The 71,510-nt window shown below is 43.7% G+C and overlaps 4 protein-coding genes across 6 annotated transcripts; 1 reads left to right on the top strand and 3 right to left on the bottom strand.

Moving 5' to 3' along the window:
- Window positions 1-21,340: 21,340 nt before the first annotated feature.
- On the bottom strand, window positions 21,341-23,329 carry LOC307230210 (potassium channel subfamily K member 15-like; the record flags this gene model as incomplete). The annotated part of the gene is made up of 2 exons (XM_080000444.1): window positions 21,341-22,314; window positions 23,047-23,329. 2 exons carry the CDS (start codon window positions 23,327-23,329, stop codon window positions 21,341-21,343), a joined length of 1,257 nt encoding a protein of 418 aa, XP_079856570.1.
- A 7,478-nt stretch (window positions 23,330-30,807) lies between these two features.
- Window positions 30,808-34,187, top strand: LOC307230305 (opioid growth factor receptor-like protein 1). Its single transcript, XM_080000595.1, has 8 exons — window positions 30,808-31,359; window positions 31,542-31,622; window positions 31,724-31,744; window positions 31,886-31,946; window positions 32,057-32,138; window positions 32,508-32,574; window positions 32,649-32,797; window positions 33,284-34,187. The coding sequence occupies exons 1-8, from the start codon at window positions 30,892-30,894 to the stop codon at window positions 33,645-33,647; spliced, it is 1,293 nt and encodes a 430-aa protein (XP_079856721.1). The 5' UTR covers window positions 30,808-30,891; the 3' UTR covers window positions 33,648-34,187.
- A 1,940-nt stretch (window positions 34,188-36,127) lies between these two features.
- On the bottom strand, window positions 36,128-55,933 carry dido1 (death inducer-obliterator 1). The gene is made up of 17 exons (XM_080000443.1): window positions 55,871-55,933; window positions 54,199-54,258; window positions 53,631-53,749; window positions 52,329-53,367; window positions 50,801-51,182; window positions 50,221-50,550; window positions 48,191-48,389; window positions 45,123-45,642; window positions 44,802-44,961; window positions 44,507-44,620; window positions 43,924-44,037; window positions 43,472-43,625; window positions 42,855-43,386; window positions 42,580-42,733; window positions 42,316-42,405; window positions 41,947-42,142; window positions 36,128-40,632 (listed from the first exon to the last, which is right to left on the bottom strand). Exons 3-17 carry the CDS (start codon window positions 53,710-53,712, stop codon window positions 36,671-36,673), a joined length of 8,028 nt encoding a protein of 2,675 aa, XP_079856569.1. The 5' UTR covers window positions 53,713-53,749; window positions 54,199-54,258; window positions 55,871-55,933; the 3' UTR covers window positions 36,128-36,670.
- A 952-nt stretch (window positions 55,934-56,885) lies between these two features.
- On the bottom strand, window positions 56,886-69,353 carry zmynd8 (zinc finger, MYND-type containing 8). 3 transcript variants are annotated; one of them, XM_080001631.1, is made up of 21 exons: window positions 69,327-69,353; window positions 68,332-68,402; window positions 67,837-67,991; window positions 65,516-65,737; window positions 65,287-65,400; window positions 64,473-64,565; window positions 64,303-64,390; window positions 64,086-64,141; window positions 63,914-63,991; window positions 63,712-63,827; window positions 63,111-63,610; window positions 62,871-63,014; window positions 62,580-62,735; window positions 62,084-62,412; window positions 61,888-62,023; window positions 61,278-61,790; window positions 60,977-61,167; window positions 60,034-60,114; window positions 59,860-59,938; window positions 59,517-59,756; window positions 56,886-58,024 (listed from the first exon to the last, which is right to left on the bottom strand). In XM_080001631.1, the coding sequence occupies exons 1-21, from the start codon at window positions 69,341-69,343 to the stop codon at window positions 57,846-57,848; spliced, it is 3,558 nt and encodes a 1,185-aa protein (XP_079857757.1). In that variant the 5' UTR covers window positions 69,344-69,353; the 3' UTR covers window positions 56,886-57,845. The 3 variants fall into 3 exon arrangements, with proteins under 3 accessions (XP_079857757.1, XP_079857756.1, XP_079857758.1); XM_080001630.1 differs by having other exon boundaries at window positions 61,888-62,412; XM_080001632.1 differs by lacking the exons at window positions 65,287-65,400; window positions 65,516-65,737; window positions 67,837-67,991; window positions 68,332-68,402; window positions 69,327-69,353 and adding an exon at window positions 64,834-64,885 and having other exon boundaries at window positions 61,888-62,412.
- Between the last annotated feature and the right edge of the window lie 2,157 nt (window positions 69,354-71,510).

Raw genomic sequence — 71,510 nt, 5'->3', positions numbered from 1 at the left:
CTGAACAAAACTCTGAAAACTCTAGACAAAACTTAAGAACTAAGAACGGGTAAGAACTGCAAAACTCAAACTCAAAGAATGACTGGAAAAATGCCTACAGAGGTTTCTGCAAAATGTTAAGACAACATTTTAAAAGACGAAGTTCCTTTGAATATACCTGTCAATGCTCCACGCATGCTGGTATTAAGAGGCTCATTTCATCGGTGTGATGCACGGTTTGGAGACTCCAGGAACAAGAACTGTTGATAATTTGACAGCAGTACTTAAGAGCAAGACCCAAAATGTTTTGACATAGACAGCAAGTTGCCTAGATTATGTTCTGATAGAAGGAACTTACCTTTGGGACGTGATAATGTCTGGTAGAATAAAAGACTGTGTCTTTTATAGAGAAGAGATTATATTGCAATATCAGAATTGCCATGGCAATAAACCTTCTGCAAGACATCATTTGCATTAACGTATGCTGAAGCAGTCATTAGCTGTATTGGTGTTGAAAATTATGATTTGCATTACTGAATATAGCCATGCCAATTAGAAGAAGAATCTTTCATTGTCACGCAACACACCACACTACAACGCATGCACACACATGCGCTTTTGGATGGTGGCCAGTGAAATGAGGCCTCTGCATTTGACCCATCCTGGCTTGTCCTTCCTCCAGTAAAGCCATTCAGAGATCACTGTTAATAATGAAGCATGCTTATCAATAACGACTAGCAATATATGTGCAATTATTATGCAGGGATCATATTATGCAGATAAAGATCCACACGCACACAGCACAGTTGGACATTTGTAGTATGACTCACCCAGCAGCTTTGTAGCTTATTACACTAAAACATTGACTGTTTACAGGCATTTCTGTTATGCTGAGCATTCATTCAGTGAAGACCAACAACAATTTGAAATCACTGGACTAAAAGCACAGATAATTGACATAGAACACCAGCCAGTGAGTGAATACTGTGCAGCACCCAGTAGCAAAGAAATCTGCCAAAGACAGCCAAAACACCCCACATATTTAATGGAATGATAAGTCAATCGTGATTATCATTTCAGCCATCATAAATCATGCAGTCATACTTCAGAATGATAACCACTGTTAGTTGCGGTGTAGGCAACCCACCCACAGCCACAAACACCACCCGATCATAGAATGATACGGTAACCAGGCCGCAACGAATGAACTTCTGCAGCCACAAAACACACCAGAACAGAGAGCTAACACACACTCGTCCATTGAACTAAAACAAAGGGCCGACTACCCTGGACCCCATCTATTGCTACATGCAGATATATTTGCTATTACTATTTATGTTAGCATCATGTTTCATTATTATTATATATTATTATACTTTCTATATTATTATTAGGGGTCCAGCCCCTTAATATAATTTTTAATCTCTGCCTTTTTCAGGCTAAACGTACGTCAAACACGGCAGAACACACAGACATGGTTGAGGACTTGTTAGAACGAGTTTTAGTTTAAGTCGTCTTGTCGTTCCAGTTTGATCATTATCGATGTACATTTGGAGCAGAAATTCATGAAAAACGGTCTAAATTTGATTAGTTTCAGGAGCGGGACGCGGACACCTCTCTCTCGTATTTTGGTTGCATGAATTGAGGAAATTGGCATCGCATGTGACACTGGCGTGTGAGAATAACCCATCAATCATCTCTCACTTCTCCACTGGAAACACACACATCCATCTGCCAATTTAAAAATTGGGAACTTTCATTAATGAAGGATTTCTAAGGTGTTTACACGGCGGCTAATTTATTTACCATCTGTGAACTAGTTTCATAATCGTGAATATAACTCTATTCATTTGCAGGTGATAATGTTGTATTTGTAAATATCAGAATCAAAACAAAGTTAAATAAGCTGATCAATCTCAGAGAAATTTGTCCTTAAAAGTTACTTTACGGGAAAAAAAAAATGATATAAATAATTTATGAAATTTAAATATTTGGTAACGCTTTATAAGATGGTCCATGTTTTACAGTGTAACTTCCCATCACTTACCATGTTATTTCCCGGAACTTACAGACAGTGTAACTTCCTTGGGGATTTAGAGAGTACGTTTCCAATGTTGTAACTTCCTCGTATGAATCGTCAATGTATATGGATGAAGTGCAATAAAAACAAATGTTTTTGCCCTTTGCTCGTGGAAGTTATGACAATATGTTTTATGCATGTGAGTTCGGCAGCAAGCTTTACCCACACTCCAGAGATTTATTATGCTTATGTCTTTTACTTCACTGCATGATTTTGAATAAGAACAAGTCAAGAAATGTGTTTATACTTAGCAAAATTAGCTCCTAGCAGGCATGTTCGTCCAGCACCACACCAAATAACGACGTAATGGGCAGGCTGGGGTAGAAAGCATAACTTACCTTTCTGGAAGGCTCTGGAGAAGGATTGGCACCGCCCCCTGTGGTCGTCTGCGCGAACGCTCCGAGTAGATTACGTACATTTTATTTAATTTTTTTTCGTTTTACAACATCATGTCTGTCAAAAGCTCATCAGCAGTGATCTCCTACGACTGCGATGCACTCATGGATATAAAAAATTCCCTGAAAGAACATTTTGGGACACTTTATCCGCTGATCTAGAGCGGAAGATGGAGATTTTACGCACCATCACAATCAACAAAGTGTGAGCAGCTTCAAGTACCTGGGAGTCCACATCATGGAGGACTTAACATGGACTATACAGACACTCTGGTGAGAAAGGCGAGGCAGCGTCTTTACCACCACAGGCAGCTGAAGAAATTCAGGGTCTCCATGAGGATCCTCAAGTCCTTCTACTGTGGAGCGGTGGAGAGCATCCTGACAGGCAACCTTACTGCCTGGTTTGGGAACTGTACTGCTCAGGACAGGCGGGCCCTGCAGAGGGGGGTGCGTTCAGCCGAACGTACCACTGGAACTACCCTACCCTCTTTCTTTCTTTGAAATGACATAATATGTCCAGTACACTATCGTGTAGCCATTTCATTGTCACCAGGTCCAGTTCGAAGAGGCCAGCTTCAGACGGTAGACTGTGGTAGTCGTATCCATTGATAATGTGGTCCGCTGTTTGCTCAGGTTCCCCACATTCGCAGGCAGCACCGTCAGAGAGCCCCCCTTTTTTCATGGAGGACTTGAAGCGACCCACACCTGTTCGCAGCCAGTTTGGTGTTGTCCATTGACGGCGTGGCAGTTCTTCACCCTTGACTCCTCCACCTGGGTTCCAGATGTGGCGGTGGAGTTGTGTGGGCTCAGCAATCTCCCACTCTACTGTCCAGGACGAGGCGAGCCATGCCTTTCTTGACTGTCCCTCTGGAGTCGCTTGCAGTAACCTATGTGCTGCCAGGTTGTAGGGCTGGCGTGAGACCAGTCTACTTGGGGGTGCTACCGTGGTTGTTGTCTTGTGCAGCAGGTGCTCTTTATGCATCTTGGCCTTTCTTGCCAGAGCGTAGGTGGCGGCTTCCCTTCTGATGGCGGCAGGGGCGATCCCTGCTAGGACAGCGAGCTGGCTGACCGGCGTGGACTTTAGGCAGCCTTGTCACAGTTCAGAGCGCGTTGTTTATTGCCACATCCACCTACCCTCCCCTCCCTGCAGGGCTTATACACCAGGAGGTGTAGTAGCAGAGGCCGCAGGATCATGATGGATCCTCACCGCCCTAACAACAAACTGTTCCAGCTGCTGCGGTCAGTCAAGCGCCTCCGCAGTCACACAGCGAGGACAGAGAGTCTGAGACAGAGTTTCTTCCCGCAAGCCATAAGGACTGTCAATGCTAAACTCACCAGTGACCCTCACTGAGGCACACACACATAGGCCCCAGTGCCTTACTGTACCATATGTTGCATACTGTACTGCATACTGTGTCACTGTACTGGGTTACTGCATACTGTGCTGTATTGCTGTTCTGTTCAGTGTTACTGTATTACTGTGCCGTACTGTTGTATACTGTACTGTGTATCTCCGCATACACTACCCCGCTTTATTCACATGCCGCTTAACTGCACATATCTGTATATAAGAAGAAGAAGAAGAAGAATCTTTATTTGTCACATGACACACCGCAATACAACAACACATGCTAGGTGGAAGAAACCCCATGTGAGCACGGGGAGAACATGCAAACTCTGCACAGAAAGGCTCCTATTTGGGAGATAACCCGCCGGAGCACGGTGCCAACAGCGCCCCAGCCGGGAATCAAATGTGCCACCGTGCCACACACATAGATAATAGTCTATTACTTTTATTTCTAATTTGTATTCTCTCTGTATACCCTTTTCCTGATCTTATTTTATTGTATTTACTAATTGAATTGTGTTTTAAGAATCAGTTAGTTTAGTTAGTTAGTTAATTAGTTAGCTATTGTGCCAGTTAGTTAGTTATTGTGTATTATCTCTGGGTGCGTTGAATCTTGAATCTTACATCTTGAATCTTGAATCTTGAATCTTGTATTGTCATCCAAGGACAAAATACTAACAATACAGTAATGTAATAATATACATATGTATATTAGAGAACTTACTCTAACAACAAGGTATGTGCTGTTCTCCCATTCTGACTGTATAATTACCCAGTAAAAACAAATGATCATAGTAAACACTGTCAAACATTATAGGACCTATGCCCATCTGATGTTACAATAAGGGACCCAAGACAAAGCTCTTTGGTTAATTTAACTTTCATTAACATAAATCTTGTCATTAACGACAGACCTGAACTACATTTTGAACAGACAATGAGAAAACGTAATTGAAAATTATTAAATAATTATTTTTTTATTAAATAATAATTTAATAATTTCATTTTAAACATCTTAACTATATAAAAACTACTATTATACTATATATATGTTATATAAATTGTACTATATAAAATTTTAACAACAAAATATATTTGCTCTTAACTTATCATCTTAACTAAGGAAACAAGGGTCTACAATTTTCCATGGCATTCAAAATAAAAATGCAATTATAAAGCAATTTATTACAGTTAAAAAAATAATAATAATAACAAAACAGGAAACTATTAAACTGTAAATGTAACAAATCAAATACAAAAAAACTATTTTCGTGAACTTTGTTATTAAATTATAAATCACCACTTCAGCGGGAGTGTAGCTCCCCTCCGGTTAAAATAACGAACACAAGGCGTAATTTTGATTACAGGCATTTATTTTGAACATCCATGCGGTCAAACATGCCGTGAGAAATACATAAAACAAAATACAGAAATCCTAAAATTAGTGCAGTGCCATACAGAGCATCCTCATAGAGAATAACCACCGTAGATATCTCGCTGTGGCACACTCCAACCACAGATATGGGTTCAGGAAGGGAGACGGAGGCTTTCGGGCAATGAGGTGTCAACACAGCGTGGATTTTTTTAAAAGGGTAAAAAAAAAGTCTTGCTGGAAAATACATGAACATAAGGCAGGTCCGTTTTGGATCGCGATTTGGTCCGCAGGGTCACGTCTCCTGCACCCCGTGATCTCCTCACTGCAAGGCAGACAACACACATGAAAACTTATGCAGCTCCCCCTCATGCCGCTAAAATAGCTCTGACCCATGGAGGCATGGACTCCACAAGACCTCTGAAGGTGTCCTGTGGTATCTGGCACCAAGACGTCAGCAGCAGATCCTTTAAGTCCCGTTAGTTGCGAGGAGGTTGCCCCACGCATCGGGCTTGTTGTTCCAGCACATCCCACAGATGATCGATCGGATCTGACCCTAACCCCAGACATCCACATGATATAGAAGAAAACGTGATTCATCAGGCCAGACCACCTTCTTCCATTACTCTATGGGTTCAGTTCTGAGGCTCAGTGGTGGACAGTGGTCAGCATGGGCACTCTGACAGGTCAGCGACTAGGCAGCCCTATACACAGCAATCTGTGATGCACTGTGTGCTCTAAAACCTTTCAATCAAAGCCAGCATTACGTTTTTCTGAAATTTGTGCTACAGTAGCTTTTCCGTGGGATCGAACCAGACGGGCTACACTTTCCTCCCCACGCGCATCAATGAGCCATGGGCGCCCATGACCCTGTTGCCGGTTCACCGGTTGTCCTTCCTTGGACAACTTTTGGTAGGTACTAACCACTGCATACTGGGAACACCCCACAAGACCTGCTGTTTTGGAGCTGCTCTGACCCAGTCGTCTAGCCGTCACAATTTGACAATTTGACACTTGCCCGTTTTTCCTGCTACACATCAACTTCAAGAACTGACTGTTCACTTGCTGCCTAATATATCCCACCCCTTGACAGGTGCCATTGGAACAAGATGATCAATGTTATTGAGTTTACCGGTCAGTGGTTTTAATGTTGTGTCGCTATAGGTTCTCGATTATATTTATGTTAATCAACAAAATATTATTATATTAAAACATAAATTATTCTTATATTAAAATGTAAATTATTAAATTAACTTAAACTGTATAACTGACTCTGATGGCAGCTACGGGGAGGAGTATATGATTTTTTTCGGTCTGTTTATTTTGTCCTTCAGCCCAGGACTGGAGTCCACAAATCTTTTGAGCTCCAATGCAAAATCTTTTAGGGTTGTCCCTACAGCGTACGGGGGACACCAACGTTTTTCCCCTCTTCTGGAGCTATAGCCCCCTGGAATCACAATTATTCTATGTGTATTACAGTACAGTGAAGTCTAAAACACACATGCACACAAAGTTGCAAGTTATTCTATTACGTTATTTGCAGTAGTGAATAACAGTTTAGAAGGAAGCACGGGGGCACCACAAATAAAGGTACAACATTTTCACATTCAGTGCACATACTGTACCCCTGGAGTGTGGGCGAAGCTTGCCTGCCCAACTCACATGCATAAAAAATGATTGTCACAACCGCCATCAGAGGGCAAAAAAACGTGTTTTTATTGCACTTCATCCATGTACATATATTATCTACACCAGGAAGTTACACCGTGAGGCCGTCTTATGCTGTAAAGCGTGAACAAATATTTTGACAAAACATAGATCAGCACTTATGGCATTTTGTTGGAAAACAAGTATATGTACTGAGTTTATATACGCACCCCACCAACACACACACACATACACACACACGCACGCACGCACGCACACACACACACACACACACACATACACACCACGCTGATCTAAGATGGCCATTCCCAGAATAACAAAATATCTATGCATCTGCATGTGTCCCACGCATGTGGATTATTCGTCCAATATTTGGATATTCCTAGATTGAGTTCTTTCCCGGTGATACAAAACGGAACGAGATCGGTGTTTAAGGGTTAATTCAAACGAGCAAAATATCCTGTTTGGTCTCCAGCAGATGCCTTGCGGCTCCTTGCTTTTTAGTTTAATCACCTCTCCCAGGGATTCGCAGCTTCATGGTACAAGTTGTCTGCCGGAGTTACGGATACAACACACACACGCACGCACGCACGCACGCACGCACATAGAGTAGATGTGGAAGGGTGCAACTGACAGCACAGCTTTCACTAAAGACCTGTGTGAGCCTTGTTGTAACTTTGCCAATTCGAGCACATACCTCAGGAGGTCTCAACATTTATTGAGACATTGTATTATAGCCAGTGTTGTGCAAGTTCACACTTCACAAGAGCTGGCTCAAAGTTCAGTACACACAGATTTAAATATTTAGTTCACACTCATAGTTCACAATTTTTAATTTTGAGCTAGGTTCACGGTCCCAAAAGTGAACTAGTTCCCGCTCATTTCTTCCATTTTTTTTAATTAGCTCTCAGAGCTATTCTTTTTCAGTAGAACCTCCTCCAAACCATCCATCCCCAGACCCCAATCACTGCCACTTCCCAAACTAAATGAATTAGTGTATACTACAATAGAATCACAGACAGAAATTATTTTTAAAAGCCAAGAAAAACCAAGGTGAATGTGAACGTGTCATATTATGCAGAAAGTGAAAAAAGGGGTGCGGTAAAGGTATTCTGTAGATGCAATGGAAATCTAATTTGGCCTGCATGAAGCAAATTATGCAGCAGTTCAAAACCATGGCTCATGGTCATGGTCTTACCCTTTGTTAATTATTTCTCGTGATCATCATTCACTCGCAGATAGTTCCCAGGACTGGTCGGATGCTTCAACTCGATGTGTTGTTTCATATTCTTTGACGATGTGACTGATGTTTGGACTTGGTTTTTTCAGACCCAGTGGGCACAGTTTGCACAAAAATGTGAGATTTATTCCGTTGGATTCGTACTGATTAATAATAATAATAAAACTCCTTCAATTATTCATATGTGCTGTCTTAGACAGTACCAGTAGCTGCGTTATCTGATTTGCCAGTTGCACTAGCCATGCTGGTCTGCCTGGTGCCGTAAGTCCTTGTGCATTTTGCAGTTCTATCCATCTATCCATCCATCCATCCATCCATCTATCTATCTATCTATCTATCTATCTATCTATCTATCTATCTATCTATCTATCTATCTATCTATCTATCTATCTATCTATCCGTCTATCGAATCTATATATCTTTCTAGCTATCTAATCACTGGATTCCAGGTGTCAGATAAAGTCCAGTGCGGTCTATCTTAATGTGGAGGATAGTAGTGGAGGAAATAAGCTCGAGAACGAAAGCAATAGAAACACCTCACATCATTGTATTATCATCAAAATGACATTCTTTAAATCCCGTTGTAGCTGATGAACCGTCAAGCCTGAAGTCGTTTGCCACAAATTGCACGTCAATTCAGAAAGTCTGCTTTCGTGTGAGTCAAATTGGCCGTTTCGGAAATTAGGCGCACTCGCACCAAACATAAGGCTTCCTGTGCCGTACGAGTCCTCCCAGCATGCGAGACCAGCCATTTCATTTAATTGAACCGCCCGCGTGCGACTGCAGTAGTTGCGAGCAAAGCCTCCTCGAAGGCTACATTTGCAACTCGTGTAGCACACACTCTATTATCAATTTAACCTCGGGTAGGGTTAGCAGGCGTCCATTGGTGATAGGAAAAATTGCACAATATGCAAGCATCTGTTCGTGGATGGTAGATCTCGGTTTTCAAATTCCTAAATAAGTTATAGTTTGATTGCAAACCTGGCAATAAATCCATTTTGTACACAGTGTTGAGGCGACAATAATAATATACGACTCTCTGAGGACATTCCAAGGGGAACTGTGTACAAATATTGTTCAAGCCTTTGCCCATATTTACATAATTATTCAAGCATGTACAGTATAGAGGACACCCAAGCGTGTACTTCACCTTGATACTTGGGAGATAGACCTAAAGGAAATCTGCTTGTAGGCCTACTTCACTGGACGCATAAAAGCTAATTCGACCAAAGTGAATGACCTGTTTAGTGCTTATTCAGCATTTCACAGATTTATCTCTGGTGCGATCGTCATCCTACGAGCAAGAGCAATGTAGAGTACAATTTAAAGGTTTACTGATTCTCTATAAATCTCATTAAATATGCATTCTGTCCACCATGACATTATCTATTCTCAATCTACCGCTGGGCCACAGCTTTTGGTGGGGTTAAATCTATGGCCTCTCAGTCGGAAATATCTGCATCAAATATCTACATTTACAGATTAATGGTCCAATTCGTCACCTTGATACGACAAAACGTTTATTTCATTTCCATCAATCCTGAAATGACTCGTTAATAATTCAGAGGAACAAAACAGACCCAGAGACCCATGCTTTCGGATGCGATTTTTATGAATAAAGGAAACCTGCCGGCCATGGCGCCCACTGGTGGACAGATGCGGTGTAACGCCAGAAAACTTCTTTTTCATTTATTTTCTTTCTTTCTCCACTGGTCTGTTGTGTCTGTGTGCGTGTGTGCGTGTGTGCGTGGGTGCATGTGTGCCTCACCCGGACAATTGCTCTTCCTGAGCATCAAACCTGCATCTCAGAGTCTTCCCCCAACTGCAACACAGATCTCCGAGACGTCTGAATCAAAGATAGGCCCGAGAGACGCCATCGCTCAGCCTCCCCACCTGCAGAGATGTCTGCGGCTCCACACACTCTCTCTCTCTCTCTCTCTCTCTCTCTCCCTCCCGCTCTCTCCCTTTATCCTTCCCGCTCTCTCTCTAATGAGCCGGCAGACAAACAGCATGATGAACAAAAGGGAGGCGGCAGCAGCAGCAGCAGGAGCAGCAGCAGCAGCAGCAGCAGCTCCTCTAAGGTACGATGAGATGCTCCACCGGCGAGCACATCCATAAGAGACAAAGACAGGGGAGGGAGAGAGAGAGAGAGAGAGAGAGAGGAGGGTGCTGAAATTAAAATGTCTCTTAAAGGTCTCTCTAAAATTGGAAATAAAGGCATCACTTTAATTGGAGGAGTTTATATACTGTATATATATATATATATATACAAAAGATATATATCATACTGTCAATTTTGTCCATCGGCCATATTATACTAGCCCACTGAAGTAAATGAGATTGAGATACAAATACAATTGAGAATTTATAAGCGGCAAATGATAAACAGCGAAATGAAAGCAAGTCTTTGCTAACTCGAGCAGAGGGACTGGGTAAACTCTAATAACATTCCGTGTAAATATCCCTTCTATTAATAATTCGATGTTTTCCTCAAATAAAAAAAAGGTAGACCAAGGTAAACAAAGTGTAGGTGGGTTTAGCCTCCACTTTATTAACTGTACAGCTAACTGTACAGATTAACTATTAACTATATTTCCAAAATAATTTTTCGGTTCATTGCATATTGCCATTCTTATTTTTATTGCCTTTTCTTTCATGCCTAAGTATGTATGTATCTAGTCTGTCTGTCTTGTATGTCTGTCCGTCTGTCAGACAGAACAGACAGATAGATAATTGGGGTGTTACAGAAACTTCTCAGAACAATAGGCAATAATGACAAAGTAATAATAAAATACATGTTGATTGAACAATTTGGAACTGCACGGACAAATTTTAGACGAAACCAAAAAAAAAAAAAAGAGTAGAAGGGCTTTAAATTATAATGTCAATCCTAAAATATTTGATAAGAGATTATAATAACAGATTTTCACAATCAAGCTCAATGATATTGTAAAGATAGTGTTATTTTTTCAACGTGTGTATTTGTGTGTTTGTGTGTGTGTGTGTGTGTGTGCGTGTGTGTGTGTGTGTGTGGGTGCGTGCGTGTGCGCATGCGTGCGTGTGTGTGCATGGGTGTGTGTGCATGTGTGTGTGTGTGTGTGTGTGTCTACATTGCCTGTAACTACTGATACATCCATCTTCCACATGCCATATGTTGGAGTGGAGGTGACGGACATCAATGCTTCGTATTTTGTCTCGGCCCTTCGCTGCTCAACTTCCACTTGTCAAATGAATTTACTCTTGGCTCCGGCTACACGTCATGGTTGCCTTGGAAACACTTGTGTTGGGTTTTTTGTTTTTGTTGTTTTTTTTCTTCCGCTGGGTTAAAGTGAAGTAATTGATGCATTATATGCTAATCAGAAATAACAGTGTGGGCAGGAAGGTGTGGATGTTCACCAAGTTGGCATAGCAAGCAGATGCAGATGAGCTGTCTGTTTCGAGACCTTTGATGATAAATGTGAGTGCTGCGACGTCGATGGGAAACGTCTGTTTCCTGCTCAACAGACCAGCAAGGAGGCATTCGTCGGAATATTGAAATCATTATATCTGAGAATCCGGTGGAGGAGGGAGGGGTGGGCGAAAAACTTTGCGTCCAGCGCTGTGACAAACAACGGCGGTATTTCCTTCAGAAGGGGAAACATTTCCACCCATTTGGGACTTATTTGGCACTCGCCCGACGTTGCCCACTCTTGGCGTTGGACCGCCTTCACTTTATCGCACCAAAAATGAAAGATTGCATTCCAGGGAGTAAATGTCAACTTAGAGTCACTGTGTATGTCACCGCGTGAATATCCGCGTAAATCAGCACAGTGTAAATGATAGTAGGACATCAAAAGTTTCGGGGGGTGTGGGGGGATTTTCTCTGCCCCTTATTCCCTGTGTAAGTGTTGCTGCTAATGAGCGCGCTCAATGAAAAATCTACACCAGCGACTTGGGATCCTGACAATTGACAGTGAGAAGAAGATAAATGGAATAAAGCAGAAGTGCGGTATGCTGAATAATTTAGTACACGGGGCACCGGCAAAGATCTGTCTCCTCGCTCGTTTAGGAAGATTAACGGCAGTGACAAATCTACACACTGTCAATTTTTTTTAACACTTTTGCAACTGCACTTTTGTGTTGCTGAAAACTATGAATAAATTACCTTTCCCATCTCCGACAGAATTTTTTTTTTTTTTTATATGGGTGCACTGCGCGCTTACTTTCTTCCAAGCATTTATATATATTTTTAAATATAAAACATAAAAAAAAAACTATGATGCAGTTTAGCAACCAGGAGCCGTTGCATTGTATATCTCCCCGCTATCCTTATCTCAGTCATTCGCATTCTGCGGCTGCAGCAAAATTTGTCCCGACAATCCCACACAGAGAGACACAATGTGCACATTGAGTCCGAGCGAGCTGGCTGCATAATTTGGGAGAATCACGCCGCTGACTTCATGACCTTTATGTTTTTATATGAAGTTACCCCTGCACCCAAAACATGTCAAAATATCTGAAATATCACAACCACTTTCTCAACTACGGTTTGCTCGTGAGGAATGTACACCCTGGGATCAAACAGCCACTCGGGGCCTTTCTGCAAAGAGGTCTACGCCGTAATTCGATTGAAGGAGAAGGTCGGGGGTGGGGTACGTTAAGGGGTCACGCTGTAGAGAGAACACGGTGCTCCCGGCATCTTCATCTCACGCACCATTTTTCCAACGAGTTGACGCGAGGTTGCATTGCCTGGCGACCTCATTAATTCTACAAAGTTCCAAAGTAGGAAGAATGGATTCAGGAAGAAAGGCAGCTGTGGGTTCTGAAGTGGAAAACGAGACAAAGGGACAGAGACAAAGAATTGGGTTACAGAAGAAGCAACAGGATGGTCACCAAATTGGAAAGGTGGATTCTTTGTCGTCATCGCATCCAGCGGAGCAGAATTTCATATCGCAAAATGACCCCTGAAACAGTTATTACCTGTAGGGGCTTGTGTTATTTGTTTTGTTTGTATCCTGCTTGATAAATTACATCACAAAGCAATATCAATTTAAAATTATTTTTTGAGTCTTATTCAATTTTTATTAAGAAGAAGAACAATCTTTAATTGTCACACAACACATGCACATGCTTTGGATGGTGGTTGGTGAAATGAGGCCTCTGCATTTAACCCATCCTTGGCTTGTCCTTACTCGAGGGGGGCAGCCAGGAGCAGTGGGCAGCATTCGTTGACGCGCCGGGGGACCTGGTAACAAGTGTCCAACGCTGGTCAGACGATGATGGGTGCATGTTTTTGGTGGGGGTCCTTACTGATGGTAGGTGGAGGAAACCCCATGTGAGCACAGGGAGAACATGCAAACTCCACACAGAAAGGCCCCTAATTGGGAGATAATACCAATGGGGATAAGTTACAGTATGTACACTCACCGGTGGACATCTTACACACACACACACACGCACACACACACACACACGCACACGCACACGCACAGTACACGCACACGTACATGCACATGCACACACCTGCTTCAAGTGCACCCCAGCACCCTCTTGGTTGCATTCCTCTCCTTTCCTCCCTCATTTGCTGCCATAATTATGACAGGAAGATGGTCCCGTGACCAGTTGTATTCCAGTTTTCCTGGACCTAATTCACTGTTTTTCAACACATGTTGTCATCCAGTGTTCATGTTTTTGTGTAAATATTGTTTGTTTCTATGTTTATTTGTCTCATCCGTGGTGAATTATCCCCTCTTGGAGTAGTGATCAGTTGTTGATAGGCCCAAACATGATAAATAGTTCTCCAAAGAGGGGGGTTGGTGGTGGTTCTCTATAACCAAAAGCTGTGCTCTTGTCATCCTACAGGTCGTCCACAGGACAGAGTTATTGCAGCAGTTCTTGATGATTAAAGAATGAATAGAGAGTTGCATTGCAGGTTGAGAAGTTGAACTCCACTTGCAGACTAACTCTGTCCTGGATGCAATGGCAAATTGCAAATACTCTGTGTTGTATGCCCAGCATGCTGACAGCACAGGTTAAAAAAAAAGTGTATTTATATATATATATATATATATTTTTTTTATAATATTCTATTCACTAACTGCATTACATTTTAGGAATCAGTTAGTTTCAGTCAGTTTGCTAGGTAGGAATTAGGTTAGCTATTATGTTCGGTTAAGTAACTATTGTGCATCATTTCCGGGTGCATTGGAAGGGCATTTCACTGCATATACTGTACGTATGAAAGTATGTGTATGGATGTGACGAATAAACCTCTTGAATTGAATTGAAGATGGCACCGCTAGCTAGTGTTAGCATTAGCATGTAGCTGTAAAAAATAACGTCAATACAGGCAGAAAAGTGGTTGCCCGTGACAACAGTCATTATTAACCCATAGTGGTCATTATTCAGAAATAACTCACCACTGATTGCTGCTAGTGACCAATCAGAATCAAGTATTCCACAAAGCCATGTTATAACATAATATGATGTTACCGGCAAGATGTTGGTATAGTAAAACTATTGAGAATAAAATAAAAATCACAGATTCTCTGACATTTTAACTTCATCAACAACAAGAAGCACTGCTCCCCAAGTTGGTTAGAGTAACAGAACATTGTTATTTTAAATGCAACCAGATATAAAACGGAGGAATTGCCCAAATTTTGCAAGGTGTTTTTGTGGATGTTTTCCAGAAGCATTATGCAATAGCGAGTCATGAAACTGCGACATGAAGGATCGCTGGCAGTATATGCTTCACGGTGGATTGTGAACTGCCAAATTTATCACCAATCTCCTGTTGCAATGGACATGTTGTCGTAAATCGCAGGGTTTAAAGGTTTTGTAAGGGGTGTGTGTAATCTCCTTTTACAGTTTGGGGGAGGAAAGTTAGCGGAGCAGCGATCAGAGAAAACAAGCCACCAAACTTCCAAGGCTGACGTTCAAAGTTCCTCAGAGGATTCTTTCATTCTTTATTTATATTTTCCTTTTAGATTCCATCTACTCGCTCGGCCGCTGAAACCCCATTGTTAAAGTAGGACGTCGGAGAAAAGCTGTCAAATTGCAGAGCAGCGCACATCTGAGGAGGAGAACAATAAACTGCTCACGCTAATAATTAATCTCTCTGCCCATGCAGGAGGCTGATGGATTAGCTATGCAGGATTTGACTTAAAGGCTAGTCGTGATTGTGCTTCTGTGTCCGATATAGTCCTGTTTTGTTTTGGGGGGGGATTTACATTAAAGCTCAGATTCCACATAATTCCACAAATCATGTGTTGCTTGCAGAGATAGTTCTGTCAGACAACTTGACGGCGTCACATGCTTCCATGCCCTTATAAGGCAGCCTATCGGGTGCCTGCTTGCTTGCTGTGCTCCCTCCACCTCCCTGCATCCACCTGTTGGGCTATACTCTTCTAACTAATCCTAAATATGCCCATGTTTGTTGTACACCTCACCAGGAGTGATGAGAGAGCCCAGACGCCAAACTTAAAGGATGCAAAATAAGTAAAGAACATTTTAAGGTAAATCTGAGAGTTGTAGGATCCCTCTCAAACTGAAATCCTCAATGTTTCTATTCGTCGACCTTGATTTGACGACTCATCAATGAAAGCCAAACACATAAAATGCATATTTCCTGACAGGATGTAAGTCAGTCGCACCAAAACCCGGTTTGGTATTTTTCACACAAGGGCTGGAACAATTGTTTCATTATGGCAGCACCGTGCACTATGGCTACCTCGGTGAAGGGGTGATTGGAGCCCTCCATTCCAGGACTTAATTTGAAACGATGCAATTAGCCAAGAGATGTGATCTCTTTGACTCAAAGATTCTGAAAACACTGTTTCTGATTGGAGGAGACCTCGACGCCCTTCACACTGTTTGACACAAGCAGCAAATTGGCTCCAAATTGTAACTAATGAGCGATTACCTTGTGCATGGACTTTTATTATAGTCTATTTTGACTAAGCTCTCAAACTGAGTCATAATTTCGACCAATTTAATCAAACTAAATAAATGTGACACTTGTTTGTTGATGTTTTAGCCTACTCTGAGCACTAAATTAGTCATTTTTATTGTAATTTTCAAACCAACTTACAAACCCCAATTCCAATAGAGTTGGGACGTTGTGTAAAAAGTATATAAAAACAGAATACAATGATTTGCAAATCCTTTCAACCTATATTCAATTGAATACACTACAAAGATAAGATATTTAATGTTCAAACTGATAAACTTTATTGTTTTATTGCAAATATTCACTCATTTTGAATTTGACACCTGCAACACGTTCCAAAAAATTAGGACAGGGGCAACAAAAGACTGGGAAACTTGAGGAATGCTCAAATAAACCCCTGTTTGGAACATTTCACAGGTGAACAGGTTCATGGGAAACAGGTGAGTGCCATGATTGGGTATAAAAGGCTCAGTCGTTCACAAGCAAGGATGGGGCGAGGTTCAGCAATTTGTGAACAACTGCATGAGCAAATAGTCCAACAGTTTAAGAACAATGTTTCTCAATGTACAATTGCAAGGAATTTATGGTCTTCATCATCTACAGTCCATAATATCTTCAAAAGATTCAGAGAATCTGGAGAAATCCCTGTACGTATGCGGCAAGGCCGAAAACCAACATTGAATGCCCGTGACCATCGATCCCTCAGGCAGCACCGCATTAAAAACTCACATCATTCTGTAAAGGATATTACCACGTGGGCTCAGGAACACTTCGGAAAACCATTGTCAGTTAACACAGTTCGTCGCTACATCTACAAGTGCAAGTTAAAACTCTACCATGCAAAGCGAAAGCCATATATCAACAACACCCAGAAAGGCCGCAGGCTTCTCTGGGCCCGAGCTCATCTGAGATGGACTGACGCAAAGTGGAAAAGTGTGCTGTGGTCTGACAAGTCCACATTTCAAATTGTTTTTGGAATTCATGGACGTTGTGTCCTCCGGGCCAAAGAGGAAAAGGACCATCCAGATTGTTATCAGCGCAAAGTTCAAAAGCCAGTGTGATGGTATGGGGTTGTGTTAGTGCCCATAGCATGGGTAACTTGCATATCTGTGAAGGCACCATTAATGCTGAAAGGTACATACAGGTTTTGGAGCAACATATGCTGCCATCCAAGCCTGTCTTTTTCAGGGACGTCCCTGCTAATTTCAGCAGGACAATGCCAAGCCACATTCTGCATGTGTTACAACAGCGTGGCTTCGTAGTAAAGAGTGCAGGCACTAGACTGGCCTGCCTGCAGTCCAGACCTGTCTCCCATTGAAAATGTGTGGCACATTATGAAGCGCAAAATACAACAATGGAGACCCCGGACTGTTGAGCAAGGGAAGTCATACATCAAGCAAGAATGGGAAAGAATTCCACCTACAAAGCTTCAACAATTGGTGTCCTCAGTTCCAAAACGCTTATTGAGTGTTGTTAAAAGGAAAGGTGTTGTAACCGAGTGGTAAACATGCCCGTCCCAGCTTTTTTGGAACGTGTTGCAGGCATCAAATTCAAAATGAGTGAATATTTTCAAAAAAACAATAAAGTTTATCAGTTTAAACATTAAATATCTTGTCTTTGTAGTGTATTCAATTGAATAAAGGTTGAAAAGGATTTGCAAATCATTGTATTCTGTTTTTATTTACATATAACACAACGTCCCAACTTCATTGGAAATGGGGTTTTTATTAAGAGTCTTTGTTGGCTATTCCACCCAGCGAGGAAAACAACATGTTGCGTTGACTTCTTCTTACTTCCCCCGATGTTCAGCTGCACATGAAAGACCTTCAGTGCACAGATGCAATTAACCAACAATGTTCCTCTGTGTTCAAAATCGGAAGAAAAACAATTCAGCGCTACATAGTTGCTACATTTCCCTTTTAAAAGAACATACATACACAGAATATATATATTAACCATATATTAATTATTTAGGTTACACATATATATATATATATATATATATATATCAGCCACAACAAAATCACCACTAATGGTGTCCTGTAAGTTGTGGGGGGATACACAATATTAGTGGTTATATACTGTATATATATATATATATATATATATATATATATATATATATATATAGGCCCTATCTCCTTGATGCATGACGCACTCTTGAAAAGGGGAGATTTCAGGATCACTACCACCATCTGCAGTATAGACCAGTATATGCAGTATATGTAAACTGAAAGACTCAGCATTCAGTGTTCCCTCCCAGGCAATTAGGAGACATCTCAGCAGGAAGGCATTTTAAAACAAATCATTCCTAACCACCGACACATTCGATGACATTGTTTTCTTCTGCCGTGGCACATGATCTCTGAATCTGCGGTGATATAATTCATTGTTTGGTGGCTGGAGTGTTGAAAGCTGGAGACGATCATGAATATGCGCAGGAATCCCATACATTCAGAGCACGAACAAATTGATAGATAGATTGATTTTGCAAATGATATAATAGCTTTCATCACTCAGGGGAGCGCTCTCATTATGCCATACAAGCACGCGGCTAATTGTTTAGCTGGCTCCGTTCGCTGGTTTACAAATATCTTCCTCTGTCTGTGTTGAATAAATAATATCAGACGGGGGTAATAAATGCAGAGACACGACTACACATTTAACTAAAGAACAGCTTAAGCATTAGCTAACTGACCTTAAAACATCATGTAGGGTACTACGTTTTTGTGTATTTCATTTTTCTGCGACAGCAACACGATATTATTACACTGTCAGCACACGCGCGCGCGCACACACACACACACACACACACACACACACACACACACACACACACACACACACACACACACAAATTGTAATGGCTCATGAATTGGATTGACAGCCATGACACTTTCAAGGTAGGGACAAATTCAAATTTGGCCTATAGCCTATTTGCCACACCATAACATGTGGCTCAACTGTAGAGCTGGATTTTTACATGGAGCAATGCTGCTCCTCAGTGGAGGATAAGAGGAAAATGTATCTGCAGCATGCTTCCACTTGGGGCGCTGTTATACAGAATAACTTTTTTTCATTTTTTTTTTTTAATTATATTCAAGATTCAAGATAAAAGAGGTTTATTTGTCACATACACATACATACGCTCATACATATATGCAGTGAAATGTTATATGAAGGCTATAAGAGCCACTCAGCCACTCAATCATCCCGGCTCTTCTGCAGGACAAGCTCTCCCAGCTGAGCATGCCTGACTCCACCCGCAGGTGGATCACAGACTTCCTGTTTGACAGGAAGCAGCACGCAGCGATGGGAAAACACTTCTCTGATTCCCGGATCATCAGCACCGGTTCCCCTCAAGACTGCGTTCTTTCTCATCTGCTCTTCTCCCTGTACACCAACAGCTGCACCTCAAGCCATCAGTCTGTCAAACTCCTGAAACTTGCAGACGACACCACCCTCATTGGGCTCATCTCTGGTGGGGATGAGTCCGCTCACAGGTGGGCGCTTGACCATCTGGAGACTTGGTGCAACAAGAACAACCTGGAGCTCGACGCTGTAAAGACGGTGGAGATGGTTGTCTCCCAGGACCTCAAGTGGGAGCTGAACATCAGCTCCATCGTTAAGAAAGCCCAGCAGAGGACGTACTTCCTGCAGCAGCTGGGGAAGTTCAACCTGCCAGAGACGATGACGGTGCACTTCTACACCTCCATCGCTGACTCCTTCATCACCATCTGGTACGCTGCTGCAACCGCCAAGGGCAGCGTGTCATTCGCTCTGCTGAGAAGGTGATTGGCTCTCTCCAGGACCCTGAGGCGTGCAGCTTAGATTGTGGCGGACCCCTTGCACCCCGACACAAACTGTTTGAAACTCTTCCCTCTGGCAGGAGGCTGCGGTCCAGCAAGGCCAAAACCTCTCGCCACAAGAACAGTTTCTCCCCGTCTGCAACTGGCCTCATCAGCAAGGCCCACCCATTACGCCTTAAATTGAATGGGTATGTCTATGAGTTACATTAACGCACATTCATCATTCTCTGGACTTTATCCGTGAACATTGCACATACTGTTGTAGTTTAGGCTGAACATTTGCACATTCCTGCACAAACTGTACAGCTTTATTAAAAATAAAAAAAACAGCCTTATTTGACATATTCTTATATATTTCACTAATATTTTACTTGTTTTTCCTCGTTCGTGTAAAATTACTTGGCAATAAAGACTATTCTGATTCTCATTCTGATTCTGATTCAGAATATGAACTTTGATTTACTTTTCCTACATTTTTTCAGCAAGTAATTAACTATATTTTGCATATTTTTTGCACAATTGCATAACTTTCTATATGTCTTGCACAATTTCCTATTTTTTCCCTGTTTATTGTAGATTTCTTAGGTTTATTGCAGTTTTTCTGGTCAATTCATCGGTTAATCTTCATGTTTTTTTGCATATTGCTATTTAAACATTGTCCGTCTGTCTGTCTATCTGTCTATCTATCTATCTATCTATCTATCTCATCCATCTATCTAAAAAAAGAACTAAGGTGCACAGGTGCAGTGTAAGATTACTGTGCACTCAGTAGTCATGACCTACATTTAAATAGTGGGGCAGATGCAACAATTGGTGTCAGTGGGGCCAGTTGGGAATCAGCTTAGTAAGATCACCAAGTCAATTTTAATAAAAACTATTTTGTTCTTCGTGACACTTCGCCGACCCCCACTTACAATTAAATGTTCAGGTTGCTGGTCTTCAAATTAAACATTTAACCGGTCTGTAGTTTCACTTGCTCCTCTCTCTCTCTGCCCACTCTGTAATGTACAATGTGTTCACGCTGGGTTTTTCCATTGCGCTAACCGCTGCGGATGGAAACGTTTCCAAGGGAACCGGCTGGAGCGGTGGAGTGTACATTCCTATTGGAAGAAACCCACCAATGATTACTGACTGGAAACAACCTCCACATCACAGGTGACAAATTAAAAGAGAACAAACAAGACATACTGTATGCATGTTCAATATACACTGTCGGATGAGTCCCAAGTTTGTAATAGCCAGATATTCTCTAAAAATGACATAAAACATGTGTTTGTGGTTTCCAGCTACTTTAATTATTGGATTAGAATATTACAAATGATATGATATATATACTGTATATAAATACATAGTATTGTTTTATCTTAGCAAGCCAGAGTAATGACACTTGTGCAACTAGAAAGCACAGGGTGGTTTGTTCACTCAGGCAGAAATGGGAGGTTTATTTATCTTTTTGTGGCGCTGTATAAAAAGTTCAACACAGAGGCTTGTGAGGCATCTATGCCCTAGGTCTATGAATCTAGAACGACTTCCTTCTGGTGTTAGGACTGCGATTGTCCAGGCAGAGAGCACTCATACTTGGAGATGCCTGGCCTGAGGTCTTGACGTAGGAGGACGCTTGGTCCACCCTAAAGGAGATGGAGTTGTAAAAGACAGGGTTGCTGTGGTAGCCGGACTGTTCACAGTGAGACGCAGTGGGGCTCTGGTCGGGGTCCGGCCCACAGCATATGCAGAAAAGCAAAGGGGCGAAACTGCTGGCCTCAGTGGGCTCCATGTGCTCTCTAGTTGAGGAATGGTCCAACGTGCACTCCTCTCCTATAGAGGGGAGGAGGTTGGTGTGGCTGCTGCCTCCCTCCACGGGCAGGAACAAGTTACCTCGGCTGCAGCTTGCATCTTCAACTCGGTGGCCCGCCTGACTCTGTGCTTCTGTCCCACAGCTGAGCTTATTCTTCCCCTCCCCATGAGTCCTAGGCTGTGCTTCCCACCCCTCGTCCCCTTCCTTGGTCCTCCTCTGAGGCTCCTCCAAACTGACTGCAATGAACCGGAGGACCACCAGGTTGAGGACCGCTCCGATGACCGTGAGCCCCACCAGGATGTACATAAAGCAGAAGGTCATGTAAGGCTTTTGACGTTGGAGAGCCTCCTTTTTCTGCAGGGCCACAAAGTCCCCAAAGCCAATGGTGGTGAGAGTGATGAAGCAGTAGTAATAAGAATAGAAGAAAGTCCATCCCTCGAAGTGGGCAAAGGCTGCGGCTCCCGCACACAGTGTACTCACGCAAGACAGTAGACCCACCACAACCATATTGAACATGGACACAGTGCTGTTCTGTAAACCTACACACTGTTTGGCCCAGCACAGGAGGTGGCGGACCAGCGTGTTCATCCTCTCGCCCAGGCTCTGGAACATGACCAGTGTGAGAGGAATGCCCAAGACGGCATAAACCATGCAGAAGGCCTTGCCAGCATCTGTACGTGGAGCAGTGTGGCCATAACCTGCAGAATCACAGTGGGCTACACGTCAGATGTAGTATACTACCATTTAAAGCTACTAAACCATGAATGAAAACATTATTAAACATATACACAAGCAAAATGCACACAGGTCACCATACGCACACAAGTCTATTGTATCTATTGTGCTGTAGCCCAGAGGTTCCAAAACTTATTTTTAGGGCAAGGTCCCCTTATCAGAATAGGTTCTTGGTGAGTTCCCCCCAAGGGGGGGGGGGGCAGGAAAATAAAAAAATAAAAAAACCAAACAAATAAATAATTAGAATAATTAATTGAACAAAAATAACAATGTGACGAAGTGGGTGAGCTTTGCACCAATACTTATTCATTATAATCTCCTTTATTTCATAAATCTACCTGTTAATAATAATAATAAAGTGAATTAAAAAGGAAATAAATAAATTAAGTCTATTAAGGCTTGCTGGGGGGGGGGGGGTGCAAATCTCACAACAAAAACAAACATCACTTTAAATATAAAAAGTCCTAATAATATTATTATGATCTAATATTTTTGTGAAAAAAATCTACTGACATTTTTAAACAAAGCTATTTTTAAAAAAAAGAGTTGCGGACCCCTCCTGACCCTTTGGGGGCACCTCTGTAGGGACCGTGGACCCCCGTTTGTGAACCCTCTGCTGGAGCAGAACTATCACAAGTAGTACAATTAAACAACCAATAATAAGAAGAAGAATTATAATAATAATAACCACTCACCGATCGTCGTGATCACCGTGATGGCGAAGTAGAAGGAGCCGGCGAACTTCCACTGCCTGCCGGCGCGGTGAGGCGCGGACAGCAGCACCACCTTCTCGATCTGCCGGTGGTCCCCTTCGGTGAAGCCGTACCTGCTGCGGAGCTCCCGCAAACGCTGCCCCAGCAGGGTCCGCCGCGCGTCCTCGCTCTCGCTCTCCAGCGCGTCGAACACCGCGGCCCCCAGCAGCAGGTAGGAGAGGGTGGAGAGGACGAGGGAGAGGGCCCTGGCGCTCTGCCTCTCCATCCTCACGGTGACATGACACCGTGAAGCGCGACGATTACCCGCTGAAATCCAGGCCTCGTGTCGTCTCAAGGAGAGGATCGGTGGAACTTAGAGCGCCACTTGCGTGTTTAAGAAGTTTGGGGGGTTTTTTGTGGACCAGTTCCGCCCGCGCCGGGAAATGTTCCCAATTATTATTATTATTTATTTTTTTTACCATTTACAATTTAATGAAGAATGACACCATTATTATTTTCCGGGGTGCTTATCGGGGACGTCGTGAGGCCAAAGCACTGCGGGCTCCAGTCCTGCGACCGGCGGCGACTTGTCTCTTTACGCCGCAAAGTTAAGGGATTACAGTATTTACACCACCCGCGTCCCCGTCCGCAAGCGCGACGCTCTCACCCGCACCTCTACGACCCCTCTCTTCAAGAGTTCCATTTTTTTTGTTTACACTTTAACCGACATTTTATCGCTCTTGAACGTGATGTTCTTTGGCCGGTTGGTCACACAGTGAACAGCACAGAAACGGGAGTTCTCCCAGTTCTCATTTGGGATCCTGGGAAGGAGGAGAAGAGAAACGAACGAAAAACCAAATCATTTGACGAAACTCGAGGACTTCATTTTTTCTTTTTGTTGTTGTCGTTTTCTTCAAGTCATTACATCAGACGAAGGAGCTCTCCGTGCGGAACGATAAGAGAACGATAGTGCGGAAAGATAAATAAAGAAATTGATTCGGCTTCATTTTCTTTTTCTTGTTACCATTTTCTCTATCTTGGTAATGTCTGTCACCATAGTGTTGTTGGTGTATCTGACCCAGGTGTAGCCTCCTGTGATGAACTGTTGTTGGATGGCGGCATCGCCTGTCGTCGAGTTGGTCATTTTGTATTTGACCGGGTGACAGTGGGATGACAGACGTTGTAATGGTTGGTGTAACGTCCACGTCAGGTGTCATTGCATCAGTGGTTTCTTCTACAGTGCCACTGATGTTGCCGTTGTATTTCTGCAGACGTGCGTTTGTTTTGGTCAAACGAGTGGGTGTTATCATGCCCGCTATTTCAAACCGTTCCCCCTCTGGTAGTTCCATGTCACTTTGGTTCTCTGCGACCCCTACGTCTCATCTCGGTACGGTGGTGGTGTTGGTGGTGGTGTTCGTGGTGCTTGTTGGATACACGCAGTCGTCTCGATAGCGAGTTGCCAGCATCCTGATTGTGTATGGTTGTCCTGTGGTCACACGTTTTATTTAGTCTTCCCAAAGGCCGAGCTTTATTCCCATCGGGATGTCACTGAGGTAGCGCTCCAGTAATTCTCCGTCTCCTCCACGAACATTGACTCATTTTGTTGACAATGGCGTGTTCATGACTTTTGACATGTATTCATCCAACCTGAGAAGAACAGTATTGATTTTTTTTTTAAATGTCTTCAACAGGAAAAACACTGTTGTACAAGACTAGCACGTGCTGGACATCATTATTTAACCTCATTATTTGTTGATATTCCTATCACGGTGTTTCAAAATGACAAGGACCTGCATGTCTTTTGTGGTCCGAGTGCTGCAACTTCTGCTAAAGTAAGTTGTAATGCTGAACTGGGAGGTTTATGTGTTAACGACACTTCTGTTTGGTTCCATTTGTGAGTTTCCTGTGGCCACCACAGTCCGGATTGTATCCTGTGTACATCGAGTAACAGAAATAAATTCTAATATATTTTGTAAACAATTTGTGTTTCCAATATATATTGTGTCGTATTCTTGTGGTTCTTCATGACACACCTTGTTCTTACTTTCAGTACTTTTTTTTTTTAAACATTGTGACTGACTTTGACAACTGGATTTTTGGAGAATGGCTTTTTTTTTTTTTTTTTTAATTCTCTTTATTGTCTTAAATTTTCAGCTATTTTTCGGCATCTGTGAGAATAACAAAAAATAACTTTCGTAATAACTTTTCAAAACAATACATATATTTTAAAAATATATAAATACACGTTATTTGTAATTACTACTTTATAGTACTTCTTATGTTAGTAATGTAGAATTTCAGAAGTCAGTTTAATAGATTACTTGTAATGCAGATAACATTTATGGAACAAATTATTATGGAATAGTCAAGATCACAAACACTTTCTGCCTTTTCATTACAGTTTGTTAAGTGTAGTATTAAATTTTTTTATTTTAAACTATATGTTGTCATTGTTATAACATACCTTGCCGCATTGAAGTACATCCAGAGTTTCTGTGACGGTAGATGTGTGAGGTTTCCATCAATTGAGACGTATTTCCGTGGATTTTATTTTTAGTTGGATTACATTTTCAGTAAACTCCGGTTCTATAAAATACGCCAAACATTGTGGTATTTCTGTGAGTAATTACCATTGCACGGGTTCTATAACCCTAACCCTCAGTCGCTCATTTCAGTGGATTCAACTCGATGTGGTCACAAGCTTTTGTGGATTACTTTTTATCGTATTTTTCATGAATCCGGCAAAGTAATGGGGACCAAAGAGAAAAAATATAAATCAAACCGATCTACAGACATCTAACAGGTAAGAAGGTACATAAATATACACATAAACATATAGTTGGAAATGTCAAACCACTACGGTGACACTGGACACGGTCCGAATGGACATTCTGAATCGGAATCTGTACGTTTATAATAAACAATTTGATGACGTCATAAAGTGTCTTACTGTAAATCTCATGTCTTTCATTTGGTTTATGAATAGTGGTGTGTCAGTCAAGCAAGACCAACTGAATATTTGCAGTTAAAGTTGTTCGGTTTTTTCACTAATATCTGCTCCGTATGTGGATCGATTCGGACTAAATTTAAACCACGGGATCCTTGTGACAACATGGTTTAAACAACACAACTGTGTTTGTAGCTTATGTCATTGTTATGTTCCAGATACTTTTAGCCAGGTTGGACATATTCTAGCGTGAAATGCATCGGACAGCATCTATGATTTTGGTCAAACTTGGTTGGTTTTTCACTAATTTCAGCCCTATGGGCTGGACCCATAATTATAATAATAAATATAGCCGCAGGCAGCAATACACAGGGTCCATTTAGTTGTGTTTGGTACGTATTACAGTTTCCCAACATTTTTGTTAAGGAGACTTCATTTCCTGCATTCTGGTGAATTTTAGTGCATGTGAATAAAAACCAAGCCAACAGCTGCTTAATACAATGTACTGTTAGGAACCTCAAATAAAACCAAAGGTACATGTCATTGAGGGAGATGACAAAATGACTAACGTGTAACAAAACACTTATTAAAAATAGTAACTAACTAATGTACTTACCAAATAGAAAATGAGGTTTCGGCATCAGTTCATCAGTGATGGGTGCACTGTCAGGGACGGACTGGGACAAAAAAAATGGCCTTGGACTTTTTTTTACCCAGACCAGCCCACCAAGATTCAAGATTCAAGATTTTTATTTGTCACATACATACACATACTTCCATACATATATGCAGTGAAATGTAATACAACCAGCCTGCAGATACTCCAACACCCCCGTCACATGGACGCACGTACAAACACACCAGCCCTTGATACCACCACTTCTAAGCATAATGGATGGATACTCTAGGCTACTGCTACACTAAAACAGAGATATTTTAAGAGCAAAGGTTTGTTGCCAGCAGGCCACCACTCTGAGGACACCATGATAGATTTAGGCAGTCAGTGTTTCATGGATGTGGACATGTGAACAGGCTGTGTAATCTTTTTCAACACAGGAAACAAGTCAGATAATACTATTGCCAATTTGATCACTTTCACCTTGAAACTTGAAGAACTTACTCTTCAGGGCAGGTCTATGAATAATTACAAACATTAGGTTCTGACTGTACACATTGTACTTCTAAAGTGCAGTTAAACAAACAAATTCTGTTTTCTCACCACCATTTACACTTTAAATCGTATAAGACTTAAGTCATTTATTAAGTATATATTGATAGATTCAAGTTCCCAAATCTGAGAATTTGCTGCTTTTCTGTTGTGTTAAATCATCATAAATCATATATTAAGGTTTTTCTGTCGGTCAGACAAAACAAGCAAGTTGTAAAAGGCACCTTGGACAGTTTTCCGACATTTCACAAAACAAAAGATCACTTACTTACTTATCAAACCCCTCAGACATACTATTTTACGATTTGTTTCGGGAATATGAACTCAGTATGGACTCGCAGATTTTCTATTTTACCGCTGCAAAGTAAGGGGGTACACACCGCTGCATCTTACACTACAGTATATTGAAATACAATGTCTTCATTTACAAAAAGACCAAAGAGATAAAATATCTATCAAACATCAGAACATCAGGCAGAATCAAAAAGCGCAGGCTCAGTTCCAGGAGCCGAGCTCAGCCAAGTCCGAGCCAAGTCCGAGAGCCAAGTCTGAGCCCAGCCGGTGGAAGCCTTGATCCTTCTTCCCTGGATCCTTGTATAGTCTAATGTACGCAAGTGGTCACAAAAGGACATATGGATCACAAAGAACAATGTACGTGCAGAACAACATAAACAAGCAGGCGGAAAAGTACTGGGACCACATGTGCGCGACTGGTCACAAAAGGACATTTCCAACCAGAGGCGCCATATTATTTCTAAAACTCCCCAAAAAAGAGCACTTTGGTGGCTTTTTTCTTCCCAGCTCTGAGGCTGTGACCCTGCGGCTCCTCTGAAGGATGGACAGTCAACTCCAATTACTATACCCCTGCTTAATACAGCTGCAAATTGAACCATCCCCTGCATGTTTATATCCCTGATATGATCCCCATATAAATAAACCAATAAATTAATAGGTCACCTGCAGTGCACTCTGTATTTTAATTTATAGAGAATTGTTGTTTTAATTTTACTAAGTCCTTAAAAGTTATGCCTGTACATCTGATCATTTGTTTGTGAGGTTGTGAAAATCCTCAGAGGTTATTGTCAGACATTGTCAGATTGATCTTTGTCTCAGACAGTCAATTTAATCATTTACATTTTTCAATAGCATCGATATAAAAATCAATATAATATTGACATAATACATGTATTATCAACGGTGGAAAATACTGCAGTTTGATATGGGTAAGACTAATGTCTGTTAATTTATTATTCAATTTTTATCACCATTACTTAAAGTGCCAATCTCAAAGATTTTCATTGAAATAAATGTCTGTTAAGTCATTATATATCCCCGACTAAAGTAACATAAAGGTGATTGAGCCTGGCCCACTGATGAAAGCCCTTGCATTTGCAGTATTCAGTATTAAGAACTGGGCCTCTGTGGTGACTTTCCTGCCACCCATTCATGCATTCATAGCCCCCTTCCCACATGGAATCCATAATATTGCTGGATAAAAATTTTTTTTTAATTAAACGGATAAAACATATCCGGCAAAAGCAGTAGGTAGTCATTCCCACATTGGCCTCCTTTACAGCAAAGTTCCGTGTGGAGTCTGTTCTCACATTAGATGACTGTTACGGATATAGTACATAACAGATTAGGGTTAGAACACTATGTCCAGTGTTGATGGGATCGTTTGGACAATCTGTCGGCAACGGACGTACAACCTGCATCGGCTCCATTTTTTTCCGGGCTCTCGAGGCCAGCGCTTCAGTTTCCACCTCCCTGTCTCCCCGCCCCTCCCAGATGGACTCAAGTTCAAGTTCAAGAGATTGTTCGTCACATACATATATATACGGTCATACATATATGCAGTGAAATGTCATGACACGCGGTGATTACGCACAATAAGCTCTAATAGCTCTAAAAATACTAAAAATACTAAAATGTGCGTAATTGACACGAGGTGCTTGCACAGGCGGCCGCAAGGGGTCCCAATTACGAATCTGGGTTGTATAATTATATCATAGAATTAATTGCCTGTGTTGTATTAAACAAACATTGAAATCCTCCTCAAATTAAATTTACCTTAACTTACCTCCAGCACCTACCTCACATAGTAGAAGTCTGGGCTATTGTTCCCTCTGCTGACGGAGCGGGGACAGAGCCTCCATCCCGGGACACAAGAACAGTGACCCAATGTTATCAAATCAGTGTGATCATTTTCCACCTGTCCTACACGCTCTGCCTCCGGGGAAGGAACGTTCTCCACCCGTTCTACCTTTCACTGTCCGCTCATTCCCTCGCTGGCTCCACGCACCGGTGCAGCCGGTGGGGCAAGCCAAGCGCTTATGCCCGATGTCCCCACAGCCCGAACCCTGACAGACCTGTTAAGGGTCTGAGTGGCATTTTTAAGAAGAAAATCATAACATTTTAGAATATAAAGACCTGTCTCGGTTCTCCAGGACTGAACGTGTTTCAGTTTCTCGTCTTTGCAGCCGAGCCATCTTTGGGAATGTTTTTTTTTCTTCCCGAAAACAATTTTTTCTAATATTTTTATGAAATGAATATGCGTGGAAACCCACTTTTTGTGCTTTATTTGAATTCGGCTCCACCTCTACTTTGCCTGTCTCGGCAATGTTACTGCTTCCATTCACACGCACTTCCGTTCACAGCCGTAACGGCAATTTCCCAAAAATGATACAAGGCTGAGAGTTGAGAAATTTACAGAAATGTACAATAGCTCCTGCTCCCACATTACTCCATGTGGGATGTAGATGTGTAAATGTAGATTTACGGCTTTCAGTGCAAGTGGGAAAGGGGCTGATGTGTACTGCTGACCACAAATTGTAATGGAGGCCTGGCCCTGTGGGCTGGACCCCTAATAATAATAATAATGATGATGATAATAATAATAATAATAATAATAATAATAATAATAATAATAATAATAATAAATTGTGTCCATTAACACATGCTTTAACTACACATCATGTATATATCAAAGTTGCGTCCCAGTGAATTAAAACCTTAGAACATAAATAAACGTTAATAACTTTTGGGGGGGGGGGGGGGTTGGGGGCTTTTTTGGTTAGAATACATCTACTTGTACAATAAAAAACACTTTTTTTTGTTTGGGGAAGCGGGGAATTGGCGGAGCAGCCAACCTTTCTCCCTTTTTTTTTTTCTTTAATTCCGGGAAAATAATACAACGAGAGAATAGCGGGAACGAAAGGAAAGGTGTAGGAAAATCCAGAGGAAAATGGGAGAGTTGACTGCTACGCTTTGTTTACACAGAACTTGGCACTGGGGGAAACGTAAACCCAAGTATACCAACTTTACCAAGTATACCAACTTTACCAAGTATACCAACTTTACCAAGTATACCAACTTCACCAAGTATACCACTTGGTAAACGCTCCCAGGACCAGCGTAGTTAAAGCCTTATGTAAAGAACTTCTAACTTTTGGGTATGTTAAGAACTTTTAACTCTTGTGTATGGAATGTGCTATTTAAAATTAAACTCGCCGTGCCAGTAAATACAGACTACTGGTCAAAGTCTAGTCTCTTACCTTTCATTTCCTGTGAATTGAGACGCGTCAAGACGAAAGTGAAAGTAGAAGAGCGCAGGCGAGTACTGTGTGTGTGTGTGTGTGTTTGTGTGTGTGTGTGTGTGTTTGTGTGTGTGTGTGTGTGTGAGAGAGAGAGAGAGAGAGAGGGAGCGAGTGATCGTCTCAGTCGGTGTGTCGCCATGCTGCTGTTCCGCCGTCATCTACACAGTATCTTCACACGTGGGTGGCCCCTGGGTGTGCGTCGGGCACTGACAGTGATCGCGGCTTGCTTCGGCCTGGCTGCGGTCGCCCGTATTTGGAGCACACGCCGAAGGGCCCTCGGGCCGGCGGAGGAGCCCAGAACCAGCGACGAGGAAGAAGGAGTAGAAGGAAGTGGGTCCCCTAGAACTCCGAGGAAAGACCGGCACGACGTCCCTTGTGAAGCCGCGAGCGCGGAAGTAGCCGCGGCGAATCCCTGCGGCGACCCGGCGGAGGCTCCCAAGGGACCGGAAGAAGTCGATGACGAGGATGACCACCACCGTGAGCTTGGTGAGGAAGAGGAGGAGGACGTGGTTGTTGAATACACTGACGCCTTGTATTGCGAGTACGACTCAACGTGGGAAACCTCCAGCGGCCCCGGGTCGCGGCGTCTCGCGGCGCCCCGTGAGGTGAGTACAGGGTCAGTTCTGACGTCATCCGCCTGCGTATGACGTCAGAATGGGCCCAGAGTAACCGGTTACAATCCTTATTTAGCCAGCTACTGGCCTGTTGATGCAGTATACCATGTTTGTCCTTGGAAGGACTCTGTACTGTATCATTGTCTGGATCAGCAATGTATGCTTTTCTTAAGGCCTCCAGGGTCTCAGAGCGCAGATTTTGCAGATTCAAAAATGCAGCAAGAGACATGTACAACTACAGAGTCAATTACCCCGTAAGTCACTGAGGTGCAAACACCCTACATGCAAACAGTTAGATCCTATAACACTGTGTTTCACTTATAAAGCTTATTCCAATATTTGTGTCCACATTCAGAACAAACCCAGTTTAAACCATGTGAGTACACATGTTAATACAGTAGTGTGTGTGTGTGTGTGTGTGTGTGTGTGAGGGAGGCAAATGCATCTTACCCTTTGATATTCCTCTATTATTCTAAAATATTCCTCAACCCCACTAACTCCCTCTATTTCTCTTTAGAATGGGCACGACATGCCCAATTTAGCTTTCTACCAGGGGGACAGGCCATCTGCTCCTGATGGTACATGAACCATGCATTACACCTATTTCTACACTTTCTTTTGCAATGCTTTTATTTGGGGATTTTTTGTATCTTTTTTTTTTTATCAATTTACCCCCTTCCCCCACCAGGTGTCTACATAGGTGACTTCCACAGTGACGAATGGTGGGGGAATTATGACAAACTGGAGAGTGTGCACACCTTTATTCAGTGGTAAATCAATTTGAAATGTAACATCTTTTGTATGAAGGTACATCTTATATATGGTTAAAAACATGTTACAGGCTTATTTTTTCAGCCCAGGTCTTATTAAAATGTGAGTTACATTACTCGCAACCTCACCCGAACGCTTTACTATTGAGGAACTTACCTCTCTGCTGCAGTTTTCTCACTGTGCTTAAATGGAGTACAATAGGACGGCTGTTTTAAACTATTTAAAACAAATAAACCAAAAAGAAAAACGTTTCATCTCTATTCAAAAACGGGATACATAAGGCCTGGGTTGATAAACAGGGGACAGAACCTTTAATGAATTGTATGAAGCTGGGAAGTTGGTTAAGTTTTTTTCTTTCTCCTCCAAAGGTTATTCCCTCTTCAGGAGTCAGGGGTAAACTACGAAGCCAAGGAACTGACCAAAGAGGAGATTAAGGTAAAGATCGACAGCCGCTGAAGAGGTAATTTAGCGTTTAACATGAACTGACTGACGTTATGCTGTTGTCTTAGGCTTTCCTTGACAACCAGACTGCAAAAGACAACCTGCTGATGTCCTACAAGCTCATGTTGGATTTCTACGGTATCGTGCTGTCCGACCCGGAGACTGGAGAAGTCCACAGAGCGGCAAACTGGGAGGCCAGATTCCTTAATCTCAACCGGTGTGCCATATTTCAAATTTTTAAAAGCAATGTATCATAACCCTAATGGCTGAAACTCCGTCTCTTTTCTGTTGGTTAATTATAATTATATATATATATAATTATTATTTATTTTTATTTTTTTCAGGAAAAAAGCATAATAATAAAAATAATCCAGACTTATGTCATTTAGGTTTGAAATTTTAAAAAAGGATGTTGTATAGCCATACATATACCACCAATGGTTTTTTTTTTCCATGTTTTTTTTTTCCATGTTTTTTTTTAATCACTCAAAATCCAAAATCTTTTCTTTGGGACATTTTCACTTTCAACTTTCTGCAAAACTTGCTTAACTCCCCACACAACCTATGTGGAACGTTCTTAACATGTTTTGTGTAAATTCTCCTCTATGACTCCCCTACTAATGTCACTTTACTCCGTTTTTAGTTTTATGTTTTTAAATGAGAAATTTCAATTTGTAACTTCTTTGCCTTTTGTCCACGACAGCAATACCCACAACAACCTGCGCATCACGCGCATTCTGAAGTGCCTGGGAACTCTAGGTTTCAGCCACTACCAAGCCCCACTGGTGCGCTTCTTCCTGGAGGAGATTCTTGTGCGCGGAAACCTTCCCAATATCAAGGAGAGTCTTCTCAACTACTTCCTGTTTGCCGTGCTTGATAAGAAACAACGCAGGGAACTTCTGAAATTTGCCTACTTGCACTACGAGCCTAAAGAGGAATTTGTCTGGTGCCCAAAGAAGATACAGAGGCTGTGGTCAGCCGAGGCTGCATCAAGCCACACCCTTTCAAACCAACAAAGGGAAATGAGGTCCCAAGATGGCAATGAAGATGCAGAGAATAATCCTTAAGGACTGATTGCAAAACTATGAAAAATGTATGTGAAATATGGCCTCCAATTGTAATTCAAACTGTCCACTGTGTCTTTTGTATGGATTCACTTTTGGTCCTTTGCACAAAATGTTGGCCCTTTGATCCTTAATATTAAATTTACATGGCAACTTACATTCAGGAAGTTTTATGAGGAGCAAACAACCAGGGTACAAATGTTCAGAGTCCTTGACATAACACAGAGAATCCATAACCCGCATACCAAAAAAGCAAATAAATCACTGTTAAAAAATGGTAATTAACCACTATTACTTCAATCACGGCAGACATCTGGCTGTCGATACAGCCAGACTAACACCTTCTTCAGATAAGGTGCAAAGCAACACCCTGGTGTTGAAATATTGGTTACTGGTTGCAAATATTGAGGAGTTAATTTTCATGAATGGAAACTTTTTTCATTACATTTGTGACCTAGCTTTATGCAGCAAAGTCAGGGAAGGTTTCATGGGGTAAATTAAAATGTACATTTTTTTGTATAATATGTATGCAAGTTCATAATTTGCCAAATTGGCCTTTGTTGGCTCAGTGACTTAAATGTTAAGGAAATTCTAATCAATAAAAGACTTCAAACTGAACCCGAAAGCAGTTAACATGTGATCGTCACAAAAAAAACACAAAAAGTGAATATTTTTTATTATAAATATTTCATAATTTTGATTTAGAGAAGTCTATTATGAAAAAGCTCTTTGGGTTCATTGCCATTCGGCAAAATATACACTACTCACAAAAACTCACAAACTACTCACTTCTCTAAACTTTTAAATGCACATGTCAAACTGTTCAATGTTTCAGTACTTTGCACAACTTGCTGTTCTCTAACAAGGAGCTGAACGGGAAAATTCACAACAGGTTTTTGATCCATGAATCGACCAATACATTTCCTGGTTCAATTAGAATTGGTATTTAAACAGTCCTCTTCATCATGCTGTTCACATTTTTACATCATGAGACCAAGACGACACCTAACAACTGATCAACAGTACCTCACCACTGCGAGGCTTCAAACAGGATGTTCTCAGGGGAAGTGGCCACTGAGCTTAGAGTGTCACAGAGTGTCATCAGCAGCTTGCAACAGAGATACAGAGACTGGAAGAGTCACAGAAAGGCATAGAAGTGGACGTCCTTTGGCCACATCCCACACTGATGACCGCTTCATTGTGAACAGCGCCCTGCGGAACCGGATGATGATGCCACTCAACTCCAGGCACATTTAAGGGAGGTGAGAGGCACCCAAGTGTCATGTCAGACCATTCAAAATCGTTTACATCAGCCTGGTCTGCGTGCTAGACGACCTGCAAGGGTACCTGACCACACCGCCAGGCACAGGCATCATCGTCTTGCACGGGCCAGGGAGCATTTACTCTGGACGGGGGACCAGTGGCCTCAGTGCTGTTCTCTGATGAAAGTCGATTCACGTTGAGCAGAAATGATGGCCGCCAACAATGTTGGCGACATCAAGGAGAGCGCTATGCATCAGCCACTGTTGTCACCAGACGAGCATTTGGTGGTGGTGGTGTTACAGTGTGGGCAGGTGTGTCTAGTCAATACAGAACTGCCCTACACTTTGTGAATGGTACAGTGACAAGCCCATACTACCTGAATAACATCATTAATCCAGTCATTGTGCCCCTGCATGAACAACACAGGCCTAATATCATCTTCATGGACGACAATGCTCCAGCTCATGGAGGTTGCATCATTAGGGAACGGCTGCTGGAGACTGGGGTACTTCAAATGGAGTGGCCTCTACTTTCTCCAGACCTGAATCCCATAGAAAACCTATGGGATCAGCTGAGTCGCCGTGTAGAGGCTCGTCACTCTGTACCCCAGAACCTCAATGACCTGAGGGCCGCCCTTCAAGAAGAGTGGGGGGCCAGGCCTCAGCAGACAATAAGTCGACTTGTGAACAGCATGAGACGTGGTTGTCAAGCTGTAATTGATGCTCAAGGGCACATGACAAGTTATTGAGACATTGACATTTTTTGTTGTGGTAAACCCACCACTGTTGTTGGCTTTTGTTTCAATAAAGTTTGAGATGAGGAAATCACCATTGCATGCTTTGACTTAAATGCCCTACTTTCATGATATTATATCACTGTAGTGTGAACTTTTTACATTTTCCATAAATTTCACCCAAAAGCCAAATATCCCAAACTTTTTGTGATTAGTGTATTTCGGAAAGGTGTAATTTGGGCATGTTGATTATTATGAAATATTTACATTAACTGGAATAATTTCATAGAATATCTCAAAACAAAATGGGAGATTTCGTAATTATTCATAATTTCACTTTGGTCCTCCATACTAAACCATTAGGTCAAAAATGGTCTTCGGCCAGCACAAAGGGGCTGAAGGTGCATAAGAATATGTAACAAACTGTTTATATTTATGCTATTTCTAAAAACAGGATTATATATAAAACACCAGAGTGTGACAGAGATTGTTGTCAAAAAGGATTTAATTGGTCAATTGAACAAAATCAACACGTTTTAATAACAGCCGCCAATGATCTATTCTGTAGATAGAGCCTTGTAGTGGAAAGCTTCTGTAACGTACACATAGTTGCACTGTGCAATGACTGCAGATCCAAGCAGTGCCTTCTAAACTTTCACATGATCCTTCCTGGATATATGGCTTAAATTTTCTCTACTTAGAAAAGTATGATTAAAAACATCAGTATATACACTAATACATTCATATTTACACAAAACGCGTGACGGTGTTACTTTGTATGTGGTTCATTAAAAGAAAATCCTTGACGAGAAAGAACAATACAGGAATTAGTATATCTCGTACAGCAAACATAAGCAGACTTCGGTTTCTTCAAACAATCAAATAATTTTTTTAATATGCAAGTGGCGATGAGACATATTGTCAAGACAGTTTGTCTGGAGGATTCAAACAGTATATGGAACGCACCTGAACCTCTGTCCGTTATATTTACAGTGATTTTGTTAAACTTTTTAGAGCAGTGAGCAAGGAACTAGGAAGTGTTTTTACCATTCTCCACGTCTGCAGGTTTATCGCCCTCCTTGGGGACGTCATGCTTAGCATCCTTCTTCTCTCTTTTTTCCCTGCTTCTGCTCCTCTCTCGGCGATCTCGATCCCTGTCTTTGTCCCTGTCCTTCTCTCTGTCCCTCCCCCTGTCCCTCTCTCTGTCCCTATCCCTGTCCCTCTCTCTGTCCCTTTCTCGGTCCCTGTCCCTATCTCTGTCTCTGTCCCTGGCCCTGTCCCTGTCCTTGTCCTTGTCCTTGTCCTTGTCCTTCCCACGATCTCGATCTCTGCTGCGGGACCTCTCCCGCCGTCGGTCTCGCTCTCTATCTCTATCTCTATCTCTATCTCTGTCTCTTTCTCGGTCTCTGTCTCTGTCTCGTTCGCGGACCTTTGCTCTGTCACGATCGTGCTCTCTCCTGTCAGCGTCCCTGTTCCTGCCTCTGTCCCGATCTCGGTCCCTCTCCCTCTCTCTGTCCCGCCTCTTGTCCGCCTCTGTATCCCTGTCTCGCTCTCTCTCGGGATCTCTTTGCCGCTCGCCATCGGGATCCCTTTGTCGCTCGCCCTCGGGTTCCCTTTGTCGCTCGCCCTCGGGATCCCTTTGTCGCTCGCCCTCGGGATCCCTTTGTCGCTCGCCCTCGGGATCCCTGTGTCTCTCGTTGTTAGGATCGCGGTGTCTCTCGCCCTCGGGATCCCTGCGTCTTTCTCCATCGGCTTCCCTGCGTCTTTCGCCCTCGGGATCCCTGCGTCTTTCACCGTTGGGATCCCTGTGTCGCTCACCCTCCGGATCCCTGTGTCTTTCTCCGTCAGGATCCCTGTGTCTCTCGCTGTTGGGATCGCGGTGTTTCTCGCCCTCGGGATCCCTGCGTCTTTCTGCGTCTGGATCCCTGAGTCTCTCGCCCTCTCTGCCCCTGCTGCGCTCCCTGTCCCGATCCCTCTCCCTACTCCTGTCCCAATCCCGCTCACGGCTCCAGCGCTTCCCCTGGCCCCTGTCCCAAGATGACCTGCCTGCATGGGGGCCTTCTCGCTCCCTGTCCCTGCGGCGGTCTTCGCTCAACTCCCTCTGTCTCTCCTCAGGGAGGTGTGGTGGCACGGGAGGAGGTTCTCGGTGGCTTCCTTCAAAGCGGCTAAGACGTTCTCCCCCACGAGGCTCTGAGCCTTCACGGTTGGAGCTGCTCCTCCTCCTCATTTCGGGAGAGTGGCGGCGCCAGTGCTCTTCTCTGTGCAGGTCTGGACTTTGCCCCCCCAAGTGGCCTGGTGGAGAGATGGGGATCTCATGGGGAGTCGGCAGTAGTGGCCCACTGTGACGAGCAGGTCTTATCTCATCGGAGTGCCTGTCAAGGCGGTACCTCTCTGACCCTCCCAATAGATGAGGTGGGGGTCCCCTGTTGTCCTGAGAGGGTGGCCCTCTGTGTTCCTCAAAAGCTCCCCGATGGGCTGGAGGGGAGTGTGCTCTGGGGCCTCTGTATTGGTTATGAGGTTGGAAGTGTTGGCCGCTCATCTCCACAGGTAGGCCTCTTCTATCCTCATACTGGTTAGGAGGAGGTGCCCTGAAAGCAGCACTGGGCGATGACGCCTGATTGTCTGCATACATGTGGGGAGGATTTGCGCTCTGATGTTGCTCCATGACCCGTTTGTAAGCGTTCGTGCCTTCTTTGTTATACTGATCCACAGGGCCTCGAGGCAGCTCAGCCATTGGGGGTTGGGGCCCCCCAGGTCTAGGGAAGTGGGACGGTGGAGGAAGCCTATTTTCAAAGTGACCTGGGGGTGGCCCGGCAAAGGGTGGAGGAGGACCTCTGCTTCCGGGAAAGTTGAATGGAGGTGGGGGGCCAGAAAATCTGGGTAGAGGCAAATTGTTCTGTCCATCAAAGGTAGGAGGTGGCGGAAGACCTTGAGGGGGGCCTTGCTGTCCAATGTGCTGTGGGGTAATAGAATGGCCAAACATTTGTGGAGGAGGTCCACTCTGTGGCGGAGGACCTCTCTGGCCAAGTGGCGGGAAGGGGGGGGGTGGTCCTCTGGGAGGCATCATATTCTGGGGAGGAGGTCGAGGAGGTGGCTGCTGCTGAGAGTTTCCCCACTGGCTCTGATATGGAGGATAGGTACCAGGTGGTGGGCGATACTGCTGGCTGCCATCACCTTGCATGGTAGGAGGCCCGTGCATAGGAAGAGGCACCTGGATAGGTGGAAGGGGGGCCTGCATGGGTGGGGGCCTTGCCATAGGAGGGAGCCCTTGCATGGGTGGAGCAATGGACATGGGTGGTGGCCTATTCATTGGGGGCAATCCCTGCATTGGAGGAGGTCCCAGCTGGGGAGGGGGGAAGCTGGCTTGCGAGGGAATGTCAGCTGGAGGTCTGTACTCGTTGTTGAAACCTGACATTGGCATATGTGGCATGTGGGAGGGATGAGTTTCGCTGACTACTGCGCTCTGAGTAAGAACTGGGATTGTGGAAGTCACTGTGGATGGGTCTGCAGAAGTGTCAAAATAGTCAGAAGAGTCTGAATCTTGTTTCGTTTTATCAAACACAGAGTCGTCACCTACTTTTAAAATACTGGCAGCATTGGGCCAGATACTGAACTTGTCCATCTCGGTTTCAGCTTTGGTTGGCTCAGCTTCTTCAGTTTCCACTTGTGGCTCATCCATATAGTTGACCTCCATATCAGGTTCCACCTGCTCACCCAATAAAGGAATTAACACCTCTCCCTTGTCCGACTCCATGAATGGGAGCGACTCACTTTTCACCTGCTCTTGAGGCAGTGTCGTCTCTGGTTCCGGTGAGGTGTCTGAAGGGTCGACCTCATCTTCTATGGGGAAATCACACTCTTGAACATTTGGCTGTGAGGAAGGAGTAGTTTCTACTGCCTGTGCAGACACCTCCTCTTTCTCATCTTCACTTGATTGCTTCTTGCTGGCTGCAGCCTGACGAGGGTCCCTGCTCTGTCGGGGGTCTCTTCGCTGGTTTATTAAAGGAGACACTGAGGAAGACTTCACTAGTTCTTCCACCTTTTTGCCCAGCTGCAATAGCTGACTATTTGCCAGAAGAGACTTAACAGGCTGTAACAGGGTGTCTGGAAGGGAGAATGGGGCCGCTAATGACCCGGTGGCTGACGACGGCTCATTAACATATCCACTGTGTTCCTGAATTATTTTCTCTTCATTGGTGAGGCTCTCCAGGACTTTGTGCAGTTCAGCTGAAGAGTCAGGTATGGCATTATCTTGGCCTGAGGCTGTGGTCTTGACCTCTTCAAAAATAGAGTCATCCTCTGGATCATAAGCCACATCTTCCACCTCATATGAGGTCACTCCTCCAAGCTGCTTGGGGACAATAGATTCTTTGATTGTGTCAACAACTTTCTTAGATGCACCGTAAATCCTGCTGGGATCATACTCCTCCTCAGGGTCATAAGGTCGGTCATCCTCGTCCTCATCTTCCTGCTTCTCTTGGGCTATCTGTCCAAACTGCCAGATGATGGGATCCAGAATCGTGGCAGGTGGGATTGTCTCCCCACCCTGATCAGAGGGCGAGTCGGAAGCCTCAGAGTCTTGTTTCTTCTTACCGAATAGTGTCTTGAGGATAGTCTGAAGAGGAGTAGCGCTGGAGGCTGCGGCTGAGGACGGAGAGTCTTTGCCACTGCAGATGGCTGCACTCAGTGAGGCTTTGAGAGAGGACGGGAAGGAGAGGACAGAGGAAGCGCCTGCAGCGCTACTTGTCTCCAAAGAACCAAGTTGTGGGGGTGACCCTGGAGGAGTGGTGCTGAAAGGAATCTCCAAGCTATGCCGTGTCCCTTTCTCTGTTTTGACAGAGACTGGTGGTTTGGGGAGGCCAGTTTCATCGGGATCTTTGTTTTGGAGCCTGGACCGTTTCTCCTCCCCTTCCACTGGAGCGCCGGACCGTTTCCTGTCCTTCTGGCAGATCAGCAGCCCCAGTAGAAGGTTGGGACGGGCTGGTTCAAGTCCTGTAACAGAGATAAAGGCAAGAATCTTAGAAAAACCTGAGTAATATGGAAGCAATTATGAACCATAACACATTCCACTTCCATTATGTAAACTCAATCAAGGAATGGTGGTGCCTGCTTTTACATGTAATGAGCACACAAAAAAGCCAAGTGAAATGAGAGCTTAACATCCTATGGGCTAGACCATACAAAGAGCCAGCTTTTCCCCACCATATAATTCTCTCCTACAAAATCACAAGATTGTGTTAACCGAAAGAAAATTTGTTATGGAAATACACCGGCAAAAATATCCCCTCATAATCAACATAGGGTGAAAAAAAAAAAAAAGTAGTGAACTTGCGAGTACTTATGAATAAGTTATGCGTTGCACCATCAATTCCAGAAAACTCACCTGAAAACGTAAAACTACTTATCTCTAATCCATACTAATTATCTGCCTTATTTAGAAAAACTAAGCCCTTATGAAACGCCATTACAAGTCTCTTAAACCATGTATAATTAACTGCTCTTGCAATAAATTAGTAGAATATTAATTTATTGTTGTAATATCAACCTACTGTGACTAGTTCCATCTTCATTGACATGCAATTTAAACAACGGGTTTGTTGTATTTTTCTGTTTAAATTTCCCTTTTGTGAAACATCTGATTAACTTATTTCAATTGAGTGTTCTCAAAATGGTCACACTAAAATATCCATCAAGACAACAATATTTAATCAAATTCTTCTGGACTCTTCACAAAATACTCCTTTGATAACTTACCATAGCTGCCGTGTCATTGCCTGACTGATGATGTGAAGGATTAGGGTTAAGATTGTTTAGGCCCTCTCATTTCTTCAGAGTTTAACGAAGAGAGATTTAGGAATTTCCAAGTGTGCTCCAGGGATACACAAAAGAGCATTGAAATACAAGAATGGCTACAAGTTGGCCCACAGCAATTTTATTAATCACACAGGTATTATCATAATGTCTTAAGGGAGTCGAGTCTACAAACAACATACTAGAGACTGGACTCTGAAAGTGACACAGACAATGTCTGATGCACAAGTTCCTTTATTTAAAACCATTTCAAATGTATGATACAAAGTCAGATACACATTAGAACATGTGTATCATGTACAAAAGTGCATTCCAGGAAATAAGTAAACATGAGGAGCTCGCCAGTGCCCCCTATAGTACACAAAATACAATAAACAAGCTCTCATTTCAACTTGACTGCCAACACACAGAAACCAGAAACATACTTACCTGTTTGATCAAATGGAAAAAAAAATTCACAAGAAACACAATTTTGAAACCCCTGGTATTGCTTACCTGGCCCATCAAAGGGTAACAGATTGAAGGGCAATGGTTCCTTAGCGCTCAGCGGAATCAAATAGAGGTCTTTGATGCGGCGGTTGTTGTTAGCCACCACACCGAAGCGCTTCCTACTGCTGAAGTAAGAGAAGAGAGAGACATATGCCACTTCTTCCTCCTCTGTCGCTGGGTGGAATCGAATCAGACAAAGCTCCTGAGGGGGAGAGAGAGAGAGAGAGGGAGACAGAGAAAAGGGTGAGAGAAAGAAAGGAAAGTGGAGGATGAAAGAGCAAAGCAGCAAACACAGAACTTTCAATAACGCAGTATATACAGTACAAGTTAAGAGTTTTTAAAAAGTGTTTTCTGACCAAGCTTTGTCAAACAAACCTTGGACAGGGAGGTTTTAAGCTTTCCGACGTAATCCCACACAGTGTTCGGAGATATCCGTCCTCCCACATAGATAGTATCTGGCAAATCCTGCACAAGTTCAACAATGAAGACTCTGTTAAGCATGTGTTTTTCATATTGAAAAAGAAAATCCCATTTGAGTTCAGCTATGTTTGCTGCTGATAGAGATTGCCGACACAATTCTTGAATTATCATTTGTATTTTAAAGTCAATCATGGCGGCCAACGGAAAAAACCAACCAACCTCTTTCAGGTGTTCAAAGGATCCCGACACCAGATAAGCCTTAGTGACAAACTTCGCCACAGACTGCATGTTGATGAATCCTTTCCAGATCTTCTCCTGACCATGGAGGAAGATGGCCGTCTCTCCCTCAAGAGGAGGCTCCGTCGAGGCGCTGCTTTATATGTGAGACATTCAGAAATTTAACACGGTGATACTTTTATAACCCAATCACACCTACACAATATGACAGCAAATCAATACAATGACTGACATACAAAAAGCATTATATAGAGCACCTAGAGTTTGCTGGTTTGGACAGGGACACCGACGGTGGTGGCGCTGGTGGCATTGGCAGGGGTCCTTTGGGTCCCAACTCCAGTGGGACAACAGTCAGAGCTGCCTGTGGCTCTGACAATGGGGGTATCACAGGTGGTACTTCCGGGACAGCGTGGGTAACCGTGATGCCTGAAGAGTGCCTCGCCACACGGGGGTCTCTGCGGGTGATGCTGACAGAGGAGACGGTGGGCATGGCGAGGGGTGCGGAAACCTGGGTTGGAGGCACCAGAGCGCTGAGGTCCTCCTGGTAAAGCTGAGGCTGGGCCTGTAGCTCGAGGACGGAAGCCTCCATACTGGGCTGGTAGGCTGCGGACATCTGGTGTTGGTAGGCAAGAGGGTCTTGATGCTGATAGGACCCCTGAGGCTGGTAGACGGGGGGGATGTCGGCAGATGACGACCTGGATGAGCGCAACTCCTGTCTGGGCGGCTTTGCCTCTGGCTTCTTAGCTAGCCTGGCTTTCTTGGCTGCTGGCTCATCCTCAGTCTTTTGACCTGTGGGGAGTGATGGAGAGGTTAATGTGGCTGCGATTGAATGCATTAAATTATTTTCCTGATAAATAAAATCACCCTGAGATACCTGTGCATATTTTACAGTTGAGATCAAAGATGTGAGTCTTGTGTTCAGCGGTGGTGTCTTTGAGCATTGTGCTGAAAACATCTGGTATGCTGCTGCTACCTTCGGCAGCAGAACCTTGAGCTGAGGCAGCAGCGGAGCTAGAATCCTCTTGATCCTGGGGACACAAGGACAAAACTCAATCATGAACTGCCTTTAAGGAACACAAAGCTTTAGTTAGTTTCAATGCACAGTGGATGCATGTTAGTTAATAAGTTAGTGCTTCTTTATTTAAGCGGAAAGATATTAGCAGCAAAATACAAAACAAAGCAGGACAGTTGGATAGTTCACCAACTCATAGAATGTTGGTGCAAGTTTCCCCATTTAGTGTTCCATGTGGAGGGAAACGTGAGCATGCCACCACTTACTGCAGGTGAAGCCATGCAAACAAATGGTGAGGTGGCAGTGTTACATACGTCTGCGTCAGATGATGGTGGAGCATCCTCCATGTCAATTTTATGGGCGCTAGACTCTCGGCCGTGACCTGATTTGGAGTGCCCCGAATGGCCTCGGGCACTGGGAGTGTGGGCCTAAATGAGGAATGTATTACATCAACTGCATGCAAAAACAGTCAACTGATCAACTCAAAATGATCAAATTTAGAGTGATGGGATTCCTTCTAAAATTATCACACACATATTTATAGACACACATACAGTACACACACACACACACACACACACAAACAGTACACAAACAAACAGTACACACACACACACACACACAAAAACCAGATGCCATTGTCACCAAAATGCTAAATAAGTGTATGATTTTAACCAATCATTTGCATTTAAAGATGTTACGGAGCAATCGTATCACTGAAAACCGTGATCGCCCCTTTGTACTATTTATGGAAGCTTTTCTCTCAATACTGGATTGATTTAAAATATTCTGATGCCAATCGCTCAGGTTGACACACAATGATAAAATAAACAAGGCATAGGTTACAAAGTACCAGTTTTCCTTGAACTGTAAATGGTTTGGAGAAACAACATTTACCTCAGGGTCAGACTTCCTCCATTCTGAAATCTCTTTGGAAAGCAGCTCCTCTGCACTCAGTCTGACCAGCCTGAAGGGACTAACATCACCCCACACCACCCTGTAGAACAAGCCCTGCAACAAACCACACCGGTCACATAATGCTGGTAGTAATGGGGGGCAGTTGTCCAAACGCTCTGATACTAATCCACTTCGTCACAACACAATAGCTTTGTCACATTATGTATATGAGAACGACAAGATATTCACAGACATACAGCATGTGCAAGTGTATTTAAGGTTTACAATGACTCACTTTGTTCTTTGGATCTTTCAGATTGAACATGAGGGACCTGTACTTGTTCTTGTACTTGCTGTCTGTGTTAAGGCACAGGTTAAACATCTCCTTCTCAATGGCAACTGCCAGCCTTCCCACTTCCCCCTCAGTCATGTTCAAATCGTCACTGTCACTCACCCTGCAAGGCACAGAATACACATAGCAGAGCTTCTTATACAAAAAAGATTTCAAGAGGGTACAGGTAAATATTGTAATATTAAATGATGGCAGTTTGTTATCATAGACGTGATTGTTACTGATGGCTGTGTTTTCTTTTATGATTTTGAGTGGGAAACTCACCTCTTGTAGAGGATGTCGGTGAGGGAGCGACGGATGTTCTGCCTCATCTGGTTATTGGGGGGAGGCATAGGGGCGACAGGTGGTGCCGAGGCCGCCGAGTGTGGGGGTCTCGAGGACGAGGATACCGGGGAAGACGGCACTTTGGAGGACGAGGACTTCTGACTGCGTGACGGAGAGTCCTTGTGCTGGGGCTGCTTCTTGGGAATGGTGAAGTTGGACTTGGTGACCCTCAGCGCTCCGGTGATGTGGACCGGCCCAGCGGGAAAGGGGGACGGCGCTGGACGGGGTGGTGGGACAGGCTTCTTGGACTTTGCCACCACTTTGCTAAATGGTGTTGTCGGCTTCTTGGACGACTTTGAGCTGGACTGAGGGGAGGCTTTCTTGTTTTTTGCCTTGGGCCCTCTGGTGCCAGGGGACTTCGGCTTTTCTTTGACTGGTGTCGGTGCAGGAGTGGACTTCTCAGTGGAAACTGGTTCCTCCTTCTGTTCTTTCTCACTCGGTCTCTCCTCTTTAGGAGGAGCTGAAAAAATAAAAATCAAAAATACATGGTCATCTACAATACATTGCTAAATGTGTCACATACTGAACATTGAAACATGTCTGTGGGATTTATGAACAAGGCAAAGATGCTCTGAAACAGACATTCAATATTAGCCATCAACGATATAGAACTTAAAAACAGAAAAATTTGGCTATTTGGCATCTGAGCAAGGTTAAGGGAAGACCCATTAAATCTATTGCAAGGACTGACTTCCATACATGACCATTTAAAATGCATTCAATATATAAATATTTATAAGAACAACGCCAAAACAGTATTTTTATATATTTGTGTGTGGCAAAATGGTCATGAGAATTTGGGGTAGTCTGCTTGATAGGAGGGGAACAGTTGAGTTTATCCCCAAAGGCCATTGCACAGGTACTTTGTAGACTTCCTTTCCACGTTCAGTTCAATTCTCAGGTTCACGCCGGAAAGTGTTTCCAGAAACATTGCTTGAGGTCCTTTAGACGGCAAACATTCTCCAGAAGTGTATGCAGGGTGAGCTCGTGTGTTAAAATACTTAATGCAAATTAGCATTTAGAACTAAACTTACCATTTTATTATTGATCGCTACTTTCAGTCGAACATAACCATAATTGGAACTACCTGGCCAGATTCCACTATACTGAGTCTAGCTTCCAATCCTTATAAACCTAAACTTCTGTTAATATTAAAAAGAAAAATGATTGCCAGCAATATTGTAAGGAAGGGAGTGGATTTGCATGTCATTTCCATGAGAAAATAAGCAACTAGTGTTGCTTCAGCAAATGTCTAGAAGACAGCAAGATTTTCCAATTTCATTTGATCTCAATATACAATTATGGGAAAACTCTGGATTGCTTATGCTTCCACATCAAGTCTGTATTAAATCAGTTCTACAACAATCGTTGTGCCTTGAAATTGCTGGTTATACATTAATGCCTCACAATGCTGAAATAGTCAATGGTTCAAGCTCATTAATAAAACCAAATTATTATGCAGGTGAACAATCCATAAAAACCTAAAGCAGAAAAACCATGCAGTTCAATCAAGAGTTATCGCAGTTCAATCAGGTACATCATATATTGTCCATCAGTATGTGTGTTTAAGTAAGTTGTAGGGCCAGAAACGAGAGCAAAAAGTAAGTTGGCCAGGCCAAGATCAAACCCAAAACCTGTAAATTTAGGGTTCACAGAACATCGTGGTGAACAGACACCACCTTAAGACAGAATACATCTTCAATGCAAGAAAACTTGGGCATCAGATAAAAACAACTCCCTTCACTGCCCTAAAAAGAGCCCTTACAGAAGAGATCAAAAATATATAATTGCAAAAATATCTCTTCTTAAATGTTATGAATGAAATCTAATCAGGTGTAGGATGTGTAAAACAAGCAGGAGCTTTGTGGTTATCTCCCCTTCTACACATTAGCGTTGGGCTCATCTTCAAACTTCCATCTTGCGCTGCGGCCTCTCTCTGAACCCTGCAGTGTCTTGAGGTGGTCTGGTCTCTGGCTGGAGCAGATTGCTTTCTGTTATTCTTCTCCTCTGCTGGCTCTTCTTCTGGGGATTGGGGGGTTGGGGAGTGGGGCAGGCTTTATCTCCTTTGTGTGTGTGGATCAGTGGCGTGTGCTCGTTTTGAGCTGAACTGCTCAGGCAGACCTACAGCAAGCCAACACTGCTCACATAATCAATCGAGGCATCTGAAAATCTGTCATATCACCTTTTATTTTAATGCCAGTTTCCCATTCGTAGTGAAGCATAACATTCAATATAAATCAATATTTATGTATAATTCTTTTTTTTTATATAAAAGGGGTCAGCCTGTTACCCAGAAAATTAAGGGTACAACACAGGATTGTGCTGGACAGGTTTATGCCTTGGGGTGCTTGCTCCACAGGCACTATTAAGTTTTAAACACCACTGAAAGTCCAATGGGTCGTGGGGAAAAAAAGCCACCGAGACCTACCTGCAGGAGAGAAGTGAGGACCTTATTGAGACCATCAGCACAGCTGAAGAAATCAGGTGGTGGAGAGACTTCCACACGCAAGAAAACAGGATTTGAGCCACTCCCACACAGACACTTCTTCACTCATCACATTCACAGGAAGGCAATATATTAAGAGCCGCTGAACCTCCTTGTGTGTTCCTTCATTCGTCTTTATCTGAGGACTTGTTTTAACAATTTTACTTTAAAACTGATGTAATCTGCTTCACATTACTCAATACTCACCTATATCACCATTAATACTTACCTTCTACCCCCGCGGAGCCTACGACGTAACCGACTGACATGTACTGACATCGTCAAATCACAAGACCGCACAATATGAACGTACCCCGCCCCACGTTCTGTTTACGCATTGTGTCAGCATGACAAAAACCACATATAACAAACAGGAGGAGGGAGGGCACACAATGTGGTTTCTCAACAACAGCCCAATGCATACAGTTGATACACCATGCTTCCTTGGCACCCCTCCCTCCTAGTGTGAAGAGATAGGCAGTGGTTAGGCGTGATTTATGGAGACCTCTAGAGAGATACATACACTTTCTGTTTAACACTGTTGGTGCTATGGGCGCAGTCATTTCTGGCGTTACAGCATTGTAATTATGGTCGCAGGACCAAGACGTGGCGGCCGGCAGTGGCGGTTGTTCCTCTCCGTAGTCCTCTTCGTCATCAGTCCCGCGGTGCCCGTCTTCCTCGCTTTCAGAGTCCTCGTCGGACTTCCCACCGGCGGTGCTTCTCTGGATGGTCAGGACAGAGAGACAAAAATGTTCAGTCAGAGCAGGTGGGAGAGGAAGCTGAGAGGCACTTGTTAACACGGGGTAATCAAAATATTATATATATATATATATATATATATATATATATATATATATATATATATATATATATATATATATATATATATATATATATATATATATATATATATATATATATATATATAAAAACCAAGCCCATCAGATCTTTATATAGTAAACTAAAATACAAATACACAAGCAGATGATTTATTGTCATTTATGTACATTTAAACATTTCAGCAAATGACTGACTACCCAAGTGTGCCTTAGGGACGTGAGGTTCTAATCCCAGTCAACAGCTGAATAAAATATCACATTACACATTGTTTATCATGAATTTCAAAGTTAATTAATGGTGTTTTATACACATAAATTGCTAATAAGTATTTCAAAAATCAGCACTAGTTGTGATGAATATCCATTTCATTTGCAAGAAGGATGTTGACAATGTATCTTCCATACTCCAGACCAGAGGCGCCTCACAGAAACACCACAAGAAACTGGCATGAAACCAGGATGTGAAAAATGCGTAATAAATGTGCAATCAATTTCTTCAAATTATCAGACAGGTTGACATGCAAAGCTTGGGGGTGTGTCTATATCTTTGACAATAAATTGATAAGATCCCCTACAATGTATACTATATGTAGATGTATTACTTAATAGAAGGCAAAAAATAAATAAAATGAAAGAAACCAACTTCCCTTCTGACGTAAATGGTCTTTATAAAAGTAAAAAAAAGAATTGTGTATTTAGCAAGTGTCTGAGAATCCCTGCTAGGAATGGTACTAAAAGTTTGAATACCACAGAGTCGGACTAAAAAAAGTGGGTTATGAAGCTTCCTACACTCACTTTTAGCGAGTAGGACTTTTCATCACATTTTTAAGACAGCCTGAACCGCTGAAATGGAGTACGCAGCTTTGTCTCCGAAAGTCTATGCAAACAACTACAAGTGATTTACATGATTTAATTGATTTTTTATTTACTCCATGTTGAGCAGTGGGAAAATGAATTACTCTTTGTATTAGGATACTCATTTTGATTTGATTTTCCTGACCAATAGCCGACCCTCATTAACAGACCATTAACAGTTATCAGACAAGATTAAAATGTACTATTTAGAATGGACGAATGTAAAAAAAATCATGTTGACGACATTAGGGATGGGCGCAAATACTCGATTTGGACGTCAGTATTCGTTCAATATGTAGAGTAATCGCATTTTTACTCGAGGGTGCACCCTATTAGTTGGGGGAAAAAAACTTGCACTACTTATCTAATAAAACAAATAAATAATATATAATCCAGTCACACACCGTTAATTCATTTTAAACAGTTTCATATAAATATAGCATTTTCTGTTTGTTACTGATTTGTCTGTAAGCAGCTTAGCTTACGCGGCCGGCACTTCCGGGTTTGGGAAAGGCTGCATAAGCTGTCCTCTTACCTACCAGACAAAAGGCACGCGTGGTCGCCCCCATGAGTTGGATTTAAGAAAGATTGTGTAGCCTATTTTTATTTTTCCATGCAAATTTTTTTTTTCTTCCCAATTGCTATTTATTTTTAATAATATATTTTTTAACTGACAGCTCTCAACTTCTCCTAAATCCTGGTGAGTTACCAGGTTTCCGAGGTTAAGACATTTTATCAAATACCTTTACTCCAACGCCTAGAAGTAGGAACAAATATGTTCATTTTTGAGCAGTGATTTCCTAGTCTGAGATCGTTGATAAATACGGGAAGACAGGATAGTGGATCTGCCCCAGGTTACCTTGGTGCCAGGTTTCTTCTGCGCCTTGTCCTTCTGCTTGGGCTCCTTGACGTCCGTGATGGACTTCATGGCCGCTGCCGCATGCCTCAGGATGCAGACGTTGCCGCAGTAGACAGAGTCGGGCTGTGCGTTGTTCTCGCAGCCCGGCCCGATGCATTTGGGAAGGGAGGACTCCTCTGCTTTGGGAGCCGCCTTCTGCTCTGTGGCTGTCGCTGGTGTAGTTGCCTTGAGACCCACGTTTGAGACGGCTTTTGGCTCCAACTTTGGCGCCATCCTATGTTCAACTGCTGACTTCTGCGCCACTTTCTGCACTACTGCCTGCAGCAGGGCCTGCTCAAGTCACACAGGAAGATTTTATCCAACAAAATTCAACCAGACATAAGGCTAGGAATGTTGCATTTAAAAACTTTAATATCCATTTATTTTATTCAAATTCTCTCAGACATTATTCAATTAAAAACATGAAAAATGCCATAGAGCCCATGCATTTTTCACCATATTGTCAAAACATAACAGCATAGAGACAGATGGAACGTCAACAGATGGAACATGAGCATCTTTATTGAGCCACCACTCTTACCGGTTGAAAGATCTTGATCTTCTTCTTCCCAGTGGGGTTTGTTGCTTTCTCTATCCGGCCTTTGATTCCCGGCTCCTCTGTCCCAGGATGCGTGGAGAGCGGGGTGGCAGTGAAAGTCGAGCTGACAGAAGACGACCCATGCTCTGCTTTTCTGGCCTCGGCCATGGCTGAGGGCGTGGCAGCGTCGGCTTTAGCTTTCCCAGACTCAACACCTGACGTCAGCGGTGCCGTGGCGGGCCGGACCACTTGGCTTTTCTTGGCGGTACAGTTGGGGCAGACGTAGTCTTCGCCGTTCCTCTCCATCAGGCGCCCACGGGCTTCCGTAATGCCGACACAGTCTCCATGGAACCACTCCTCACAGCGGTCACAGCAAATCATGAACCTGGACGGAGTGGACACACGCAATTTGTAGAGGCTCCTCATAAACAAAAATGCCAGTAAGGATGCGCCTTCAAACCTGAACATGGGTCAAAGTGTGTGCGTGCATGTGTTGTAGTGTGGTGTGTGGCGATTAAAGATTGTTCTTCTTCTTCAGTAAAAATACAAAGTAGAATCCACCATACAAAATGTATACTCTACACTAGCAGGTGGGGCAGAGAGAGGTGTGTATTAGGTATGTTAATAATTAACCGTTTAACCAGTTTAAAATATATTAATGGATTTATTTTGTGTGGGTCAGATTATTATAATTTTTTTCTAGGGCCCAACTTACATTTTGTCAGTCTAATCGCATTCGGCTGTTCAATATGACTATTCAGCGGGGGGAGGGGAGCCATGGGCACATGGCACATGGATCCCCATCCCTCTAAATAAAAAAACTGAAAACAGTGTAAACATCTAAAGACACACTATTTTTAAATGATTTTTTTATTTGGAAGAACAGCTCCACGTCTCTCCACGATCGGAAGGCACGGAGAGCTATCACATACAAAAATATCTTTATGACTCCCCTTTATTACAATTTGTAAAGTCCAACAAAAAAATTGTTTTCTTCTCTAAGGGACAGTGCCCTAATATTTGAATATTGTCAGATAACGGTTAATGATGGGTTAACGAGGGTTGGCTATCGGTCATTAAAAAAAAGAAAAAGAAAAAGCTAATTAGCATCCCTAATTGGTGCCTATTCCGATTCTCAACTTTTTCATAGACCTTAGGCGAGGGGACCCATTTAATGAATTTATCTGTAGGGCACCAATCTGAGAAAAAAAAAAATTCTCTTGGACATTATTCAGTCCAAGCCTACAGACCTGTCTGTTCTAAAGTGACAGAACAGTGAAACTATGATTAAAGCAGCTGTTATTGCACAGTCTCTACTGTTGATAATGCTAAATAATGGGAAAGTATTAAAAGATTTCCTGGACACCCCCTGGAATATCTTGGAGGACCTCTGGGGTTCCCCTGACCCAACGTTAATAACAATTGCCCAACTACACACAAATGGATCATCTATAGAATCTTCTATAAGTTATGGAATCAAAAAAATGAACATTAAAAATGTACATTAAACATTGAAAATGTAAAAATGTACCTTTTGTTGTGCTTCTGTCGGCAGATGCAATATAGTGCATTGGGGTCGTATCCTCCAGCATCTGACTCGGATGACGAGGATGAGGACGTCATCGAATCATCCTCCTCTTCATCTTCCTGTAGGGTCTTGCGGTTCTGCGCTTGCAACGGAGCAGCTTTGGATTCTCTATTGACTACAGTTGCAGGGGCTGTTTGGCTGGCAACTGCAGCGTTCTTGTTGGCCACCTTCATCTTATTGGTGTAGGTCCTTATTGGCCCACGCTTTGTAAAGGCACCTGGAGGTCTCCCCTTGTCCTCCTCCTCGCATCCTTTGTCAGTCTCCTTTCTCAGTTCTGTTTCAGCATTGTCGAGACTTTTGTCCTCCACCTCGTTGATACCAGAGTCGTGCACCGCACATGGTGGTGCAGACTCCTCGCTCCTCACCTCTTCCTCAAGGCAGGACTCTTTCTTGACCACATCTTCCTCTTCATCCTGTAACAAAGGTTTCTTCATGGCATCTTCGCCCTCTTCGTTCTCTGAGCTTCCGACGTCTTTGACCGCCTCGGCGTCACCTCCTCCACTGCTTCGTGTTTGCCTACCACTGCGGGTCTTTCCAGTGGTCGATTTTCTGGTGCTGCTCCTCGTCTTTCTCTCGGGAGACTCGGCATCCGCAGCCTTCGCATCTGCGTTTCCGTCAAAGCTGGCCTCCGATGCAGTCTCTGCGTCAGTTGGTGTTTGGGAAGGCGGGTCGCCACTCTCCAGGCTAGAGGGGGCACTGCGCCTTACCACTCTCTTTGTGGTGGAGAGGAACTCCTCCAGTTTGTCGGTGCGTTTGGACTGCCGGCCACTGCGGCGCACGGGGCAGCGGCTCTCTGGGCTCTCCGTGGTGGCTTCCCCTGGCATCTCTCTCTTGGCAATGGTGGTCTGACGAAAGCCCCAGGTCTTCCTCACCTCACTAGCGGTCTTGGGGGGTTCAACTGCCTTCTCTATCTTCTCTTTGGCAGCATTCTCATCTACCTCTTGAGACTCCACCTTCTTCTCTGTACTTCCTTCTTCAACAACTGTTGACATAATCAGTGTGTTATATTCAAATATTGCCTAACATCTGCAAGGAGATGTTAAATCAGCAAAGGAACAAATTGATTTTCTTTGGTGCTGAGGCAATTAACCAATTATAAGAAGCTGATGAAGACTTGGGACGGTTTTACTTGCCCTAGCCTGCCACCCAAATCTGCACCATAGGGCCTGGTAGTATAGGTGTGCCCAGAATAAGTAACAGATCCCACCACCCTTTCACCCCTCACTGATAAGTGAAAAGAGGTACCTTTAGAGCAGCTATCCATAGGGTGCTGGCTCTGCTCTGGCTGCGGAGCTAGACAAAGCTCAGGGCTCACATTCTCCTCCATAGATGATGGAGTCAAGCACTACTTTCAAATTGAATGTCTATAGTTAAGAGAGAAGCACAAGAAATCCGCTGCGTGTTACTCTTCTCAGGTAATATCGTATAGGCCTTTTAAAAGATAAAAGCAGTATCTGGACAGAAATCCCGCATGTATTTGGTTTTCAGAATCATATTTTCTCCTTGAGATTCTAAACTCCAACAAACATTTATAACTTTTACAGATAACTTGATGAGATACTGTATTTCTAAAATATTTTACATGGGACACTGAGCAAACATAGCACTTGCCTAGACTTGAGATTTTACCAAATCTCATACATTCAACTGGTTAACAAGCTGTTATTGACATGCAACCTATAACATATTTTCCATATAATAACAGCTGCAAATGCAGCAAATGCAGTTGGTTGGTATAAATAATATATACTGGTATTTACAATAAATTTTTTATTTGTTCATATGCAACAATGGAAGTTTCCTCTGTAAATACCTGCAGTTGAGGTAAATAGGGGCTTCTACCTTGTCGCCATCACTCAGTGGGTAATCAGATCTGCTGGAAAAAGTAAACAGGTTAGGACAAAAGCATGAAACTTTAAAAATAACAAAACATTAATACAGCATTGACTCAATAAGTCAAAGTAAATGTGCCAATTCCATCAAAAATGTTTATAAACTTTTAAAAACTTGTCAAAATAACATTGGATCACGTTAGTACTGATACATGCAGGAACAGTATGTAACTCCAGAATTGCATCGTGGAAAAAAAAAAAAAACAGATTTGGAGGATTCATCCCATAACATGAAGTTCTGTGCGAATTTCAACAACAAAGCGTAGACTGCAAAACAAACTTCACCAAAGTACAAATGCATAAACATCTACTGAAACACTGAAACAGGGCCATACAATCAGAAAAACACACCATTCCTGTCCATATATCAGGGAAATGATATTCCATAATTCAGTCCTGCCCCCCTGTCCCCCATCTCCAAAACCTTGAACATTCCCTTTAGCTCCCGTCAGTTATTTTCATTTGCAGCTGTAATAAGTTGCTATTATTGGTACTAGCATTACAAGCGTTAGTAGTTGTTCACCCGCGGATCAATGAGTATTATCGCACTTTATACCGGTCAATATTCTCCTCATCGACGGACAGATGCATCTTACAGCCTGTCACCACACACAACGACGCAAAAATATAAAACCGTGCAGAGACGTGGGGGGGGGGGGGGGGGGTGTCTCTCGCTCCCTCGCTCCCCAGTGACGTCACGACCCCGTGCCACGCGAAATCGGTGGGACTGTTGCCGAGCAGGCCTGGCTGGGGAGGGGCCCCCGTGGGTGCCTTTCGAACACGAACCAATTCGAACCCGCAGCATTATATTACCAAATAATACACTGGCGCGTTGCCATGGTTTAGACACCCTGCTCCGCACAGGCGCCGCAGATCGGCACCGCCGAGCTAAGGCGCCGCCACGCCGCGCCGCGTTAAGACACAGCAGCACACATCAGGGCACCTTGATTGGCCCTGGACCAGAAAATAGTTTCTACGGAGGGGGGGGGGAAATGGCAATACACAATAAGCTGAAAACAAACAACACGGTGACGATAATAACGTAATGGTAGTTAAGGATTTACCAAGTCACCCAGAGGCAATTGTGTTGCATCGGCCATATTATGTCCAATAGTAGTTGAGCAGAAGAGTGGAGCGTCGTCTCAATGCAACGCGGGCGCCGGAGTTAATCACCGCATCATTGACACCTGTGTACAGCCCAAAAGCTAACGCTAAAGCTAATGCTAATCCCTCTGGGCGGTTGATTAACTCACAACCGACGGACTGCAAATCGACCGTCGTCATACAGGGTCGGAACGCACAGCATAACACAAATGTGCATCTCGCAACATCGTCCATCCACCGCCGGTTACTCCGCCTTAACCACGCCGGGGTGGCGTCGGTGTCGGTGGCGGTCGCGCAACGTGCCCCGTCCGTGAAAACCTGCTCGGCTAACACCGCTAGCGCCACAACGCTACCGCGAAACAGCACAAAATGCCCCTCCGTGGGTTAGCTACACGGTAATCGCGGGAACAACATTTTTTTTTTTTTTAATTTTTTTTTTTTGCGTCACACATTAACATGTATCGCTTCTCCGGCGCTTTCTTGACCCACCTACAAATTATAATCTCCGGATGATATGTCCTCGCAATTCCTCGGGTCAAGCCTCCATTTTCCATTCCCCTGGCTGGTTCACCGACTGCGGCAGATGGCTGTCTGTTTACCGCCTGGCCTCGTTGCGTCCCACGGCGCCACTCCAGGCCGGGCGGGGAAGTGCTAGTGACTTAGCACATTTCGGAGCGTGCTGGCGGCACGGCGCTTTGTGACAGTGCGGTGGTTGCGCGTATTATTATTTCCACCAAATCCCGCGCTCCCTGTAACAGCCTTCGAGCCACAGAAGAGGAAAAAAACAACAACAACAACAAAAACAACAACAACATAAAAAACAACAACAAAAACAACAACAACAAAAAAAACAACAACAACAAAAAAAAACAGACTGGCTCGATGCCAATGGACGGGCCACAACTTTTCCCATTCGTTTGCAGAAATATTCCGGTTTTGTGACAACATTTTGCCCAATAGGTTTGATATGGGGAAAAAACAGAATGCGGCCAAAAATCCAGTTGTCATGGAGGCATATGTAAACAACATTCGGGGAATTCCCCGCATGACCCAGCACATACGCATACACACAGGGCCAGCACACGTTTACAGTTCCGCCAGGAATAGTTTAGTTAATAACAGGACTGTTATAATAATAATAAGACTTAAAATAGTAATAACTGTTATGATCCTTAAAATAATAATAATAATAATAAGGTCCTGGGTTTAAATCCCAGCCGTCTCAAGTCCTTTCTGTATGGGGTTTGCATGTTCTCCCTGTGTTTACGTGGGTTTCCCCTCCACCATAAAAAGACATGTATGTTATGGGTCAATACTCCTGTCCGTGGCCCTGACCAAGGCTCTGGCAAGAGCTGGAGTCGGTCCTCCGGGCCCTGCACTGCCCACTGCTCCTCGGTATTGGATGGCTCACATGCAGAGCTCATTTCCCCAAGAGGGACTTATAAAGTAAAATAAAAAAATAAAAAATAAAAAATAACTCAGTAGGGTCATATACCTTGTTTCCTCAACGTCAGTTTTACTGTACAACGTGTAAACATCAATCATGACAGTGCCAGTAGAAAAAAAAAAAAGCAACGTTTTGAACGTTTGATCTTTGCAGGAAAAAATTGTTCACACAATAAATTATATGAATACCTCCATCAAGATAAATATAAAATCAATGACATTTTTGTGACCAGAAACTGGTCAATTTATAACCATAGTAAAATAAAGTTTTCTTGTCAACCCAACTAACTGCACATGTGAGCAATAAGACATCAAGGTAATATTATATAGTCTATATAATATATTCTAGATATTATATAGTCTCCCTCTACATTCCAGTATCAAAAACTGCTTTTCGTTTTGCCTTGTGTATACGGGATGTACGAAGTGGTTTATTTTCAAATAAGACTGCTACAAGACGAAGCAACTGTTGGTTAAAGTGCTGCAACGACGTGAGGAAATAATACAAATAAGGGAGCAATATTACTGACTTTCCTGTTTTCTCAGTCCTGTGTAAAACGTTTAGTTATTACTTTCTCCACTATACATTGGGCAATAATAAACAGCCAAATAAATATACAATATGGAAATGAACAAATTCACAGACATTTCTGTCAACAGTCTCCTAATCTAAAAGTCACGTGGTCCATTTTTGATTCTTTTACAGTATCAATGTGTCCAATTGCTTTGCATCACACCATGTCTCCTTATGCTATCATATTGGCACTCGTAATGGAACCGGAAATGAGGTGCATGGCGAGCATCCTGGAATCTGGCCCCTTGTGGTCGTTGCGTGAAGGACATCAAAGAGTATTTAGATCAATCCCATGGCTACAGCGTCCAAGGGCCAATGCTAGATAGCTTTCTATTAACAACGCTGAAGTAAGCAGCCCATTCGCAGCGTTTGACTTCATGGTGCGTTCAAAAACCCTGTGATCTTGTTTGACACTCAGACCATTATCAGGTGTGGAACAACGGGTTACGACAGACTGGCGGTGACGCTGTCAGCGCCCTTCTCTGTGGTGCGATCTTTGTCCGGCGGCACAGACGCTGCAGTCTCTCGGAGAGGAGCGGGGCCGCTGTTGGGGCCCTGTCCTAAACCTTTGTTCGGAGCTTCCGCTGTGGACTCAGTCTCAGCTTCCTGCTGCGGGGCAGTTGCTGGAATGAACCAAAAAAATAAAAAAGGGAATTATTTTTTTTACACTGAGGATGTAAACATGCATTGTCAGTTTGTGAATTGTTGATACAGAGGTGTATTGTATAGGGCCGTATAATAAATTTTAATATTTATGAGTCCAGCCTGCAGAGCTGCAACCCTATTGTTATTTTTCGGCAGTCCCTTATTGTTATTGTTCGGGAAAAACAAAAATGGAATTTTGAAGCCTCAAACTATCTGGAACACCAACTTCAGCATAACACATGAACGTTTTACTTCTTGTTTGAACCGTGCTGTTACAAACATCTTGTGGTTGAATTTTAAACCAAATCGATCCACATATGGAGCAGATTTTAGTGAAAAACCGAACAAATTTGACCGAAATATTTAGTTGGTCTTGGTTAACTCACGTCACGTCACACGTGTTGTTCTAAAATGAACGGAGATGAGATTTACAGTGAGACATGTATGACGTTGTCATATTATTTACTATAAATGTACAGATTCTATTGAGAATGTCCAGTTGGACCGTGTCCATTGGGCGGCGTGCACTTGGTCACTCTGTAGTCTTTAGAAGTTACCAAACTATCGATTTACGTGTATATTTGTATCGCTTCTTACCTGGTAGATGTCAGTAGATCTGTTTGATTGATATTTGAAACCTGTGGTCCACATTACTTTGCCGGATGAATGCAAAACATTATAAAAAATAATCCTTAAAATATCACCAGGGCGTCCCTTGAAAACACTGAAATGTGCTCTGTGATGCGTTCAAGATCCAGCGAGGCATCGGAAAAATATAAACCGTGCAACCGTGGTAATTACCCACAGAAATACCATAACGTTATTCATATTTCACAGAAACGTAACTTATTGACTCTATCGTCAATAGGATCAATACCAAAAAGGGATCAGTTTCTCTCCAAAAGAAGTAAAATCAAAACCAAAACCAATTTCTGCGTTCTCGCCCACCCCTATCCGCAAGATGAGCAGCCAGGAGACGACAGACGGGGGGGGAGACCATGCTGCGTTCAAGTAAAATTTCAAAAATTGTCCTGTGTTTCAGAGTCAGAAAACTGTAAAACGCACCCAACACAACTAAACTGGAACCCATGTACTGCTGCCTGCAGCTGTATTTTTTATTAATATTATTGTTTTCTATTATTTATAGGCTATATCACGTGTTTATCATTAGACAGGTGTTTGTGTTGTGTACAGTCAATTGCTAGATTTATTCTATATTTTCCAAGTTTTCTATTTTCTTTTTTTCATATTTTTACTGTTGTTTTAGTGCTTTATTATTGTATTTCCTACTGTGTTGGTGTGAGCTGCTGGGACACTGCAATTTCCATTCTGGGATTCAAAAAAGTACCCATCTATCAATCTATCTATCTAAAATATTTCAGTGCTCAGTTGAAGCAGTGAATTTATCTCACCCTGTAGAACAGACATTGCTCTTTTGCCCATTTAGATGTTGTGTTTCTGTGCAGTTACCTGACTGCGTGCAGGACTTCATGTGCTCTGGCCAGTGGGCTTGCTGGCAGGGGTAGTCGCAGTAGCTGGTGTTCCAGCAGCAGTAAAAGATGGCCTCCTTCCTGCAGTTGGCACACCATTGCTTCTTCTTGGTTTCATCTACCGCCTGCTGCTTCTCCAGCTCAATCTGCTTCTTCACCTCGGCCACCAACCTCTCCCGCTCCTGCTCCAGACTCTGCCTCATTTCCGCCATTGTCAACTCTGGACACAGGGACAAAGAAATACACCCAAGGTTAATTGAATGCCTCATTCAAGAAGAGTCAGTTTTAATTTTTGCCAATTAAAAAAATGCAGAAATTCTCACCAAGATTGTGCTTCATTTCTGACAACTCCTGCTGATGCAACCACTGTAGTTTTTCTATTTCAATTCTCAGTCTTCTAATCTGGTGAAAAGAGAACAATATGTATTTAAATATGACGATACATTTCCGGGGTCATAGTATTATTCATTTTATGAGGACCAAGGATATAGACCAACCTCCGCTATGGTGTTCCCTGAGGTACTTTTGGAAAGGTCGTTGTAGATTTCGGTCATGGTTCCTTTGATTGCATCCATTATCTGAAAAAAAAGAAACGTTACATTTAAAATGTCTATAAATATTTCCTGCATAACAATGTTTTTTTCTGCTGTTGCTTCTGCAACTGTAATCCATTGACAGCATTATTAAAACCTCCAACCCTTGTCCAGAAATACATTGATCTCTTTTCTTAAAATCCAAGTGAAATTAAAATACTTTTTTTTTTCCAAATAAATAAATAAAATAGTGTATTATGTATCTGCTGTGTTGACTACACAAAAATCAAAAATTAAAATCAAAGGTCAAAATCTTTATTTCCAAAAATAATTAATTTCCATTTATTTTACGACATTGCAGAAATTAAGGGATTTTCGTGTTTGCATGGATTTTGGTTGCGACTGAGGCTTTGGGTCCTAGTGATGTACATGATCAATTACAAAATATAACTATGATAAATATTATATATCTGGTTATTTAATCATAATTAATAACCAGATAAATAACCAGAATAAATAACCAGATATATTATTCAGATTGTTGTTTCCGCATCGGCAGAGATAGCCGTTACATTACTGTAAACAGAATTAAATTCTAGATTACAGTCTAGATTAGACTCAGCATAGGCAAAAGCATAGGCTAGAGTTTAGATCAGATTTTCATCGCCTTTTTGAAATATGTAGTCAAAGTAGTTAAAATTACTAAAATATAATTTTGAATAATAGCCTTTTCATTAAAATTGATGAGATGAAATTTGGTATTTTAAGAAATACAAAGCCTTATGAGCAAGGACATGATCATTTTACAACCGACCATGTGGCCAAAGACATATTTCCCAAAGGTGAAAATCTTCTAAAATAAAAGTTAAGAAACCCTACATCTCCCCACCGTCTCCAGGATACTAACTTTATTAGTATACTTGGCAATATCCGCGGCAACGTCCGCCGATGCAGTGGGGATCTGCAGGTCGCCGGCCGCGGGGGAGGAGGCAGCAGCGGCGCTGGACACCGCCATGACGGCAACGGAAGCTGGACTTGTGGTTACCAAGGTGACCGCCGAAGTGGAAGTGCCGAGTGAAGTATCTTTTTGTTGAACAGCTGTCATAACATAGAGCACTGATGATAAATGTTTGGATTTCACTCATCTCAGTTATTTTACCAGCCTATATCTGTCATCTGTAGAAATAAAAAAAACCTGCATCGTCTACCTTTGACGGACTGTCTGGTCTGATAGCGCCCGCTTTGCGAGGGCTGCTGCGACGAGAGCGTGGAGGTGGATCCTGCGACCTGCGCCGCGGTCAGGTTCTGTGGTTGGCCCTGCCCCGGCGACAGAGCCTGCAGCTGCGCGCTCACGACCGGCTGCTGGTTCTGGTTCTGCTGCTGCCGCTGCACCTTTTGCATGTGCCACTTCTGTGAGGACGTCTGGAACTTGGCGGTGGGGTTCCACACCACGGCCCTCTGCACCACCGGCACGGTCTCTCTGGGAAGAAGCGGCCGCTGTTTCTTCAGAGCCGGCGTGGGGCCGACGCCGGGGACTGAGGAGGCGACAGGGGCAGACGACTGGGTGGCGGCGGACAATGCGGCGGGGCTTAAAGCCGCAGGAGAGGTGGCTGGTAAGGAGACCATAGTGACAGGAAGGGCAGACTGAAGGGACCCGCCAGATGTCGTGGAGGGAACCGCGGTGCTTTGGGATTGAGAAACTGATGGGATTTGGGGTTTACCTACATGGAGGGAAACACCATGGTGTGATTCAGAGGTCCCAGTGAGTCAAATATACAAATGCGATCAGAACTGGACTATCAGAAGCAGAACTCCTACCTTCTACCTTAAAGGCGGGAGATTCTTTAACGGCCGTGTTGTCTTTTCGGCTCCTCCGTTTCTCTTTCCCGGCCTGCTCCTCCCCCAGGTCGATAACCAACTCCCTCTCAGAGTCGGAGTCCTCCCCCGGCGTCGGCTGCCGCGCCTCCTCTTTCATCTGGGGTTTCTCTCTGGGAACAGGCGACGCCGGCGCTACTTTGGTCCTGTCCGAGCTCTTTATGTCGGACTCTGTGCTTGGTTTGTCTTTTACCGGGGCATCCAACACTGTTGGACTCACATCGTTTGACTTTGCCGTAAGATTGTCCGGTTTCCCCTCCTTGTCTTGGTTAGGAGAAGGCGGGTCTTTGACTTTACATTTGGAAGGCTCCCTCTGGCTTCTCTCGCTAGGTGTGGCCTCCGCGACGTCCTTGGGCTTCTGATCCTCATCACTGGCGTACTCACTGTCACTGGATTCTGACTTGTCGGAGTCCTCTGAATCACTGTGTTCCACCCCCTTGTATACATCCTCGGAGATCTCCTCTATACCTTTGCAAAGCAAAAGACAAAAAGAGATGACTCTCTGACCTCTGTCCAAGGACAGGAGAGACATCTCAAAGGGTTCAAAAATTTTACTCAGTAACTTTACTGTTGAATAATGCCAAACAATAAAAAAAAAATGCAGGAAATAAAACATAGGAGGACATTATACCCACCCAGCTGTGCTTTGCAACTTTCAATAGTTTTGTCCAAGTTGAGCTGAAAACGGCTCTTAATCTGTCTCTTTGGTGAGGTCAGGACTGGTGTCGCTCCCTGCTTCTGCTGAACAGTCTCGCTCAGTTCCTTGAGGTCCATTTCAGCCTTGCTCCGATCTGTCCAGACACATCGGTTGCTTCAAAGTCTCGATGGTAAACAATCATACTTCTTTTTTGATCCTAAAGCGACCCGCATTCATTGTGCAAGCCAAACAATGATATAAAGCTCGAAAGTGAATACAACATAATCACCTAGGTTGAGGTTTAGGATGCTGCCTGTTGGGGATGTCTTCTCCTGCTTAGGAATAAGGGGTGGGCCAGGAGCTTGAGAATGGAAAGGTTTGGGGCTGTCCAAGGAACTGCCTGCTGGAGCAGGTCGGGTGTAGGCAGGAGACGCTATAGGAAGGAACTTAACGTTAAATGATACCACAGAAGGAGGATCAGAACATTCCGTGTGCCTAATCCAGTGAGATATTGCATATTCTTGGATACCTGTGCAGTCCATCGACTCTTCTCCTGTGCTGTACTGGTTGTTTTGGGCTTTTGTTTGTGTCTTGTCAGCCACCTCCTGCTCTCCGTCCGAGCCTGTATGGGCGGAGGAGTTGGTGCTCATGGGGGAGCGGGGCACATCGTTGAGGGAGATCCGCCGGCCAGCCATGCTTGCGACCACGCCGGCCCCCGGCACCATGCCCCTGGCCAACGGGATCTTGGGAGATGCGGTCATGTCAAAGCTCATCTTGAGCTTCTCCTGCTTTTCGGGTTTGATAGAGGTGGATGAGGGGTTGGAGGGGTCCAGCAGCATCTGAAAATGGTTGTCCGGGGTGTAAGGTGTCCTGAAGGGGGCGTAGTTGAACACTCCAAACTTCTTCCTCATGTTCTCCACGTAGACCTCCATCTCCTGCATGGCGCTGTTGAAGATGCTTTTGGTCTTCTTCACCGAAAAAGGAATCTCTTTGGACATGAGGTAGCAGTTGTTCAAGGGGACCCACGCCCTGGAGGACACAGATTCAAAGCATAATGAGCCTAGTTTTACACCAAAGCGTATGAAATGTGACCTCAGAGCCCAAGCAACCGAAGCAGAAGAGACAGATACCTGTCGTGTTGCCCGAAAAAGCGAGCATCGACTTGGCCATCCTTGTCTCGCAAAGCTTTAGCAGGCCAGAACGGAAAGCCTTTCAATTTGGCCCAGACTAGAGGATGGGGGTTACTCTGCGGATATTAAACATCAAAACTTAAAGAGCATGAATAACTGGAATAGATCGGGTCGGCTCAAGAGTGAAGGTTGGGGAGCTTACGCATGGCTCACAGAACCAACTGTCTCTCTTTTGGCAGGCGGACAGATAGCACTCAGGACACACTTCGATTTCGTTCATCTGCAAGACAAATAAGAGAGGATACAGGGACTGACACGTTTTCGATCTGCCGGAGCAATACCACTTCTACCCCCAGAATACGTACTGTACTTACCTCGTGTTCACAGATTTTCACTATTACTTTAGCTGTAGCAGTGAGTTTGTGATTGCCTGGGGGGGGGGGGGTAAAAGTAAAAGTATTTGCGTTATGCATGTGCTCCTCTATATGCTGTTTCTACTGTTGGTGGCGGGGTCCGCCTTTCCCAGCAAGACGTTATTGCCGCTTTAACATATTAAAGGGCTAGAGCACAGCGTGTCCCACGCAAGCTTACCTCCATTGTATATGATGCAGTTGTGTAAAATCCATTTGGCATCTGCCAGGAACGCCTCTGTGCAGCCATACATTTTCTTTTTGATATTCTGCAGCACAAAACAGAATAACAAAAAAGATCATGGTCTGAAAAATGAATTTATGCTGCAAGAAAGACATGGTCCATCTTACCTTCTCTAGGGTGCAAAGATCCATGGCGTGAAAAATATATTCCGCGTAGTCCGGATGCTGATCGAGTGATACAGGTTTCTGAAAGGGTTCGGTCTGTCGGGGGAGGGGGGGGGGGCGGAGAGAGAGGAGACGTTGATGTCGGACACGCCCTCCATTTTTGGAACTGTGAGGCCTACATCACTTACTACGCCATGCCACTAATAGCACAGCACACTAATATGATAGCAACATGCGCTTCTACTCAAAAGGTAAAAAAATAAAAAATAAAACAAGTCAGCCGGAGCCAAAGGAGAAGAAAGAAACGAGCAGAGGAAGGAGTAAGGACATGGGTCTTTAGTTAGTTGGCGGTATGATTGATTACCCAATTAAAAGTCTTTCTCTGCGTGGAAGCGGCATGGGGGGGGTGAGATGACGACCGGGGATGGTCCTGAAAAAGAGTGAGAGGGGCAGCTGTATCCTCACCACCGACCAGCACCAGCACCTTCACTTTGACGCACCGCCGCCGTGACGGAGCGATGGCTGGTGCCATTGATCGTGGTGGTAAGTGATTTTTTTTCGTTAGGAGAAATCCATTGTACATGCAAATTGATATTCCATCATGCATGATCAAAAAATAGAAAGCTAGAAGACCGTTGAGATTCAAAAGTTTAGTCAACGCCTGGCATCGCCGATTTGTCTTGGACATGCAGAAGCATCCTGAGCACGTGCCGCTCGTCCAATTGTGACGTTCAACGTCCAATTGGAAAAGGCAGAAACAAAAACAAAGTGTAGCCTGCGCGTGTGGTGAAAGGCCGGTGATGGAAGGGGCACTCACGCCGGGCTGCTTCATCTTCTGGAGGGCGAACTTTAGCAGGAAAGCCAGCTGGTCGATCGTGAGCATCATCATGGCTTTGCTCTGAGTCTCGATGCACTCAGCGACGGTAATTTTCTGGAAGACACCGAGAGGACGACAGCGGTGAAATGTAGCCTTTTTTTGTTCCCGATTAAAAGAAAATGGGGGAACTCAACAAAGGGATAGGCGTAAAATGGGGGGGGGTGAGTACCTCGCACTCGGGACAGAACCAGTCACCCTCGGGCTCGGCTGGCAGTTTGAGGCACTTGGCGTGGTACACCCTGGGGCAGAGCTCGCAGCAGAGCACCTGGCCTTCGCGGTGGCACAGCCAGCAGTAGAAGTCATTCCTGCCGTCCTGCGGTACTACGTCAACAGGGTCTGTGGCGAGTGCCGGCTGCTTCGCATAGTAAAAGGGGCCGTGCCTTAGTTCCGACTGGAATGGGGGCAAAAAGAAAAACAAAAGATTCACAGAGTCACACCAAAATCACGAACAGGGCCAACAATGCACTTTGTAGTGATCGAAAACACACATCACTGTTCATCAAATTTTATTGCGGGAACTGAGGAAGGTCTAATAAAATGCTAATTATTACATGAGAATCTGAATGATATCAGTTTGTGTTTTTTTTCCCTGGTAGCAGCTCAGTTAGTTACAGCAGCTGGGAATGAGGTTGCCAAATACTAATCAAAAATTCTTCCTCAATTCTACTTCAGCCAAGGACAGTTGAAGATAATGACTCGTTAATCTGCCATCTTTCTTTTTTCAAAGGTTTCTTTTGCGTCATTGTTGGACAGCCCCCCATAAAGACATCTGCAGCAGAAGGATGTCATTTTCTTATTTCAAGTCACTCTATCGTGGTGATTATATTGTATTTATTGAATCACAATACATGCAGCAGGCCTAACAAAAAAATAAAAAATAAAAACTTAAATCCAACACTTTACAAACAATGTAATGTACATTTTCATCTTTGTTGTCCATGTTTAAAACATTTCACCATCGTTCCAATGTAGTAACCACCACAATCAAAGTAAAATAAATAAACTGATTACATTCCAGAGCTTATTTGTCTAACTTACTGTAAAATCACTTACTCATTGGTCGTAATTGAATTAACAGAAACGGGGAAGACTTTTGCAGTGGGCTTCTTTGACGCACGTTGTGTGTGTGTGTGTGTGTGTGAGCAGGCACACATTGAAGACCTCGATTAAGACCGAGAAAATGCAGCTTTGACTGGACCGCATTTTAGATTAATCTCCGTGTGAGGACAAATCTCATTGAAAGAGCCTCACCTCAATTCGATTCAACGAAAAATTGCATTTGTCTTTTCCGTGAGCCATTCTTTGTTTCAATAACCAGTGATTTAAGTGTCTGGAGGGGAAAATGGGCCTTAAAGTGGACCTATGATGCTCCTTTTTACACAAGTTAATAGAGGTATCTGAGGTCCTCAAAACATGTGTTTGAAGTTTTTTTTTTTTTTTTACTGAAAATACCGCTCTGATTATGCACTAGAGCCATTCTAACATACCTCTATATCCATTGTGTTCCTGACACATTTCAGCGGGAGGAGCCACCCCACCGAGGCCACGAGTTCTGTGAGCCAATGGTGTTTGAGCATGGCTTCTGGGTTTCGCTGTATTTACACCCTAACTTTCACTGATTTTGCCAAAATCTGTTTCTGGACAAATGTGAGGCGAGAAAATAAGCAATCCAGTATCTGACTCTCATATTAGATCTACAAGACCTGATTCAAAAGTTTGTTCCGACTTTCTTTGCCGCGCTCCAGGCTTGTGGGGGGGGGGGCACCACACCGAGACTGTCGGACGCAGGGATCTCTTGTTTCATGTAAAAGTCGTAAAATAAAATAATCTATGAGAAAAACACGATTTTTATTGGTTTTGTTTGGAGAAATGCACAGTGGATCGGATGGAGCAGATGACCGTATAAAGAAAGCCGTCACAAGCTCACGTCAGCTTGTGCAGAGAGTAGAAAAAACAGGGCATCAGAGCGGTTGGAAGTCTGAGTGTTTTGTTTACAGCGATTACTTTGTCATAAGTTTATCTCATTATTTGACACTTTGGGCACGTCTAATATGAACATCCGGCATTGTATCATTATATTTACGACAGAAAATAAACAAAAGCATAATAGGTCCCCTTTAAATGTTGTGTGCACCATAATTATAAGTTGGCTTTTTATGCACTTGGTATCAAAGGAGGTACAATGGGAATGTTATTTTAAATCATGCTAAAATAGCTTCTCAATCAAAGATAGGTCAAACGACAGCAGGATAAACTGGTATAAAGACCATCAAACGCTGAAATAAAAAATGGCTAGAAACACTGGCTTCCTTAAATGAGAAGTCCAATGAAAGCAAGAAAAAAATCCAAGTAATATAAACAATCGAAACAAAGAAAATTAGGACCGTTTGCAATAGATTAAATAGCTAAGATTATTTCTATTTTTTAAATATAAATAAAACAAAAAATTTAACATCTTTTTCAATGCTTTCTTTTGTTTTCCAGTCTTACCTGGTCCTTGCTGCTGCTGCTGACCGCCCCCGGCTTCTTCTTCTTCCTCACAGGGCTCGGGGATGTGTCGGCCGGCGAGTGGCCATTGGACGAGTGCGAGGGGCTCGGCATCTTACGTTTCTGGGCCACCCGCTCTGCAGAGCCTGGGTCAGAAACTGCAGACGGCAGTCAAAAGGTCAAACAAACACAACAGAGAGACTGACTGACGCCCGCGTAAAATTGGAAAACATTCGACCCGGAGCGCAGAACGCTGACTGTACCCCTGCAGTCAGTACCCATGGTAGCAACCTAAAACAAATACACAAAACAAACCAAAATGGAGGCTATTCCTCTGTCTTTTATTTCCTAGAATTGCTCACACAATGTGCGCTTGCAACCATTGGGCCAAAACCACGGTGGTGTGCCGCCACAGCTATAAAAATAACCTTGCTCTGCTCGAGGAGAGAAAAAAAAAAAACAAAAAAAAAACACAGGCTCCGCGTGGGATCTTCTTACCTTTGGACCGTGTTGAGATCTCCATTCCTTCCCCTGCATCCGCCTCGGTCTTCCCCTCCTCCTCCGGTACGCTGGCGTAGGGAAGAGAGAGGCATCGTCACAAACCTGTGGCCACCATTGGGACAAAACACAGCTGCGGACTCCTACACACGGCTGATCAGCCTTCATGTCTAACGTGACAGACAGAGACCAAAATTCTATCCGTGGCACCGTATGGCTCCTCTGGAAAAGAGGCTTTCAGTAGCGTCCAATAGAATCACAGATTTAGAGGAACATTGCATGGTGTACAGTTATATTTTGCGTGAACGCTTAGGCTTTGTGACCAAATAAGCAGTAAACTGTTGAAATGCACAGTAAATATTCTCAAACACTCTCAAATCTCCGCAGTGAAGAATAGCCTCCTCATTTCTGACTTTTCTCCCAGATAAACCCACAATGGCTAAATTGTGGGGAAAAAAATCAATTGTGGAAATATGTTATTTGAGATCAAGCACAATACTAAATGTATCAGGCGAAATCATAATAGAAAGGCATTTGGTGCTAAATACTAGGAGTTCAAGTGGGAGAGAGTGAATTAATTTAAGTCAATGAAGGCCAAAGGAAGATAAAGCAGCCATCAGAGGGTCCGACCGGCATTAACCACTTCCACAGGTGAGCACATTTTTATAAGAATTTCCGTCACTGTGAATCAACAGATGCAAATAAAACCTGCCATGTTGTCACATATCATCAAGGCCTTGAGACTGAATAGAAGAGAACCATTGTCTTCGGAGAACTGACCCCCCCCCCAGTACAGTCAATACAGGATTTACAATGTCTCAACATTCAACGTTGCATTTTTTAAAGGAATGTTATGCAACATCTAAATAGTCCAAAGTGTGTGGATGGATTATGCCGGCGAGAGGTCTGTCGTGTTCTCTCCCGAATAAATATGACCCAAGTCCCACTCATAAATGTTTCCTTGTGACGAGCGCCACCTCTACCAACAGGTTTACCTGGCCGGCATCAGCATAGTGTGAATCAACTCGTTCCACGGCCGCCAAAGTGTCGACGAGACGCCATTTTCTTTGGGTGAGAGAAAGAGAGGGGTGTGGGGTCGCCCTTGCCTCACTGTTTATATGGCTTCAAATTGCGCCAATATCGTAGTGTAGCTCGCAAAGCCACCGACACTAAAGTGCTGCCTTTTCCATTTCAGCGTCTGTCGGTTTCTCCTCCTCCTCCTCACTGGGGAGAGAGAAAATGACAGGCGTGAGGAAGAGCAGATCCGCTGCGATATTGAGGAGGGCAGAGAAATGGCTTCTCTTGGCCTTCTCTCCCCCGGCGTTAACCTGTCCCGTGAGCCCCGAGACGATCTCCCTCAGGAGCCCCAACTCAAGTCCGGGCCGGGAGCAAAGAAGTGGGAAAAAAGAAAGTAAACACATGCGGAGGGAAATCAATGCTACCTGTTCAGCCAAAAAAAAACAAAACAAAGAAACAGCTATCGTACCAAATTGATAGAATCCCCTTCCACACCCACAAAGTGACAGAACATCCATGCTTCGACATAGGAAATCAACAGCCTACCTTTTCTTATTTGTTACTCACAGGCAGATTCTTCAGCCCTCTCGACAGTAATATCTCTTTCTTTTTTTTCAATTATGCAGGCCATCGGCCGGGATGAGGCAGAAAAAGATGGGTCCAGGTTTCCCGGGAGGGCCTTCTCTCTCCCCTGCCGCTCTCTTTGCTGCGATTGTCAATCTTTAACCTTAGCTCTGAGTCACCGATTGGTCCGAGCGCCACACGGAGGAGCCTGATTGGGTGCCGGGCTCGGTGTGCCACACTGGATCTCTGCTCCCCACACGCTCCTCAGCCACAATGCTGCAATGCAGAGAGGATTGTTCCTCACCACCCCGGAACAACCCAAGTCCCCTGCGCACGGCCTTGTAAAAGCGGTGCGAGCCGGCAGTGGCAAAGAGTGGCTTTGCAGCGAAAACATGGAGGATGTGGCTCCACATCCTTGACAGGCTGCAGATCACATTTCCTCCCTCGCTGTGCTGTCAGCCAGTGTGTGTGTGTGTGTGTGAGGCATCCATTTTGAAGACAGCCTCTCCCTCTCCCTCTCCCTCTCTCTCTCTCTCTCTCTCTCACACCCTGCTCTGCACACCGTGCGCAGACAGTGCAGACGGCACATACGCACGGCTCCCTCCGACTGCAGTAAAGGAGTACATGCAGCTTATCAGGAGACCAGACAGCTGGAATGCAGCAATGGCCTCAGCAGCGAGCACAACGACGGGAGCAGGAGGGAGAACGTCACAGGCCTCCAAGTCCGAAATGGCCAACACCGGCTTACAAAAACCATGCACGCCACACGCCTACCTTCACCAAACAAATACCAGCTTGAGCTGTTCAGCATTAATCCTTGAGTGTTGGCTGAAATAATAGCCCCGATAGAACAGCGAACGCAGAGCCAGTAGCATCAACTTCAACAACTGGTCCACATATGCCATCTCTGTGACAGTCAAAGATAAACCCACACAAAATAAACGGCATAAATGTAGTGGGCGCGAGGTTGTCCGCAGGGGTCAGCCTGCAGTGGTCATAGCCCAATAATATCAATACCAGTGCTGGCTCTTAAAAGGATTTGAGGTGTTACACCACAAAAACATGCTGCGTCTGTGCAATGCAGATAGAACCGCATCGGTCCTCGCACTAGTGTGGCATGATAGGATTAGAGGCATTACCCAAACCCCATTCACAAAAAGCCAACCAGTGAAAATACTCTGCTCTTTGAATCACTGTAGAATGCTGCTGCATCGTGATCAAGCAACACTCCGTGCTTGCATTTATAAATCCGGTTTTGTGTAAGACAGATTTTTTTTGGTCAATAGTCAAGCGCCAATAACCCCCAATGTGGTTACATTAACCTAACTAACAAAATAATCTAAATGAACAGGAAACGGATGGGGAGTTTCCATTCGCACCTGCTGAAGGTTCCCGCGGGTATTTCAGCTCCCCTGGGTGAGACATTCCTCAAGTCTGCTCCTTCTCCATTCTCTCGCATACGAATTCCCAGATTGCTTGGGGCAGAGGGGCACAAAGGGGAAGCTCAAATGACTGCAATGGCTGCCGCTCGGCAGCAGAGATCAACTCTGGACCAACAATTGGGCCCGTGGCGACCCTTGGTTCGATAGGCTGTTCTA

This window comes from Zeus faber (genome assembly GCF_960531495.2).
Source record: "Zeus faber genome assembly, chromosome: 5".
Taxonomy (NCBI): domain Eukaryota; kingdom Metazoa; phylum Chordata; class Actinopteri; order Zeiformes; family Zeidae; genus Zeus; species Zeus faber.
Note: the sequence above shows the minus strand (reverse complement) of the source record. Positions and strands in the feature narration are given on the sequence as shown.

Bases quoted from the DNA above. Each gene is read 5' to 3' on its own strand.
- zmynd8 (XM_080001630.1), bottom strand. The intron at 64,142-64,302 runs GTAAGCTTGCGT...CCCCCCCCCCAG, and splicing joins CTGCATCATATACAATGGAG to GCAATCACAAACTCACTGCT. The intron at 61,791-61,887 runs GTAGGAGTTCTG...CCCTCCATGTAG, and splicing joins TCCCGCCTTTAAGGTAGAAG to GTAAACCCCAAATCCCATCA.
- LOC307230305 (XM_080000595.1), top strand. From the start codon at position 30,892: ATGCTGCTGTTCCGCCGTCATCTACACAGTATCTTCACACGTGGGTGG. The intron at 31,745-31,885 runs GTGAGTACACAT...ATTTCTCTTTAG, and splicing joins ACAAACCCAGTTTAAACCAT to AATGGGCACGACATGCCCAA. The intron at 32,575-32,648 runs GTAAAGATCGAC...CTGTTGTCTTAG, and splicing joins TGACCAAAGAGGAGATTAAG to GCTTTCCTTGACAACCAGAC.
- dido1 (XM_080000443.1), bottom strand. From the start codon at position 53,712: ATGGAGGAGAATGTGAGCCCTGAGCTTTGTCTAGCTCCGCAGCCAGAG. The intron at 45,643-48,190 runs GTATGTATCTCT...TTATTTTTTCAG, and splicing joins AACAGTGTTAAACAGAAAGT to CTCCTCCTAAAGAGGAGAGA. The intron at 42,734-42,854 runs GTGCTCTATATA...TCACATATAAAG, and splicing joins TCCAAACCAGCAAACTCTAG to CAGCGCCTCGACGGAGCCTC.